The sequence below is a fragment of the Oryzias latipes genome, chromosome 21 (genome assembly GCF_002234675.1).
Source record: "Oryzias latipes chromosome 21, ASM223467v1".
Taxonomy (NCBI): domain Eukaryota; kingdom Metazoa; phylum Chordata; class Actinopteri; order Beloniformes; family Adrianichthyidae; genus Oryzias; species Oryzias latipes.
In genome coordinates, this window is record NC_019879.2 from 24,731,107 (window position 1) to 24,801,764 (window position 70,658).

Consider the following 70,658-nt stretch of genomic DNA (forward strand, 5'->3'; position numbering starts at 1 on the left):
GACTGATATTCAACTTGATTTCAGGGAGTATACAAAAAAGGGGGTTAGGACATCTGGATAGTTCACACACTCAAAGAGGAAAAGAAGAGTAATTTAAAAGTAATATTTTAGAAAACAATACTATCATAAATATGAAAATTTATTTCATTTATTTCAAATTTGAAAAAGCAGTTGAGGTTTTTATTGTTCAGAAAACAGACTTTTTTCTTTTTTTTACTGAATCCAGGCTTTTATGCTGAAAAGAGGAAAACCGGAAGAGACCCGCTAACAAGATGTTTAAATTGTACAGTTAGCCAATGATTTAGATTTTTTTTTTTTAAAACCCTGTTTTTTAATTATGTGGGGGGGTGTTCAATAATATGAGGTTCAAAAATATGAGTCGTTTGCTTTAATGAAAAATAAACATATTGTTTTTTGCTTCAAGAGGAAGTCGCTTAGGCTCCGCCCACCACAATCTGTTTCATTGGAAAAATGGCAGCGCAGGCTAGTGGCGGGGTTCCGTTGAGCACGGTAAGTTTCACTTTCTATGGCTGATTAAAATTATTTAAAACGTTTACTTTCAAAATGAAAAAGTCGAGTTTGCATTTGCGATTAAGAATAATCAAAAACACTGCCGTTTTGGTGGTGTTTATCACCGTCTAATAACCCATTAGTTAGGATGTTGTGTTGTTAGCCACCCATGATTTACAACATTGTTCAAGTTCTGATCGTTAATTTGAACATGACAACGGCTGGTTACGTTTGTTTTTTACAAATAAATCTATGCTGTGTTGCCCAGTCTTTACAAAGTCAGGGTTGTATTTTTATCTTTTAATTTTTAATGGTTCTAATCTTTCCAGGAATATAAAATCACCTACTCAACTTGACTGGAGTTTTCTAATTTTATGACGTCACTACTGACATAAACGACAACTGTCTAAAAAGTAACTTAGTTATCATACACTTGATAAAATAAAATGAACATAAATGTTTCATTACCCTTTCGTACCCCATTTGTGCTTTTGGTTTTTTGTTTTTTAAATCCAAGCATCCAAGCAGTTTATTTGTTGTTTTGAACCTCCATAAGGATTTTTCTGAATCCTTCATGCTGTAAAATGCATGCTAGGGAGTAAGCCTTCACTTCATTCCCATCATCCCTTTGCACCCACGCTCTTCCTGAAGCTCACAGACCCTTAAAACCTCAAGCTAACATTAGATGCAACAAAAATGTCGATAAATATCGGACCTGTTCTCTTTTTATTTATATAGTCCAATATCACAACACAGTTGTCTTAACAGGGTTCACACCAGTTATTATATTGTACAGAAACATAAAATCAGTCATAATACAAAAGCTGATTGCTAAACTAAGCTAAACAGACTAAGCTAAAGTGGGCATTTCCTCCTTCTCGGTAAGGAAAAACTCCTGAAAAAAAAATATAGCGGGGGGGAAGAAACCTAAGGGATGTCAACATGAAGGAGGGACCCTTTCCCAGGACGGACAGACGATGTACCAGGACTGTTAAAGAAGAATTGGCTTATGTATCTATACGACTACATGTTTTAATAGTGTAGCAGATGGTTTTCACCCAGATGGAACTGGGGGGCAGCTGGGGGTGGGAGACGAGCCAGAGGCAGGCTCCACGGCCAAGGACAGGGGCAGGAGCACAGATGAGCCAACGGGAATCTGGACTCCCTGTCATTCCCCCGGAGGGGAGCGGGAAAGAGGGACAACGCATGAATCACACTGCACCGAACCGAAGCATGGAGAACTAAATGATAGATAAATGATGAAGAATAAAGGAAAGTAGAAGTAGATGAGAATAGAAGACAGAACCCAGGTGCACCATACTTTCCCCCTCTAACTTTTAGCAGCTTTCTATCAACTAAAGTTTATTAAAAATGGAAATAAAACATGTTGAATTACTGTATGTAAGTTGCATGCACTATGGCACATTTAGAAGATGGCAATAATAATAGCAATAATAAAAATCAACATTTTTAGAATATCAATATTAATATAATCTCAATCTAAGCCCACGTAAACCACGCAGGGGGAATGGGCCGCTCTGTTCCCTCTTCAGAGAAATGTGTGTATTGGTTGTAATGAAAACTGTAAGTATTCCCCCAAACCTCATGACACTAGGTGAGGTAGGTGAAGCAATAAGTTAAATATTATCTGATTGCTCACTAGCCTGTCCAAAGAAGAATGTTTTTAGCCTAACTCTGAATGTAGAAACCGTGTCGGCCTCTTTACATGAGCTGGAAGTTTATTCCATAATATTAATTTTTTTAAATATCTCCTCCATTATTAAAAAACTAAATAAATGCAACAAGAACATGTTAAAAACACAATTGGGTAATTATTTGATCTTGTCTGTAAGGTTCAGGATCTGTTGATGCAGATTTAGCAAATCTCTGGTTTCGTCCTTCAATTCAGAAAAATTAATCTTGTTTATTTGATTTTGAAATATTGTAGTTCACCTACAATATCAATACTTTTAAATGTGTGTGTGTGCATTCTGTCACGTTATATTTTTGTCCCAAAAAATATGTCCAGTCTACTTATGACCTTGGATGTTCTGAAACTGTTTACATTATTTTTAGCCAAAACTCAAAAGCTAATTTTTCCCACTGCTTTTGTTTAAAATACTGCACTCCTAGTGTTTTATTTCATTTAGGTTTTGCTGTTTGCTGTTAAAGCTTTAATGTCCCAGTAAATGCTTTAGAATGATCTGTAACTGTAAAAGCTCCTTTTTAAAATAACCTTCACAAACAAAGCTTCTCTGCCTTATTCTTGATGTCATTGTTGGTCACTGTGTCTTTTGTAATATAATTCCTCACTGGTAAACCCTACACTCCTTTAATTGTGTGTTATCTGTATGTTTACCTGCATTTACAAACACACGTGAGAAAAATCACACATCAGTCTAGCAAAATATTATATCTGACAGATTTTCTCATTATGTTTGTCTCTCATTTGGAGTTAAAGTTTAACATCAAGTCAAACTAACTTGTTTTGTGGCAGCTTTCACCCAAGTATCTCCACACCAACTCTACCAGCCACACCTGGCCCTTCAGCGCCATCGCTGAGCTCATCGGTGAGTCATCATCATAGTGTATTACCATGTAACCTATTATGTAAATCTAAATAGTAAGAAAAAAGAAGGTTGACATGTTTGTGATCGTTGATAATCCCACTTTCCCAGACAATGCCTATGATCCAGATGTCAGCGCCAAACAGTTCTGGATCGATAAAACTATGATTAAAGAAAAACTGTGCCTCACCTTTATGGATAATGGAAATGGACTGGACCATGAAACTATGCATAAAATGCTCAGGTACATATTATATTTGTGTTTTAGTTTTTTTTTTTTTTTAAGTTATGAAAAATGAGTTCTGTCTTTAAACTTCTCTTTATATTTCTGAAATCTTAAACAATATTCTTTCCTTCTTTACTTTTGTTTGAAATGCACACCACAGAAACTGATTCTTAATTTCATTGCAAAAGTAACAAAAACATATATATATATTTTGTTCTTATTTTAGTTTTGGATACAGTGACAAGACTGCAATAAAAGGACACGTGCCCATTGGGATGTATGGAAACGGCTTTAAGTCTGGATCGATGCGTCTGGGAAAAGACGCCATTGTCTTTTCCAGGTCAAAGAGTGGAATGTGTATTGGGATGCTTTCCCAGACCTACCTGGAAAAGATTGGTGCCAATCAAATTCAAGTACCTATTGTTTGCATCACAGAGAGGAACTTGAGCAGCTATATCCTTTTTAACTGACAATCTTTCATTTATTCGTTCATCCTATCTGGACGATTGGCGGTTAACCTGTTCTGTGTAACCTGTTTGACTGTTCTGTTTGTCTGAGCTTTGAATTGATCACACATTGTTTTTCTGTTTGTTCCAACATGTTCTTTGCCGTTTTCCTTCACTGTCTTCACTTTCGGTTAGAGAGGAGCACAGAGCCAGTCTTCAGGATATTCTGCGCTATTCTCTTTTCCAAAAACAGGGGGAACTGCTCGCTGAACTGGACGCCATCACCTCTTCCTTCTCACAAACAGGAACACGAATCATCATTTGGAATCTGCGCAGGTCTGTCTGTTTTACATTTGGTCATCCGCCAATCGGCATGCAGAACACAATGAGCTTAAAGAGCTTATAACATGCAAAATTAACTTTTTGAACTTTAAGTGTATCATAATAATTTCTCATGAAAAGCAACCCCAAAGCGGTATTTTGATCCGTTCACGCATTTCTGAGTATTCCTCTAAAAATCTGGAGTCTGAGCACCAGCCCCTCCCACCCACGAAAACGAGCGGGTTCTCACGAGCTGACATAGATAAGTGAGGACCCGCCCCTTCCAGGAAGAGTCTACGCTGCCAGTACCGCCCCCCAAGCTAACACACACACAAACATTCTTCACGAAGCTAGCAGTTGTTTGCTAAAACGTTTTCATTTTATTTGCACAATATGGACATCCATCATTGTAAAAGTTCGGATGTTTGTTTTCGTGGGTGAAACGCAGACAGACTGCTGAGGCGACTCTAGGTTGACGTTATGAAATGAGCGGCACCCACAAGGAGTGAAAGGCGGAGCCTCAGAGATCGAGTCGTCTTGCTTCTGGATTGGAGAAGAAAAAAGCCTCTTGAATTGCACTGAAAAGAAAATCAGCAACACTACATAAGGTGAACTGGAAAAAAGCGCGGAACAACTGTACATCAAATAATGAATCCTTCTTAAATTTAGCGAATCAAACATGTTTGACACTTAAACATATGCAAACATCTGCAGTAGGGATTCAAAGGTTCAATTTCCCCACAATTTGTTTCAAAGGTGTAACGTACAGTTGGTTTTCAACCAAGAATTGTGGCATCCCAAATACTTTCAGAACATAAATGTTTGGTAGCTCATTATTCTTTCTGGTGTTTTTTAACAGAACGGCTACAGATGCTACAGAGTTTGACTTTGAGACGGATCGCTATGACATCCGAATTCCCTCTGAGGTCTATGAGGCAATCGGTGACCCTTCAAAAGTTTCAGACAGGATGACATCCCATATTCCTGAGACTGTTTACTCTCTACGGGTGAGAAGCAGAACACGTCCCCAGCTTTTGTTTAGTTGAGAAGTTTGTCTTTATGATTGTCTCTGTAACGAGTTTGTCTGACTGGACGATGTGCATGAATGAACAAATTGCTCGTCTGCATTGATTAAAGTTACTGTGTTTATTGTGTGCAGGCATATTGCAGCATTCTGTACTTAAAACCTCGGATGCAGGTGGTGTTACGAAGTAAGACGGTGAAAACGGTGCTAATTGCTAAAAGCCTGGCCTGCATGAGAAAGGACTTTTACAAGCCCGTCTTCCTGGTATCCTTGCATGGAGGTATCACTGCTGTACTTTTGTAAGTTTATTTTCCTGCTTTAGATGTTGTTTCCTTAAATGTTGTTCTAGAACAAACGTGTTCCCATACATTTTGGTTTCAACACCAAATCAAAAGATCAGTACGGTGTCATGATGTATCACAAAAATAGGCTGATCAAAGCTTATGAGCGTGTGGGCTGCCAGCTCAAGGTGAGTAGCGTCCACAAAAGACTTTTAACTCAGCATGACCTTCAGGGTTTGTAATGTTAGCATGTGCTGCATTTTACAGGCCAACAACATGGGTGTTGGCGTCATTGGGATCATAGAGTGCAACTTCCTGGATCCAACACACAACAAGCAGAGCTTCATTGAGTCTGACAAGTACAGGTATGAACAGAAAATGTGGATTCACCGTTTGAATTGTGTTCTGATTTACAGTTCCTCTTTATTAAACATTTCTGTAAGTTTGACCAGCTTTACTTCTTTAAACAGAAAAACCATGAACAATTTAGGAATAAAACTTGAAGAATACTGGAAGGAGACGCAGTACAGGATGAAACAGGAAGACCCAACCAACTCCATACCGGTGGAGGACACCATGTAGGTATAATCTGCTCTGACTGGCACCTTGTAATCATGGGAAGTAGTTGAACCAAATTGACTCTTCAGGAAGCGACCGGACCAGAACTGGGTGCAGTGTGATGGCTGCCTGAAGTGGCGCAGACTCCCAGATGGGATTGATTGCAGCAAGCTGCCGACTGAATGGTTCTGCCGGATGAACCCGGACCCTCAGTTCAGGTAAAATGATGTTAGTCTTCTTGATTTTGGTTTGATGCTTTGCAATTGTTGAAGGCTTAACTATTGTTCTCTTGATCTTAATTGAATTAGGAACCAAATGTGTCCGGTCTGAATACACCCTTGCATGTTCCTAACAGCAGCCACCACACAACCGTCACTCAAATCATTGCAGAAAACATCTTTAGTGGGGGGCTTATTAAGGGGTTAAACCCCCAAATCCAACACCTTAAATACTGAGTGTCAAGTTCCTGCGCTTGGGAACCATTTAGTTCAGACCAACCAAATGGTTCCCTTTTGTGGAGAACCAATGTGGAGAATAAATGTCACACACCCAGGTGGGTGACCACCAATAGGACTTTAACCTAAAAAACATGTCAAATGACCATAGTACATATTGACAATAAAACATTTAAGGTTGTATCAAATAGATCAATTAGTTAGTTGTTCTTCTTGAAGCGTTACCATAGCTTAGTGATTATTTTGTCAACCTATACATAGATGAACTGTTTTGTGCACTTTATAATATTCACAATCACTGAGAACACATATATATATATATATATATATATATATATAATGTTCTGTTAAGACCTGTATACCTAAACCAAAGGAAAATCATCCACTTTCCTCTAAATACAAGGATAAAAACGATCTTTTCTAAGATTGTGCTTATAGTCGCTCCTTGGTGAATCACCTGTCAAATGTTCAATCATCTGCTTAAACTCTTCAGTTTTCAGTTCTGTGCTCTGAAGTCTTCAGGTTTGTTATTAAATTGGCCAGAGGGAAGGAAATGTGATCATTTCAGAGCAGCTGGTGGTTCTGCTCTTCAGTCTGGAAAAGGTCATGAAACCATTTGTTGAGATATTGTTCTCAAGTGAAGAAAATTGAAGATTTTTGCCACTTTTTCCAAAAAATGAACGTGATTGAGTCTGGAGTTAAATACCCACATCAGATTTTAGAGATCCTAATAGATTATGTTCAATACTTTACAGGCCAATTCTAATGCAGTTCAGCAGTATGCTCATAAGAGGGAGACTGTACATAATATTGTGTCATCTTTTTCTTTTAGTTATGATGGAGTTGGACTTGGATTGCATTTATCTAATATTAGGACTCGCTATGAACAGATCATCTTTAGCCTCCAAACTGAATTTGTCCATAAGTGGCAAGGACAGCATGATTCTTTTTAGATGTTTTAATCTGGGTGAAAGTAAGGGACTTGGAGACTTCTAGATGCAAATCTATCTAGAGAAGAAACTAATCTAGAGGGGTTTAGACTTAGCAGTCATCCTGCCAACAAAGTTGTGGATAAAACCAACACTCTTACTGATTTGTGTTGGATTTCTAGCTTAGTACAAACCTGAAGAAATGTGAAACGATGTTGACATGTTTGCTGTCGTGTTTTCACACGTTTGGTGCTACTTTCACCGGGCAATGCACTTTGGTGCGACCACTTCCAATGAAATATTTATGTAAACGCACATGAATGCGTGTTTCAAGCTTCCACATTCAAAACTCTTTAAGACCGATTTTGGGCTCTACATTCAAAAGACGTAGCTATTGAAAGTGTGGCAAAAGTTAAACCAGTTGAACTTTGACCAATCGTGGACTCAGATTTGGTAGTGACGGATGGATGGCATCCCCTTGAATTCACTGAAGAGCCATCGTTTGAAAATTGATGATGGAGGAGAAATGAATAAAAGCAGCTTGTGCCGGGCCAGAATTATATGACACTAAGTCTTTAATATATTAAAATACATCTGTAAAAGAAAGAGTCTGGAGCCAGATTTGTGAGATTTAAACAATTTCAACATTTCACACAAAGCCTCTTCCAACTGTGAGTACATGGGCTAGTATCAGCTAGCAACAGACCAGTGTTAAGACCTGCGTTCAGTGGGTTCCTGAATGCACCACACATGCTCATCGTGTACGTAGTATTAATGTTTCTCCTTTTTGCTCCTACAGGAGCTGCAACGCAGAGGAGGAGCCAGAAGACTCAGATGATGAACAACCATCATATCGCAAAACCTACAAGCTACAGTGAGATCGGTTTCATTTTCAGGAGATAAAAAAATACTTGCATGAATTTTTAAACAACTTAATTTATTACAGGGAGAGGGAGGACAAGATGAAAAAAGAGAAAATACAGCAGGTACACCATCTGCTACTGTGAAGCAGTTTTATTTAACCCTGTTATTTAAATGTTTTACTGCTAAAGTTAATATTCAATTCTCTTAAGATTTTTTAAATGTCTTTTTGTTGTACGGCTCAACCAATTCTTGAACGGCAGCAGAAGGAACGTTTTGCTGCAATAGCTGCACAAAACAACGCTCTCAAAAAGCAACATGACAAGCTGAGACGACAGCTGCATCAAATGGTACAACTGCGTTATTGCTGAAATGTGATTTCTGCATGTGCCTTCAATGTACGGTTATATAAGATAATTAGGTCTGGGGGAAACAAGGATCAGTGGCTGCTAAGTCATGGCTGGGGGGGTGGAGGTGTGGAAGAGTTTAGCAGAGGTGGCTTCTTGTTTGCTATGGTGATGGAAAGACTAACAGATGAGGTTAAACAGGACCATGATATTTGCAGATGACACTGATCTGTAGTGGGAACAGGTGGGGGAACATCTAGAGAGGTGGGGCTTTGGGAAAGAGAAGAATGAAGGTCAGCTGCAGCAAGACAGCGTATCTGTGGGTAAAGGAAAGCAACTTAAGTGGAATAATGAGGTTACAGGGAGGAGAGATGAAGAAGGTGGAGGACTTTAAGTTCTTAAGGTCAACAGAGCATGGAAGAGGTGAAGAGGCATTTGTAAACTGGTTGACAAGAGTCAGCAAGAATGAGAAGAAAAGAAAACAACCAAGCTGTTGGTGCTTTAGAGACAGGAGGCTGAGCTGGAAGCTGAAGAGCTGAAGATGTTGGGGTTCTCTTTGGGAATGATGAGGATGGATACGATCAGGAATGAATCCGTCAGAGAAACAGGTCGTGTTTAATGTTTTGAAGATAAATGCAGGGAAGCAGACTGAGATGTTTAGACACGTTCAGAGAAAGAACACGATGATGTTGGTAAAAGGATGCAGAGGTTGAAGCTACCAGGAAAGACCAAGAGACCCAGAAGAAGACCAAGGAGGAGGAGGATTATGGATGTAGTGATGGATGTGAGAGTGTTTGGTGTGAGTGAGAAAAAGACAGAGGGAAGATTCTCTGGCGCCCCCTAAAGGGAGCCAAGAACAAAGACGAGAACCACATTTATGTTGTAGTCAATTCCAGGTTTGAACTTTTTATAGAAAGATATTTTATTTCTTGTCATTTTTCTCTTAACCTTTTTTTCTGTGCACGTACTTCTATAAAATCCTTCTATTATTGAAAGTAAGTCATAAGAATTTAGACATTTAAGGAAAAAAAAAGTTTCAGAGTAAATAAAGGAAAGCATTAAGTTTTATAATAATGGTGTATGTAGCAAGGGAGACAGAGCAGTTTGCACAGGTGAATTCCTGTAGCAGTCACGTTTATTCAAAAAATGTTCATTAAATTTAGTCTACAATCACTGAAATACTTCTTCCAAATTTTTGTTTTGCAGCTTAGGATTTCACCTACCTCTAAAGTGAAAAATTAAAATTGTGTTTTCAAATCTGAAACAGTAATAAACCTGTGAATCAGAGGATTCAGTGTTTGCCAGTAGTTATATGGAAACCTCATACTGTTAACATGACATGTTTAACTATTCCAATTAACAATTACAAACGTTGGAGTTTTATAATGAAGAAACCAGATTTAAGACGTCTTGGTCTCGGTCCAATAATAGGATTTTATAAATTGAAAAGATCATTAGAAAAACGGTCTCTTAAAACACAGTTTCAATCCATTTCTATGGAAATGTTCTTCATTTTAAAATTTAATCTCACAGCAGGCATAAAGTAAATCTAGATAAATGTTTCAGAGCTGGTTTTGTGATTTAAAACCAAGAATCATATTTAAAACTGTTATTTGAAAGGGATGGCAATAATAAATGAAATAATATAGAAAAATAATAGTGAAGAAAAAAATAATAAAGGAAAACCCTGAAAGTATTTTCTGTCCAGGCTGCGGTCCAGCTTGTGCTGCAACAATTTACTTTCCCCACGATTTGGTTCACACCTGGATTTTTTTCTTTTCGGGTCACCGTTTTGTTTCAGTTGGTACGATATATGATTTGTGTATTACAAAGCAACGAGAAGAAAAAAAAAATCTAGGAAATTTTTTTCCTGTTATTTGCCAAAAAGCAATTAATAAGGAAGAAAAACTTTTTATTTGGCTGAAAATGATCCTGGTGTAATGTAATAAAACAATAAATAAATGAAATGAATCCTTCTTAAATTCAGCAAAACCCATGTTTGACACTTTCAGCGTCAAGATACTAGCATGCAGTATGGATCCAATAGTTCACTTTCCCCTCGATTTGGTTCATTGCTGTAACATACGCTTCAGTTTCTGATCCGGAGTTGAGTCATCCCCAAATCCAACAGGGTTTTGTTTCAGAAAACACTAGAAGGAAATCAGAATGGATCAGAGGAATATGTTGGAGTTCAGTTCTTACTAGGTTTTGTATGAAAATGGACACACCTGTAACATACAGGCTGGCAGCTCTCAGATGCATCTCTTTGGTTGGGTTTACTGCTTACATTGATGACCAAACATGTTTAAGATGATCAATAGTTCACAGGGACTCTGTCTCTTGTGCAGTCTCCTTCCAGCCCCTCAAACGTGGGCAGCAGCTCCCTCCTGGAAGGTGCTGTGAGGGCTGTGACCCCTCCCCTCAGAACTGCTACTATTTCACAAGCGGGTAAGGAAAAGTCTCCTTGTTCAATCCTTTGATTTTAAATAATTTGAATTAAAAATTCTTTTATTTGTGCAGCGGTGAGTCCTTCCATGAACGACGGACTTCCAGTGATTTCTGGCGTGTGCTCGCTGTCTGCCCACCTCCCTGCTCTGTGAGTGACTCTTTAGACTGAGGTGTTGATTATGCAGAATATTTCTGCATTCCATCTACTGTTTTTGCCCTGTTGGTGCCAATATTTTGTCCTCCTTTAGGATTTTAAAATCCAGTTTTATGCAGTTATATCCATAGATTATTTTTTCTTTTTTGCTCAGACCCTTGTTGCAAAAATACAGTATATAATCTTTTAAGGGTTTGGGAGTGGAAAGGGATTTTGAACATGGCCAAAAACTTTGTCTGCTTCTTTTTTAACAAGGATCTTAAGTTTGTTTTTGTTTTTTCAACAGAAAAAGAGCACAGCCTTCTCCTCTGAGTACACCAAAAAGGCCCAGAGTGAATCTCCCACACAGGATCTCTGGAACATTGGCAGAAAGGGACACACACTCCCCCTCTGTGCCCCCTCATATGGAGGATTCAGACGACGACACCGATGACGACATTTCCATTTTAGAGTCTTGTAGCACGCCAAAGCCAGCAAAGCCTGTTTATGATGTAAGCAGAGTGAAAAAGGAGCAGACAGAAGAGGGCGTAAATGGTGTCAGCATGCTGTTGGATTGTACTGACGACGCTGCCGTGGACCCCCCCTCTGACAAAACCACTGCAGAAACGGGACGTCCCACAGTCAGTGCCACCACCCAGACAGAGGTGTTCAACGTGAAGCTGGAGAAGGAGAGCCAAAGTCTAAAAGAAGAGAATCGAGCTGTAGAGCTGGGGGCATTTAGCATAAATGCCACACAGAGCTTGAATGCCCAAAGTCTGAAGACGACTGAGATCAAGCAAGAGAAGAACAGTCAAGGTGAGGAGAACATGCAGAACGGAGAGACGCATGTTGAGAAGAGTACTACTGAGAAGCAGCAGGATGATCTGTTGGAGCTTCTCCAAGACGCCATCCAGGAGAGAGACGGCTTCAAAGAGGAGCTGCAGAAAGTCACCTGCCAGCTGCAGGAAATGCAAAAAAAACTGTCTGAGGCGAGCCAGAAGACGAGCTCCAAGCAGTCATTCCAGGCGGAGAAAAGTCAGGAAAGGGACTACAAGTCTCTGTTTGAGAGGGTCAAGCAGAAAATGCAGGATTTGATGAAAGATAAACAGGCTTTAATAGCAGCTGCTGGAAGAGAAACTAAGCTTAGTGCTGAAGAAAAAGACATTGATGAGATTTCACTTCAAGTTGGATGTTTGGTGCAGGAGCTGGATAAAAGAAACCAGGAGCTGGACGAGCTCCGTTTACAGGTGGGTAACTCAGTTTCTAATGTTCACGTGTCCTGATAAAACATTTCTAACTTGAACACTAACATAGACTGACTCTGAAAGGCTGCAGTTTTAGTATCAATTGATTGTAAAACTAGAACTAGAGCCCATGACACTAGATCAGAGGAAGGTGGTTTTTCCCTGCGACTCTTTCCTGGTTGAGCAGAAGCGAGCGAGCGGGCTGGCGGGCCCGTCTGGCTATTACAAGTTACATCTGCGCCTCAAGCCCTGGACTCTGAGACTTTATTGGCTTCACAAGTCCAGAACTGAATAAATGTGTGCAATTACAAAAATCCAGTTTGGACACACCAGCATAAACGCCCCTTTAAAGAAAGCCTCCTAAGATCTGACATTTTGTGACCCTTTAAAAAACAACTTCAATATTGCTCTTCTGGGAATCACTCCAGTGTCTTTATCTCGCTAACTTGGTTTAAATTTTATTCATTAAATGAGGGAATCAAATGAAATTATTGATTTATGCAGCTAATTTTGGTTTTTGGTTTCATTGACCTCCCCTCAACCTCTGACTCTTCTCTACCGGTGTTCACCATCAGCTCGACACCCTAGAAGAGGACAGATTAAGCCTGGCAGCTGAGTGTGAAGAGCTGAGATGCAAAATACAGCAACAAGCTGACGGCACAAGAAACCTTCATTTTCCTGCTTCACATGCAGAGAAACCAGGAGGATCAGCAGAACCTGATGAGGCCAGGAGGAGGTTTGTCTGTTGATAAATCATTCTTCTATATTGAGAGTTAAATGACTAACAATCACCTCTAAAACTATTTTTTTCCCCGTCCAATTTAGTTTGATTGAACTGCGTCAAAACGTCGGGCGGCTTCTTGTCTCCTCCATGCCGGCTCTTGAATTGGATCAAGTGAATTATGAATGTAACGTCATCGATGAAATCCTGGAGCAATACCTGTCCAGCTTAGATTCCAACTGATGTTCCCCCCCCACCCAAAATAAAGACATATTTTACAGATGAAAAAGGTGGAACGCTCATCATGAAGGTCCTGCATAAACCTGGACTGATGAAAATGTCCCTTTCAATCACAAAAACGATCTTTTGTGTCCGGGAAGAACTTTCTTAAAAACGCTTGTGCAGATAAAACAACAGCTTTGTGGAAATTAAGTTGTTAATTTAAAAATGTGCGTTCTGAGCTGTTAATTCCTTTGTTTGAAATCACAGTAAATTATGTTTTATGGCTGAAAAGCTTAATTTGCTTTTATTCATCTCAGCATCTGAGTGCAGCTATTCTATTCTAGTGTTTAAGACATTGAGTTTTTCTGTCTTCGGTTGAAATTGTTCGTTGGTAACAGAAATAGTCAGTTTTGATCTAAATAATCCAACTTTTTGAACAGTTTCAGTAGCATTAAGCTCTGGTTCTCCAGGTTCACCTGATTAGTGGAAGACACAAAGGATGTGAAAGCATTGCACTTTGTCACAAAGATGTGAGACAGGACTTTTTTCTAAACATGTTTTCACTGTTCCTCTTCTTTTTTATGTTCCTTTTGTTTTATTAATTATATTTTGTATACAATTTTCAATGTCATATTAAATTAAGTTGCTCTAAACCAAGTTGACCATATTGAAGAATAATAACCCCATACTGCACATAGCTATTTATTTCTTTTTCAGTGTCAACACTGCTTTTTTCACTCATTTTTAAACTCTGTTTAATGTTTTCCTTTTTTTTTATACTCAAGCAAAAAAAAGCGCTGATCAAAGAACTGCATATGAAAATATAAATAATTAAAACAGTATTTGCAAAATTAATTTTGTTGTGTTTAAAATACACACAAGAACTGTTACACACATTCATACATATATATATATATATACACACTTCCTTATTATCCAGTGAGCGGCAGTTTTGTGGGTGGAAATGCCTTGTTGACGTCAGAGGAGAACGGCCAGACTGGTTCCAGCTGGCATAAAGGCAACAGTAACTCAAAAAAACCACTGGTTACAACTGAGGTCTGCAGAAGAGCATCTCTGAACACAACACGGCCAGCCTCGAGTCAGAAGGGCCACAGCAGCTGAATACCGCACCGGGTGTCACTTCTGACCGGACAATAGAAGATCCTCTCTCCAGATGACCTCCCAGTCTCCTTGATCATTTTACGTGTAGATGTTCAGTCATCTGGGAATTCCTCCTGATCTTCGAGCTCGTCCTTAAAAATCATAAGCACTTTCCCTTTTACAACTTCCACCACTTATCTGTCTTCTTCATCTTCGTCACCTCTAGAGTCATCCTCACACCACCATCTAAGCCGTCTACGCTATACTCTCCACTGCTCCATATAAAAAGGACACTCCCTGGTTTCAGGAGGAGTCATGTGGTAATTTAGGTGCATTTCTATCTCTAGAGTGTGAAATTGGGTTTAATATCAAACACTCTTTACTAAAAAAGTTAGAAACAAAAAAATTGAAAAGGTTAAATTATTTAAACTTACTAATAAATGTGAGTGCTTCTCCCTCCATTGCTAAATGTCACAGTTTTCCCTGCTGCACAGGAGCAGTCATTCTCCCCAAATTTTACCGCTCAGCTCTTTGACACCTGGACTATTCCTAAAACATTCGTGCAGTTCTCTGTGTGTCCATTATAGTCCTTGTGTTGCTCTCCTTTTTCTGCAAAAATCTGTCCACTGCTCTCATTTCAGTTCTCTTAGCAAAGTCCATCATTCTGCATTCCTAAATGCCAAACATTTGTTTTTCTGTTTGAACTTTGGCACATTACAAAACATGGCTAAAATAGACATGATTTAAACAGAATTTCGGAGTAATTACAATCAGAGGAAACAAGAAATGAATAAAATAATAAAAACAACTACTAATTAATTTGATAAAAAAGACAAATGAGAAGAAAAGGGAAAACAAATCATACGTTTCTTTCAAAATAAAGGTAAAATGTTCCTTTTTTTGGCCCCTTAAGCAGTTTCAGTGATTTTAAATATATTCTGAATTCAATATATTTTGAATATACTAAAATTGATGGGAAGTTTTGCATATATTTATATTTACATATATTAAATTTGGCAAGACATAGAATCATGTTTTTGCAGATTTCTCCTATTTTGATTTTAATAATGAAACAAAAGATGATACTGTCTAATGTTTTAATATAAAATGTTTTCATATATATTTATGAAATTACATCAAACAAGACAAAACAAACAGGATATGGAAAGAAAAAGACTTTCAATCATAAACATTAAAATGCTCAGTATATCATATAACAGAATATTTCCGAGGCGGTTTACTTTGCTTTAATGACTTCTTTTTATATTTATTTTAATGTACAACGTATATTACAATTTAAAATTTGAACATCCGGGTCCACCCATTTGAGTACTTCCGTCTTTTGCCCCGCCCATCCCTTACAATCACTTCCTTGACCGGAAGTTTTGAATGAATTGTACGCGGGAAAGTCTCTCAGGCAGCTTCTTTCATACACCCGTGCAGGTAAAAGACTAACTCGGTCAAATCTTTGTTATTGTCCAAAAATAAAATGATACAACTTTTTAGCATGTGTTTCGTTTACCTTAAAAGCTAACAGCAGGTCATAAAATAATATTTTTTTGACGTGACGTCTGTCTACTTTAGACACCCAAGGCAGGAGGAACCGCTAAAGTTTAAGCTAACCGTTGTAGCTTTTGGCTAAAGTGACAAAAACAAACACATATATTCCTTTCCTGTCCCCTTAATTTGTCCTATTTGCAGTTGTAACTATTTCATGTGTTATTAATAAGATTTTTTTAAGAAAAAAAAACTTTTTTGTCCTCAAAGGTCTGTTTGCCTCTGAAAGTGCGAGAAAAAAAATGAAAGTGGTAACGTGTGAAATAGCCTGGCACAACAAAGAGCCTGTCTACAGTTTGGACTTTCAGCACAGCACGGATGGACGCATACACCGCCTGGCCACAGCTGGAGTGGACACCACCGTCAGGGTGAGTGGAGGAGAAGCCCCAGGATGGTTTGGATGTAACATTAAGATGCAAGAAAATATGGATATTAATGTACAAGTCTGTTTAGGGGACACCTTTCTGTTACAAACCTCTGAAATGTTTCTGATGCAAACAATTCCACGGCTTTAAACCCCACAGACCTCACAGAGAACAGAGTAAACGCTCCTTTAGTGCCGTGTATTTGATCAGACCTTGACATAACCTGATGTTTCTGCAGCTCTGGCGGGCGGACATGGGTCCGGACGGGAAGGCCGTGGTGGACTTCCTGTCAAACCTGGCTAGACACACAAAAGCTGTCAATGTGGTTCGTTTCAGCCCCAATGGAGATCTCCTCGCTTCTGGAGGAGATGGTATGAATATTATGTAGTTTATTATTTCAAACATGTTATAGTTTAACAGTAGATAAATGGATACACTCGCTGATAACTATAGGCAGTCATCCAAAAGAGTCTCTGTTTGACAGAACTTAAAAAAAGATAAACATGTTTGAAAGGGAGATGAGCAGAAGCTGTAGGTTATTTAAACCTACTCTCTTATACTAATTCAACTTTGATAACAAAAATATGATAATGAACTGTTTGTTTTGTTTGTTATGCAGATGCTGCAATTCTTTTATGGAAGCTGAACGACACGAAGGAGCCAGAGCAAGCTCCCGTGTTCCAAGAGGATGAAGATGCTCTGCTCAACAAGGAGAGCTGGTCTGTGGTCAAAACACTGAGGTACACATGCAGAGAAGTTTGACTCTTTATTTATATTTGGTTGAATCTGTTTGTTTTTAGCACCAAATGTTTAAAGTCCCCCTCGGATCATATTTTGATCTATTTTAAAAGCAATCCCAGTGGTCTTTTAATTATGATGATGCTGTTTTTAGCCAAACACCCGGCATTTTCTAGGACATAGTTTCTGCAGAGTGGCAGGACTGTTGGTGTGGAACAACCCACCTCTTCTTTCCATCACCCATAATTGAGAGCTCACAGTTTACACGCTTTGCCGCTAACTTGCAGCCCCACACACCCCCAGCCTAACATGAGCGGTGGAACAAAATTGGCGAGTAATATTTGCGCTACCCAGCTGTACAGTTTTGAGTCAGATTCCAGCTCAAACGACTTATTTTGTGGGGGGCAAAAAGTGATCTAAACCGAAAAAATAAGAATAAAGTACCAAAAACTGATTGAATATTTATTTATTTTGTAAATGACCATGATATAGACGGGATAATGGCCTTCGAAGTGTGCATTATCAACAGTAACGCACCGCACGAAAGCAACTGTTTGACGTGAAGTTCAGGCTTCCACGGCGTGCGTTCGTTTTTGCTTCTAAGGCACTTTTCGTCTTCCATTATAACTGTTACACAATCAATGCAATGACCGTCATTAATGCTTAAGGGAAAAAAAGGTCTCAGTTAGACTAAACCAAAAATACACATGTTTGAAAAGTAGATGGGCAGACGCCAATGCTGACTGAATATTACCCCTTTATCTATTTTTCATAGTACTTTTAAAGCACATGAACACAGTCAAATACTAAATAGATAGAATGTATTCACAAAAATCTTTTCAGATTTTTGGTTTCTCTGGCTATATTAAGTCTTGCACAAAATTTGACAGAAGTTAAGCGTTTGCACCAACAACCCGTGTCCTACTGTGGCCTCTTTGTGCCACAAACTGACGTCATGTCTTCTTCAAAAAATGAAGTAGAGACTGTAAATGCTATCCCAACCCCACATTTCTTGTTCCCATAAATGAATTTTCTTTTGTTCCCAGGGGTCACATAGAGGATGTGTACGACGTCTGCTGGACGAGGAATGGGAACTTCATGGTGTCGGGGTCTGTCGACAACACAGCTATCATGTGGGACGTCAGTAAAGGTTTGTTTCTGCGCGTTTCACACATGATTACATTTCTGTTCAATTACAGTACCTGCTTTTCTTTTCTTTAGGACAGAAGTTGTGTATCCTAAATGATCACAAGAGCTATGTGCAGGGTGTGACCTGGGATCCTCTGGGACAGTATGTCGCCACTCTCAGCTGCGACAGGTGAACGTCTGGATTCAACCTCAGGAAAATATCCGCTGTCAGTAGGATGTGATCAGGCTGAAGATGTTTTTTGTTTTCTTTCAGGGTCTTGCGTGTCTACAGCACCCACACTAAGAAAAAGGCCGTCACTGTCAGTAAAATGAGCTCAGGACAGCCGGCAGAGGGGGGCGAGGTCAGTCGCATTTTAGCCTCTGATGTTCTTAATTTGGTATTTTGAGTCCAAAACTAAATTTAAGTAAGAAACAAAATGAAATGAAACAACACGACTGTGTTCTCTGTCCCTTTTGTGCCTGTGAAGTCACTGGGTTGTCATTATTCAGGCAAAGCAGTACAGAATGTTCCAAGACGACAGCATGAGGTCCTTCTTTCGCCGTCTTTCCTTCACGCCAGACGGCTCGTTTCTTATTACACCAGGTAAACCCACTCGGAGGACGAAAATTCTGTTTTGGTGTTTTTTAACATGTTCTTGTGGCATTTTTCTGATATTGGAGGGCAAATGCTAAGAAAATGAAGCAGAAAATAAAACTTCTGACTATTTCTTAATCAATTTTTTGTGAATCTGGAGCAGGCTCAAAAATGCAGCTGGGAAAAATGGTGTTTGTCATGTATAAAATGCGTTGGACAGGTCCATCTTTGCTCGCCATTTTTTTGCACCAATAATGTTAGGTTGGGAGTGTGATGGGCTGTACGCTAGAGGGGGAGAGTGTAAACAAAGGGATGATGGGAAATGAGCGCAGCCTTACTCCCCGTCACAACTCAGAGGTGAATTTGTAATGAACTCCAGCCGCTCTGCAGAAACTATGTCCTAGAAAATGACAGGTTTTCTGATTTGGGCTAACAAGAGGATAATCAAAAGACCACAGGGAACGCTTTTACAGTAGATCAAAATGTTGGAGAGGGTCTTTAAACTTGAAAAGTTTCATTTTTTTTACTCCATAAAAGTATTGTTTCTGGATTTTTTTATTTTTTGCAGCTGGATGTGTGGAAGTTGGAGAAAACATCATTAACACCACCTACATCTTTTCCAGAAAAAGTCTGAAAAGGTGAAGTCTTGTGTCTTTTTATTTTGTTTTTTTTTTGTCTTTCAATCTTAACCTTGACATAGAATTGATATATTCTGACTCATGGATATATATATATTCCCTGCTTGTCCTGTTTAGGCCCGTTGCCCACTTGCCGTGTCCATCTAAAGCTACGCTGGCCGTGCGCTGCTGCCCCGTTTACTTTGAGCTCAGAACCAAAAAGGGAGAAGGCAAGGACAGATGGAAGAAACATTGATAACAGAGCAAATATTTGCTTTTATTTTTGGTTAAAATATTCCTCACTAAATGCCTCCTTTCTTCTGCAGATGGATCTATCCAGGATCTTCCTAATTTATTCAAGCTTCCCTACCGGATGGTGTTTGCCGTGGCCTCGGAGGACTCCATCTTCCTGTACGACACGCAGCAGAGCCTTCCGTTCGGCCTGGTGTCAAACATCCACTACCACACACTCAGTGACCTGTCATGGTAAACAACTTCTTTATGTCCATTTTTAATCATTCTAACCGTTTTCAGAGCCAGAAATCCGAGCGGGATGATGCTAACCCCCCCCCCCCCTCAGTGTCCTGGTGTGTCTGTCTCCATCATGCAACTTTTTTCACTTCCAGTTTCAGATCCTGCTGTCATTTCTTTGGGGAGACTCGGCTTTTAAACAAAAATTCTGGTTTTCTGTTATAAATCCAATAAATTATTCAGTTTTCTTCAAAAAAACAAACAAATCTATAAATGCAGAAGAGTGCAGCTTCTTGTTCTGAAACACTTGTTGTCATGTCGTCATCCTAGAGTCGCCCACGAACACAAACAATAAACTTTTGCAAAGATGGATGTGCATACTCTTTAAAGTTTAAGCTGATCATCGCTAGCTCTGCAGAGAAAATGGGTGTGTGTGTTAGTCTGGGGGCGGGGCTGGCTGCGCAGACTCTTCCTGGAAGGGGCGGTTCCCCCATGTCAATAGGTATGAGCATCCCAGTCAGTCTCAGGGATTGGGAGGGTCTGGTTTTTAGAGGAATACTCAGAAATGTGTGAACAGATCAAAATACCACTTTGGGGTTGTTTTTCGTGAGGAATGAACATTATAATACACTTCAAAACTCAAAACGTTGATTCTGCATGATGTTCCTTCAATCCATGGTGTGACATTGTGTGAAAAACTGATCCGTAAACTGATCTGTTAAAATTTAGCATCACTAAAACAATCGTCCTGACACAAAACTTCACAACTTCTTTTTTGTTTTTACCATTTTAGTTATTTTTATGCAGAAAACATTCAATTAATGTGAGAAACTGATATTTTTTCATGGCAGTCTGCTTTTATAAATCCTATAAAGATGCTCAATTATTTTTTATTGTCTGTGTTTTTATCATGTTTTACTGAGAAGCACTTTGTGATTTTTATCTTAATAGGTGCTATACAAATAGAGTTTATTAAGTTTATTATTATTTACTTTTTGTTTGGTCCTGTCTGACCCCTCCAGGTCTGCTGATGGTTCCTTCCTGGCCGTGTCCTCCACAGACGGTTACTGCTCCTTCCTGTCATTCTCTCCTGGGGAGCTGGGTACTCCCCTCAAAGAGCCCCCCACCTTAGAGGACTTTGTCCCAAACAGTAGTGAGAAGAAAGGGAAGAAACCCGCAGCACCCAAGAACTCCCCGCCTTCATCCCAGCCCGCAAATTCCTCCCCTAAAGTGAGCAAAGACGCCCCCTCCTCGACTCCCTCGGAGGAGAAGAAGGCCACGCCGAAGGGCGTGTTGAAGCCGCAGCCGCGCAGGATCACCCTCAACACGCTGGAGGGGTGGGGCAAACGCAGCCCCCCCAAAGCTCCCGCTGCACCGGGACAGCAGACGCCCAAATCTCCCTCTACTCCCCAAAACTCCCCCGCAAACAAGCCACAGATAACGCCCCTCAACCCCTCCACCCCAAAGGTGCCCAACAGTGCTGCACCCACCACCCCGAAAGTTACCCCGAAGGGACCGACACCCAGGTGAAGGCGCCGCTTCTTTTTCCAAAACCTACACGGTTCTTTGCTTTTTTACATTTTCACCAACAGTGCATTCATCTGCAAATTCACACGTCTGAAACCAACGGCAGAAAACATTCCCTGCCCTGGTTTTTGTTTTTTAGCACATTTTATTCTGTAAAATTGAGATATAACAAAATTAAGCTTTACAATGAAAAAAACAAAACAATTTTGGAATAAAACACAAAAGAGAGAAACTGCAGAAGATCCATAAAGTCCAGAACCTCAGGATCTTCTGACCTCATGTGGAGGTTTAGATGTTCTGCAAAAGGAGAGCAGAGGACGAACAAACACCTCAGCCTGGACTTTAGTTTTTAAACTCATTTTGACTATCAAAGAATGACAAAATGTCCCGTAAATAAGAGCTTTTCCCGCTTTATTTTAAGAAATTATTACTTTTTTAATATCTTATAGTAGTTCACAGTTTACAACATTTTTCTTTCAGCCGAAAGAAAAATAAAATAAATGAAATTAAAAGACGTCTTGAAGTATAAGAAAAATGCTATCTAATAGTAATTTAAAATTAACATTTCATAGAAATTTAATAACTGTTTAAAATGAGAAAAAAACAAAATATAATTTTAAAAGTTTTGGAGTTTAAAACTATAAAAAATACAGAATGTTTAAACATAAAACTATTTCCAATAAGGGTTCTCATTTTTCTCTTTTAATTTGCGACAGCAGTGTGTAAAATGCACAGGTACTAACTAAAGACACAGATACAAATAAGATGCTCTTGATGACTTATTTTGTGTGTTAAAATTGTTGTTGAAAGTGTGGCTAAATATTTGTATTCATATAGAAATCCTTAAATGTGTTTTTTTTCCTGCCTCCAGTGAGTTAAGCAGCTAATCTGATGCTTTTCATAGAAATAGTTAAGAGAAGAATAAGTTATATGCTAAACTGTGCATCTAAAAGCCATTTAATGTAGCTTTAAATGAGATATCAGGGGGTTGTGGTGTTTTGGGGGGGGGGGTCACGTACTCCGCTCCGTTAGTGCAAACAAAGCCTGTCTGCTTTGAGGGGTCCGTTGGACCCCCCACTGCCAGCCCGAGCGCCACAATGGCTGTGCATGCTTTTGTCTTTAAAACCAGAGAAATGATGGCAGCAAAGCGGTTCATGTTTGACTGTGTGAACTCTTTGTTTACAGGAGAGTTTCTCTGACTCCGGTTGCGCCGCGATCTCCAAGTGTGGCTTCACTTTTTCAGGCTCCTTCCTCCACAGAAAAGGCTAAACATGGTTGGTTCTGATCGTTTCTGAACATTTGATTGGAATGGAATGTGTCTTTTTAAGTTATCCTCAAACATGTAATTGTAGTTTCTGTTAAATAAGACCAGATACTCTACTATGTATTAATTCTCATAAGTAATAAATGTATTGGTTATTTTTACACTGCAAATATAACTTTATTGACTCACGTTGGGCTCTGAATTACGTAAATGCGTCAGATGATCACCGTCAGAATGGATCTGGTCGTGTGATTTCAGCGTTTAGATGCTGGTGTGTTTAAGGACCCACTCTGATGGAAATGCTTTTGTTTTTTACGTGTTCTGGTAGCATTTTTCTCTAATCATGGGGGACATGTATAAAGAAAATTATGCTTAAAATTGCATTTCTCTGTATTTTTAAGTCAAATTGTTGTGAAGCAGGAGCACATGAACAAATGTTCAGAAAAAAATACACTAGGCGGGCTTCAAGCTCCAATGGGGAGAGGGGCGGTATTGCTCTCAGCCCGCAACTCGGATGCAAATTTCCAATAAACGTTGCCGCTCTGCCAAAACGATATCCATGCTTTTGGCTAAAAACGGCATAATCATAACTGAAAGACCTCTGGACAGATCAAAAGAGGATTGCTGTGGGACTTTAAGGTCTCTGCATGTGTTTGTGTTTGATCGTTTTGCACACATCACTGCGTCACACATCAACACTGCACAGAAACTGTTTTCTGACATTTTCCTGTCCCTCAACAGAGCGGCCCTCCCCGCCCACCGATCCGGTGTGCCAGCCCCCAGAATCCAAAAGGCCTAAAACCGCCGACGCTCCGGAAAAAGAAAAGGACGCCGCCGTCGGCAAAGATTAACTTGCAGAAGCATCATTTGTGTTACAAGTTGTTATTTTTGTCTTTTGTCCTCCTGTGTATTATTTTTGACTGTCATTAAAGCTGACGTGCTCCTAAAAGTGTCAAGAAAAAGGGAAGATGAACCTGAACGTTAGAGCAAAAGAAGACGAGCACTTGAATGTTTGACATCAGAGGCTGATATTTGAGAGAAATCCTCCAGGTAACGAGTGTTTAACTGTTTATAAGCTTTCTAATAAAGTCTGTTTCTCTCATAGCTCTTGTGGAATTTGTTTGACCCTAAATGTTAAAGGAGCTTTATTCTGGAAATACTATTAGCTCCTAACGTTGCATAAATCAAACACAATTTAAATAAATATGTTTACATATAACTCAGTTAAAATACCAACAAAAATAAACACATTGATTGGTATTAATCAATAAATAAGCAAGACTTTTTTTTATGAATGTGTGACTCACGATCTTAAAGACTCGCTCTGATCATCTTTTGATCTATGTTGAAAGTGTTCTTTATGATTATGGCATTTTTAGTATTCATTCATTAGTGTAGATTCATTAGTAAAGGTTTTTAGGACATAGTTTCTGCAGAGCAGCAGGACTTCTGTAAAATTTCACCTCTGAGTTGCGGGCGGGACCGTTGGTGCAGAGCAACCCCGCCCCCTTCGCTGAGCTGAACAGGGAGGTCGTGACCTGCCCAGTGTATCATTTTCTACGACACAAACTTAGAAAAACTTTTTTTCTATTTAAATGTCCAAAAATAATGCCACAAGAATACAAACCAAGGATTTTAATGGGATTGGGTTTTAAAGGCTGGTGGAGCCACTCTTGTCAGGATTAATCACGCTGACTTTTTCTGTCAAATGTTCTCCATCTTTTTCTGACACTGCTGCAGTGGTGTGAGGTCTGTGTGTTTGAGGTTCTCTGAAGATGCTGCAATTATTTTTCTCTGGTTTGGACCTTGACTCTTTGCATCACATTGATTTGTTTTTCTCTCGTAGATTTGCTGCTGCTGTTCTTGGGGGTGGTTTTCCTGCTCTCTGACCCAGATTCAGTCAGGCTTTAACCCTTGTGCTATCTTAGATGACCCCACCCTTACATTGAAGTGTTCTCCCTACCATGACAAAGGTGGATAAACGTGAAAAGATTTCATGTAATCCATGGACACCAGTGAAGATCACAAATCATTGAAGAAAAAAGGTTCAGCGCACTGTCTAGTGGGTCTAGATGACCCAACTCCCAACGTTAAAGTGCCTAGGATAGCACAAGGGTTACGCATGTCGGGGGTTTGACAAACATCTTGCCGTTCCAACTGGTACATTTCTCAAAGTCTGGTTAAAAATCTGCTTTGTTTAATAACTTTTTGACCTGTTTTTTCTGGCATCATTTCCAAAATGAACATTAACATTAAAATCCATCTGATTATTAGCATTTTGCAGCTGTTTATCCCCTTTACTTTGTTTTTTCAGTAGTTTAGAGAAAAAAAAATGTTGCATTATTATCAGGTTAATCCAGGTTTGAAAAATCCTATTTTTTTTCCTTAAAAGTCTTGAGTTGCTCACGTCAGCAGCAGTCAGGCAGTGGTTGAATCTTATTATCAGTTTGTCTCAAAGCAAAATCCAAATTCAGATGTGTTCAGATTATGACGTTCCACTGATCCGTGTTGCTCTTTATGATCCAAGCTGGGTTTTTTTTTCAGTATTCAAACCTTTTACATAAAATTATCTTTCAAATGTGTGAACGGTTAAGCCGGGGTTTTTTGCAAAAGAGGGACAGATTTGGTGAGGTGGAAATGTGTGAGGGTCAACCATTCTTTGAACCATTTTAGCATTTTAAAGTTCAATTTAATGCACATTTTATTGCGATGGCATACTTTTTATTTCTTCCTATAGAGCAAATGCATGGAAATAATTTTCTTTACCAAAATTACTGTCAATTTTTAGTACGTCTTGTCTGTTCGTGTCTCTTTATGGTGAATAATAAATTGTTATTTAGTCAACCACAATCAAGAATTTGTACGCAAATTGTGTTGGAGGCCGCATGTTAATGATTTCATGACAAGAGGCTGCGGGCCTTTGGAAATGTGAACGCAGGCCGCATTTGGTCCGTGGGCCGGACTTTGGACAAGCCTGGGTTAAGCCAACCAAGACAGAAGTCTCCAAACAATATAAAATCTATTCTTTAACATGTTCTGTCAGGTCAGTTCTGTCTTTTATTTTATTTGATTGCATTTTACGTTATAAGCTATTCATAAATGTAGGCTACCTTCACCCAAGAGCAGCAGGGATAGGCTCCAGCGACCACATGTCTCCAAAAAGGGGATACAGCCGCTTAAAAAAATGAATGGATGGGCTTTAATACTATTTGGACAGAGCTCCAGATCTGACACAAAATAGCAGCATTTTGTTTTTTTTAGCTTATTTTGCATCATAATGCCTTTTTGTACTTGTAAAATTGAATTAATATTGGTAAATATTTGCATAAAGCATAAATTTAAGCCTTACCTATTGGCTCTTGTTTGGCTTCAACGTTTGTTTTGGTTTTTTCACCCCCCCCCCCCCCCACACACACACACGCTTATTTCAATTGTTGGTTTTCCAGTCATCATTATCTACACACAGAACAACAAAAGCAAGAGGGCAAACAAAATACCCAATAACAGGGCTGTTTTTTTTGGTTTGTTTGTTTTTTGCTAATAAAAACCTTTAAGCGTAGAAATCCTCTGTAAGTTTAAGTTAGCTTCCACATATTGGGATCCTTTTTGCCATTTTTGTTGAAATGTATCCTTTCGAGTTTAGTCGAAAAAAGGCAAATTTCCTTCATAGTTATGCTGATGACACCCAGTTATATGTGGCTCTGTTTCTTGATGACCTTCGAAGATGTGATTTAGATTGCAAATGTTGATGGGAGAGATTATGTAATAATTATGATAATACAAGAAAATCTACATTTTTAGCACATCAATATTAACACAATGTAGTATTTAACTAAGCAGGGGGAATGGACAGCCCCAGCCTGGTTTATGAAAAAACCTTCCCTCTGTGGAAAAATGTGGACAATGAATGAAATAAAAACTACAATGATCCCCCCAAACTTCATTACAGTTGGTGAGGTTGGTGGAGCAACAAGTTAAATGTTTTCTGATTACTAGCTAGCCTGGCAATAAGCCTGTCCAAAGAAGAATGTTTTAAGCCTAACTTTGAATGTAGAAACTGTGTCGGCCTCTCTCACATAAACTGGGAGCTTGTTCCATAAGACAGGGTTCTTATTCGTTTGTGTTCTTTAACTACTTTTCCCCTCATGTTTAGTGTAAAGGAAGCACCGTAATTGAGTCAACAGTCCTTTGGTTATACTCAGTCAGCTTCATGTCACCAAAAATTGTTTTTTATTGCTATGTTTGTGCTTTTAATCTCTATTTCTTTCCATCATGCTTCATATAATGGTAGACACGGCCAGGCAGCTGTGCTGCATAAAAATATTCTTGAAGGTTTAGTAATGCCAACTTTGGGTGTGAAATAATTAAGGGTGGAAAACTTTATCCTAGGCTTTTTTTCCATTCCAAATGAATCTGGATATGTTTAAATCCCATAAATTAAACTTGTGCTGTGGTATTCCTATTGCCTGGAAAATATATAGAAATTGTGGGGGTTCATTCATTTTAATGAATTTTACTCTAGAACTGCGATCTAAGGGGTTAATTGTCCATTTTAGCAGATTTTCTTTTTTAACTTATTTTTTTTTAACTGTTAAGACGGAGAGTATTTTAGCGTAAAAATTTGGGTTTTATCAATATAATTTCAAATCCTGAATAAAGCCTAAAAAATTTCAGAAAGTCCTGGTTACAATATTTTTGACGTCATAATCTATCATAAGAAATTCTATCTTTAGTCTGTTTTGGGGGGAATTTATTTGACAGTCTTTGCAGAACTGTAATTTTATTGACCTCAAGCTGTTATTAAACTAATCCACTGTTGGGCACTTTGTCTTTTTGAAACTTCCATTCATCCCTAAACCATAACTTTTTCTTGAAATGATTCCTTCTGCTTATAAATCAGCTGTTACAAAGGCTCCCCTCCTTCTCTTACAAAGCATAATCTGAACAATATTGGGATGCGTTCTTATTTTTTTATTTCCTTAGCCTCTCTTCCCCTGTAACCTCTAGCTGCTCCCTTCAAGGGTCACCACAGCTCATCTGTCTCCATCTAACCCTCAGCCACCATCATGTCCTCCTTCATCATCAAATCACTGTTCTTCCTTTGAACGTGTCCAAACCATCTCAATCTGCTTCCCTACATTTATCTCCAAATCATCTAACATCAGCTGTTCCACAGACGTATTTAGTCCTGATCCCATCCATTTGTTTCATCAGGCTAAAAGATTCCTGAGAAATAATTCAATTATCTTAACAGATTAGATTTGACTTTAATTTAATCATTTCAAACCCTGAACTTTACCCTTTGGCTTCAAACTACTGATAATGAGTGCAGGTCTGTCAAGTGTGTTCCACAAAACGGTTTTCAAACTCTATATTTAGCTCTGAGCAAGAACAACGTGTTCCTCAGCTCTCTGTGTCATCAGTCCATCCAAAACGGAGTTGATTTATAATCCAATTTGATGGTTTTGTGAAAAGTCCAGTTTACAACTAACAGCAGGGAATAATAGAACAAAGAAATCAAGTCAAAAACTAACGTTATGTCTAATTCAACTCTAAGTCGAAAGGGGAAAAATCTTAAAACTCTGTTTAAAAAAAAGGCTACAAGTGGCCAATGTATTGCTGTTTTTTTAAGGAGTTTGCTTTAACAGAAAGATACCGTTGAGAAAACTTGGTTAAAGAGCAGACAAACGTGAAGAAAAGGAGCTGGATGATGCAATAACACATCACTGCCTGAAATGTAAGCTTTCAAAAATCTTTTGATGGAGAAAAAGGGTTTACTGTCATATTTTAAAAGAAGTCAAGTATAATGAAATATTTCAATTTGATAAATAACAGGAAAATTTGAAATATAGTGGTTGGAATGCATACAGTCGCATACGCATACAGTCTAAATCTAAGTGGATTATCAAAACAAAAAAAGAATCCTATTGTTTGTAAAAGTACACACATTAAATTTGAAAGTTTTTGGGAGTCAAACAGACAGTGGAATTCTTTAAATTTGTAAAAATATATTTTACAATTTTCTAAATTAGAATCTTAAAGATTAGAACTTTTATTCCCAGTACACTACTGTTATTTCCTTTAGGCACAATCCCCTCAAATTTATTGGAAAAAAATAATAATTAAAAAATATATATAAATATATATATATTTGGTTAAATTTGTGTAATGTTATTTCCTATACAATTAATTCTATTGAACAAAATTTAAACGTTTCAAATCTAGCTTAATTCATTTTTTTAAAAGGCATTTGAGTATTTTTTTTAAATATACAAATGTAATGCTTGCATTTCGTCAAGTTACATTTTTTTTGTTTACAAACCTCAGAAAGATAGTATTTTGTTAACATTTTGAAATATAGCTGGACAAATGTTTACAACAGTAGCTTTATTGATTTAAGAAAAAAATCAAATGTAACTGGTTTAACTTGTATACTTGCATCGTGACCGGACACCCTACCTTGCTGTCAAACGACGAGAAGTGACGTGATTGACAGCTTTTCTAACCAATCAGAAGTCACGCAAGCCGAGGATCTTTAAAGCTTCTGCTAATAGCCTTTGTGTGAAGGCGGGGAGCTGTTGGTTCGGCTAGTTTGCTGGTTAGCAACAAACAGAAGGTTACGAGTTTAAAAATGTGGATTTTTTGACCACTAAACTGGCTTTGCGGGAACGATAGGGGAGCTAACTATGTCGGGTTGCCTAACTGGAGCTTGTTGACTTGTTCTGGAGTGGAACTCAAGGCGATTTGGGACGTTTCGGTGCGTTCAGGGTGACAGCCTCGCTTTTCGGGTCGTTAAGTGGCGATGCTTAGCTGATAGCTGCGTCATCATGTTGCTTCCGACTCGAGTTAACGAAAAGAAATCCCAAGTGAACGCCAGAGGTGAGGCTGCCCGCCGTCATCCCGCTGCGGAGGCCACTGCCGACCTTTGAACTCCATGGAAGACGGACTGTCGGCGAGTGGTTGGCGGTGAACGGTGTTTACGTGGACGTTGTTTTGACTTTACATCACTTGGCTCCGGATAGTTGGCGCAATTGTTCCTCCGGCTCTAATTAACCACACTAGTTGGACGGACTGTCAAAGGTTATTATGGAGGCGAAAAATAACTGGAAAAGGTCGACATTTTTGTTCCAAGCAGGGGTGTTGCTCACTGAGAGACGTTGAGATGTTTGTCATGCTTGTTTTAAAGTGAGAAGTGATGCTCTCATGACTGCTACGATAGAAACCGGGCTGCTGATTCCTATCTGGCTTTCTTGATTTTGGTCCGAACTTGCTTTTCGATATCGTTAAATAAATAGCACTGAATTATTTTGATTAGATTTAACTTAAGGGAGGCGTTTTGGAGGTTTTGTTTGGGCTGCTGTCACTACTACACCCACGTGGACTTTACTTCCAGTCGGTGAGTTAAACTTTGAGCCTCCGACTGGGGTTCAGGAGCGACCAAAAGGGTGTTTTTATTTTATTTTATTTTATTTTATTTCTTCTACGGGACCTAAAACCGGTTGAAATGTCCGGTGACTGTACCCACATGAACGCTCACTTCCCCGCCGCAGAGGTCTTTAGTCTGTCCAAAGCCGGTCCGGATGGAGACAGCGTTGTCATGGAGCCCGTGGGGAGCTCGAGTGGGCTTGGATCCCCCGCGCGGTTGTCGGCCAACTTTGAGGTGATCGACGGGGTTCTGTACCGCAAGAAGCTGGAGAAGGGCTTCATAAACTACCGGGAGGTTCTGGGTGATGACCGCAGACACGAGGCCATCTCCACCTTCCACCAGCGGCGGCCGGGCCAGCGGCACCTCTCCCTGGAAGAAACCTACAAATGTGTGGCAGACAACTACTGGTGGGAGGGTAAGTGGCTGTACAGTGTCGTCATGTGTTTTAGGCCCAGAGCTATAGGTTTTTAAATCAATCCAACTAGTCAAAATCGAATTATTGACACATTTTGATTGATGCTTGACGCCCCAGGACTCCAGATGATTCTGATCTTATTTTAGAAATGCAGTATAAAACTCCAAAAATAACCATTTTGGTGACCCATGAGATAACCTCAGGCCAATAAACAAGCTTAAACAAATACAAAAATGCCACAGAAAACCTTTAATCTTTTTTCAAGGCCTTCCTATTCATTTTTTCATCTTCTAAACCCGTTTTTCTCCCTTTTCGGGGTCACGGGGCTGCTGGAGCCTATCCTGGCCACTTGTGGGCGAAGGAAGGGGGACATCCTTGACAGGTCGTCAGTCGGGCAACAAATCGCACGCACATTCACACATAAGGACAATTTAGATTAACCAACAAACCTATGAAGCGTGTTTTCGGACGGGGGGAGGACGCCGGAGTCCCCGGAGAAAACCCACACATGCACGTGGAGAACATGCAAACTACACACAGAACGGCCCCCCATTGGTGTGCTGGTTCAGGTCCCCCAGCCGGCTTTACGTCTGACGGTTGCTTCCGCCAAGTGTGTTCATTTCTGATCAATCAGAATTTGTCTGCCTTTAACCCCCACATAAACGTCACTGTTGTTTTCTATCATTTAACAAGAAATCTTTAAAGTGTTTCTGTCCTTACAGTTCCATCCATTTACTGACTACAGTTCCAGTAAATGGATGAAGACACAGCAACACCCAAATAAAATTGGAACAACTAGAAAACACACACAGTCCTGTAATATAAACTGACAACAGTTTTCCAACCGAAACCTTTTTATCCTTAGTGGAAAAGCAGAAAAACTTCCACACCTTTGGTGGACATTTTTTCAGAACCCTCCCGAAAAGACTTCTCTGCCATCCTAGAAAGACTATTATGACGTCACACAAAGTTGTTTTCTCAGAACTTTTTTCTGTAAACGGCATTGAATCGTCGATGTCGGACATCACAAATTTTTTTTCAGGAACAGATTCCAAATTTCAGAGTATTCAGATACTCATCACTTAAGTACAGGATAGTGATTACTTTGACCGTTTATTCTGTGTTTAACCTTTTATGTAATGTTACCATGCAGCTCTATACTCATTTTGTTGTCATGTTCGTCCAACAGGAATGTACTTCCAGATCAGAGACTTTGTCCTCTGCTGTCCGCGGTGTCAGAGTCAGCACAGGAAGAAACTAGAGGTAAGACATTCGCTCCCAACTGGCAGCCAGCATTGTTCCGAGCCCGTCATCAGATTCTTCGCTCCCTTGGGTCTAATTTTTATTTCTTCTCACTTTTCTCAAACATGGACTTTCTTGTGTGTGTGAATCCCTGCAATGACGGCTCTCTGTGGTTTCCTTTCAGCAGCTGAAGGGCAGGAGATGTGTGACAAAGATGATCGCGAGCCATGGCACTGATGTGCTGAGCAAGCTGAGGAGTCAGCGGGAGGCGGGGCTTTTCTGTGACATCACCCTGCGGACTAACGGACGCTCCTTCTCAGCTCACAGGGCCGTTCTGGCGGCCGTCAGTGACCACTTTCAGGAAATATTCACAGAAATGGATTCGAGCAATAAAGCAGACATTGATCTCACTGGTAAGCCCTCCCAGAAAAATCCTATTGTGATTTTCTAAATTATTTTTTTAAAAGATATCCTTTTATTTTTTGCTTTGAGCGGATGTGAATGAACCAACATAAACAGGGAGAGTTTAACAGCTTTGAGTGCGCTCACCATGGTCAAAAAGAGGAAAGCATAATAAGCAAAGCTTTAAATCACCATGGTAACGGTTAAATAACCGCACAGCCTCTATTGTGTTTTAGCAGAGGTAACAAAAGTACAAGCGAGTTTATTTTAAAAAAAATAAAACAAAATCAAAGAAAAGTGATGATCACTTCTTTTGCCAGGTATTTTAAATGTTACATAATGTTTGAGTCATTTTTTGTATCCAAACCTGAAATATGTTTTAGGTCTTTAATGGGCTCTAACATGATAACTAGATATGTAGTTGACATTAAATAAAGTTAAAATGATGTCTTAAAAAATGCAGATATGTGTGCTATATGATAATAGAACTGTTTTGACAGTTTATTGTTATTTAGGTGTTATTTTTATTATTATTATTTTAGTTTTTGCAGCTTTTACTCCTAGTTTGAGTTGTTTACCTTCTTCTTTTACAACTGATGTATATTATCTGCAAACAATCACTTCCTGTTCTGGCCAGTTTTTGTTGTCGCATCATTTTTTAAAAATGAGAAGCCTTCAGTCAATGTTTCAAGTTTGGACATTTTTATATAGAAAGAGTTTAAAATGCACGTTAATGTATGTCCAGAGAAGTTAAGGTTTTAAAGCCTATCATATATAATGAGTGCAGCTTTGATCTAGTCTCTGTCCACATTCTTTAATGTGATTTTGTACTAGTAACAAAAAAAAACAAGAAACAAATTTACACGTTTTCACTTTAGTACCTAGATCCTTACAGCTTATTTATAGCTGACTGTAAAGTGTTTCTTTTTATGCATAAAACAATAGTATTTCAACAAGTTTGAGGGCAACATTTCACGTGGGGAGATATTAAATTTACCCTGACAACATGTTAAAGAGGTATTTCTAAAATTCAGTGATTCTTTCTTTGTATTCGTTGTCAGGAAGGGCCGCCTGTTTGTTCCCAAATTAACCCATAATTAAGATGTTTCTTTTCATAAATAATAGCTTTGTAAATGAATGTTATTAGATGATGCGGTGTTCCCTCGTTTATCGCAGGAGTTGCATTCTAAAAATACCCGTCGTTGGATGAAATCTGCTCAGTAATCTTTATTTTTTACAATTCCAGATGCTGTAAGTCCTCACTGCACACTTTTCTCACACAGACATGGATATTTTCAAACGTTTCTCCTCTTTAAACTCTCAAAGTTCAAATCTTCTTAAAAATAAATAAATCCAGTGTTATAAAATGAAAACAGAGATCTCATCGCGATCAACGATTTCTGTAAATTTGGTCAGATAATCACATTCTGTACTGGAGACGTGGCATAGAGGAGGTCGATTGACAGGACTACAGCCAATCAAGACACAAAATAAAATAAAAAAGGAATGCAAAACTGTCCAAAAAATAATCGGCAAAATAGCAGGTGAACCACAAAAATAGAAGGAAGACTCGATGTCGTTTCTGCTTGTTTTTGTTCACACAAGCCTCCTCTTTAAACTGCTGCATGTTGGATCTTCCTGTCTAATTTGTCCCCCAGGTTTTAACGAGGACGGTCTTCTGTCCCTGCTGGACTTCTCCTACTCCTCCACTCTGTCCGTTCGTCAGGAGGACTTGCCGGAAGTGTGCGCCATGGCTCGCCACCTGGGCATGTGGCCCGCAGTGGAGGCCTGCTGCGCCCTCCTTAAAGAGCAGGAACGGCAGCTCCACCCAGGCAAAGCCTTCATCTCTGCTTTGGGACTGGACAACATGAACGACAGCCTCCGCCTAACGCTGGACGAGTCGTTACATGAAAGTCCCAAACGCAGTCTGCGTAGAATGCCAAAAACTGACGGCCACAATGGCTTTCCTCAGAGTCCCGTGCACAGGATGAAGCTCATGGACTTTAAATCTCCCTCCTCCAAAAAGGCTGCTATACCCCGTCACGCCTCCTCCCAGTCACACAGTTACTCCCCCATATCCCCGTCAAACACCCGTCTTCTCCGCTCCTCTCCCGGAGCTTCAAAGCAGGTTCAGAAACTTTTCCCCGTCCCAGAGACCCCCCGGAAGAAGAGAAAACCTCACTCCATCACTCAGCTGTCACGCACGTCCAGGCTCAGACCCAACACTGCCTGTAGTCCTGTGAGGGTTAAGCAGGAAGGGGAGGAGGTTGGAGAGGATGAGGAGGATTATGCAAGAGCACAGGAGAAGTACAAACTCATGAACGTGCTGGGGCTGCAGCGGACCGCCCTCCTCCCCAGACCAGAGGACCTGATTGGCTGGAGACAAAAGAAACGACTGCGGAAGTTGAAGGCCAACAACTATTCACTAACCAAGAGGCGGAAGCCCCGATTGTCCTCCCCAGTGCTGTCATACAGTGACATACCTTTGTCAATTCCACTCTGCAACCCAGTTAACACCAGACTCCTTAAAAAGTCTGTCAAGTCCAAGCCTGTGGGCTCCGTGGAGCAGATAGCTGCCAAGAGGAGGAAGAGTGTCCAGCCTCGTGTTCCTCCCTCAGACAGGAGCATGAGGAGTAAAGGGGTGTTGCCAGACCTGTTCCAGCGACCCTCCTTTGGGGGGAGGGAGCTCAGACAGTCGGTGAGGAAGGGCGATGGTGGCCGCTCTCGGGCCCAGCAGCCTCTCCGTCGAAAAGCCAAGCAGCCCCCGGTGAGAAACACCATCAGGATCAAAACGGAGCCAGCCGAGTGCTCCGTCTCAAGCCTTAGGCCCTCGCCACAGCACCACGGAGGATACACGCCTCTCAGATCCTCGCCGAAGACCCGGGCCAAGACTGCGGCAGCGAGAGAAACCGTTAAAACTCTGCGTTATAACAGCAGCCGAATGGTGACAAAAAGCAGACGAGGCTCCGCAAAAGACACGGGCAAGATGAAGGTCAAGTCCAGGGAGAAGGCGGGAATCCAGAGCCCCAAGGGCACCGTGGGGGTGGAAACAAAAATCAAGGACGCTGAAGTGAACGGGCTCCAGTTTTCTGAGCATTTGCCTCAGCCGTCCTTTTACAGCCACCCCATGTACAAAGCCATTAAAGAGGAGCCGGCAGAGCCGGTGCCAGTTGCCGGGCCGTTCCCCGATCCTCCTTCCCCGGACTTGGGCAAACGCCAGAGCAAGCCCCCCATCAAACTGCTGGACTCCGGCTTTCTGTTCAGCTTCTGCCGGCCAACGGGGGGGCCCATGTCGGCGCTGAAGAAAGAGGAGGAGAGTGTGGACATTTGCTTAACGCGCTCAGTGTCGCAAGTTGGGGAGAAATTCAAGGCAGAGGAGTCTCCCTACAGGAATCTAAGAGCCAGGAGGAGGCCTGTCCTGCCTGTGGTGAAGAGGGAGAGGGAGGAGAGGACGCTGACCCAAAGCCAGGCCCGAAGACACGCATCCAAATCTCCAAAGACCACCTTAAATCTGGCCCACTGTTCCAGGTCACAGGCTGCACGGACAATGACAAAGGTACACAGTGGCTCATTATAGAGCGTAGTCTAGATCCCTGTGATCTGCAACGTAAATATTTGAGGTTTTTGTTGATCAAATATCTTCTCTCAACCATAATTATCTCTCCAGCAGCCGTCTCGGCTCACAGATGTGGGTGGCCGGAGCTGCTCCGTGCTGGATTCCGTTCGTCGAGCTCGCCTAAAGCAGCTTCGGGGGCCTCGCAGTCAAGCCCCCAAAGCTCCAAAGACGGCCCACGCCTGTCTGCAGTGCTCGGCTGACTACAAAGACTGTGTGGCTCTAATTATGCATCGCCTCAGGCACATCGAAGGGAAGCACTGGCCGTGTCCGGTAAGCGCCGCCTGGCTTGACTGTAGGAACTGGAAGCGCTTGACTGTTGCGGGTGGAACCGCTGTCCAGCTGAGGCGCGGCCAGGGATGGCGCCGGCGACTCTTACAGTCCCAACTTAGGCTTTGTAAATTCGTTCATCCTCGCAGAAAGTCCTGCTTTGAGTTTAAAAACAAGACCAAGAGAAATTAGTCACAAGCTGGTTTTTATGACCCACAGGCGCTACTCGCCTTCACCTTCACCGCCTGCTTCTGACCCGCCCTCAGTGGCTGAGTGGCGGCTAAATGCCCCTCCCTCTCCCCTTCTGCCTTGGCTGCCCTGATCAGAGCCGCATGAGACGAATTTACGAAAAAGAGACTTTTTCCAACACGGTGGCTTCTGCATTGGTTTATTTCAACCATTTAAGGTTTTGGTCGCCTGGCGGTGACGAACTGGTCTATATCATTTTAGAAGAATCTCTAAAAGTTTAGATTACCATGGCAACTAAGGTTTTTGTTAACTAAGCCCAAAATTCCTTTTGGACCATTTATTGTTCAGCCTCCATGAAGAAACATTTAGAACAGCAGAAGACTAAAGGGACCCAAAACAAACGCTGATGATAAATACATTTTATGTCTTTACATCTAAAAGAACTGAGCTTTTCTAGCTGTAAATTTTCGTCTCACTGTTTCTTCAGGAAAATCTACAAAAATATTTCATGTTTTTTTTTCTTTTTTTAAACACAAGTGAAGCAATAAGATAAATTAATAATATTTAAAATGTTATATTAATATTATGCTGTCAATCATCCGTCCTCTTGCATTGCAATTCTCAGGTTTCATCAGTGTTGATAAAGACTTTCGCCTTGATTTTTAATGTATTAGTATGTATGTAGACATCGTTACATTTTATATATACTTTTCTTTTAGTATTTTCTAAATACTTTTCTTTGACTATAAAAGAATCAAATCAAACTATTTCAGTGCTTTAACTTTTGGCATTTCTCATTGGGAAGACATTGGATTTTTGTAGATTTCTAATAGTTTTAAACCCATTAGCCGCCGCCAATGATGACCCATGTTTTTATTTAAAATATAACATTCAGTCAAAGCGACTCATGACTCACAAATCGGCACTAAGCTAAAGAAGAGAGCAGCAGAAATGAGGTTTTTTTTCTGACGGCGATGCGCCGACAGTCTGGCTCATCCTCCGTCTCGTCTCCTCCGCAGCTCTGCAGCAAGACGTTCTTCCGACTGAGAAACGTCCGTAATCACATCCGCACCCACAAACCCAAGCTGTATAAATGCCGCAGCTGCATCGCTGCCGGTTCTTGAGGCGGCTGCCGGAGGACGGATGCAGAGGTAGGTGAAAGCTGAGCCTCACCAGCCTCTCTGGTGGAGCGGATGTGTGATGTGAAGCTGCTAACGGGGTTTGATGGAGGATTTTAGTCTGGTGTTTTATTTGTCTGTTTGTTTCTCAGTCGTACATCATGGGGGTGTCCTGATCAGGTTTTTTTTTGGCCCCCGTCTGATTCAGTGTCATTAGAATTTTAGAATCTACCAATACAGAGTTCAGATCCGATTAAAAGATGAACAAATGTAATAAACAGATCCAGAACAGATTCAGCTTCTTTCATTATTTAACACCTAAGCAGATCACTTTTGTGAAGCAGCATAAACAATCAAGCAAAAACAGAACAACTATTTTAAATAACTAGTAAAATTAGGTGCTGATTAGTCATGTAAGAAAGTTTAGTTGGTGATTTTTTTTCCTTATTTCTTGACCATTTTTAATCTGACGTGATTCATATCCATTAAAAACTAAAACTGACTTTTTCCCAAAATCGTTGGATTGTTATGAGTAGTTATTTTTTCACTTTGTAGACTTCTCCTTTGGCAGCCATCTTTGCATTTAATTTTAACACACAAAAAACAATATTTATTTTTCAAAGGCTGTTGTTATTTGTATGTGTTTACGTGCAGCCAGAACCAAAAGTGATGTAAATGTATGTTTGCCACAGGAACGCATGGCTGCATCGGCTGCATCGGCTGCACATGTTTAAGTGCGTCTAACGCTGTATGTCGTTTAAAATTCAACTTAAAGTCCCATTATCTGTTATGCGCCCAGGTGTGTGAAATGTCTTCTCCACATGTGATCCGTCCCCTGGAGGGGCGGTGAGTAGCAGAAACAGCCGCACTCGGGAACCATTTGGTGGTTTAACCCTAACCGTGACCCGTAACCCTAACCCGTCCTCTGGGTCCGTGCAGACAACACTTTCTTATTTAAATGTCTTTGAATCTCACTGTTTAATGCTACGGTCACAAATACAGCTGCCGCCGTGTGATGGGGAGGCGTCCGCACGATCTTCAAGTTCTGATGCCACTGCATGATTTTTTTTTTTTGCAAATCGTTGACGTAGTCATGAATGTAGGAGGCGACCGACAGTCGGGCTGGAATGGCACCATTAGGAATGTTGGCGGCCACAGGGTGGTGGCAGCCGGATTGCCGGCCGGCAGCAGGTCTCGTTGGATGATGTGTGAACGTCTCCTGATAGCAGCCGCTACTGGCTGCCAGCCGCCCGGTAGCCTGGAGGGGGGATTAAAAAAAAAAGCGGGTCATTCTGCACCACTGGTCATTCCCAACTCTGATTTTGAGCATGCCTTATGATTTACAGTCTATAAATCTCCCCTCATGTAGGAGTAGTGCTGCAACTCTACGATTTCTAACAATCGGACCGTGGCAGTGAGATTGCAGCATGGTGGCATTCTGATGGGGGCTGGAGGGGGGCGTTTTAATGGGGCCTTGGAGACCCTCCTATCAGTCTATTATGACGCTGCTGCATTCCTGCCACCCGCCTGCCGCTGGACTGCCACCGCTCAACCTCAAATGTGCCCGGGCGACCACTGACCGATGTCAAAAAGTCGTCTGGTCGCCGTAAAGTTTGAACGTTTTCTGAAAACCTCCGCAGCGTGGAGTGGAACACGCGCCTGCCGCCACACGGCCACCCGCCAAATTTACTGAAAAACGTGCATTTAGGTCACTGCGCTGTGGCATTTGGGGAAATGCGACCTATAGTCTGCTTTAAGTCAAACCAATAAAGATACTTGCTGTCAGTTTTAAACATTTTTCTAAAAAGTTCTTGAAGTCTTTAGAATAAGAATAAAACACATATTTGATGCCTGGTTGGGATGCAGCATCTGATTTTGGTGGAGTCTGCAACGACACGATCGGGCCTCAATCTCTGACCACGTTATCGGTTCGGGACATCCCCAGTCTTTGACCGGTTCGACTTTTTTGCGTTAACGGCCCTATTTGTCTCCCAGGATGAAGGCCGCTGGCGTCTCGCCGCCAGAGAAAAGCCTGAAGGACCAGGACGGATCTGCAGCTTCTCCGAATCCTCCCACGCGAAGCACAGCGGTCTGTGGGGAGGCGGCTCTCCTCTCCGTCCCGATAAATGAAACGTCTGGGGTTTCATTTGATTTTCTAAGTTAAATACCGAACCAAAATTGCTGTCCCTGTTTGCTTTTCAATAAATAACAACAGGTGAAACTTGAACATTTACACTCAGGGGCGGGGAATGCGACGCCACAGCATAGAAAGATTTTAACGTCACACTTGTGTACAAAATAAAGTGTAAAGCGATTGTTACAGCTGTCCCCGCTATCCATGGTTACCTTTATTTTTCTATGTATAGACGATTGTCGAGTGCACTTATTGTAGCTTGGTGTAAACCTAAGAGGCGGTGATGAAACTGAAGGTTTTGGGGAGGGGGTCGGACGGTGAAATACTTGAAGTGATGCAAGCGCTGGAGCCTTTCCTCTGAGTGTCTCAGTCAGTCTTTGTCCTTCGGTGTGTTAACCTCTAAGCAACTCGTCCTTTTGTATTGGTCTTACTACTCTCAGCCAGTCCAGGAGTCGGGGTTTAAACGTCACGGGGAGGGGGGCAGGATGGCGACACCACTGCATGCACATTTTACAGATCATTTCTAGGCCACTGATTTTCTAAGGCTGGCTGTTTTAAAAAGGGAAACGTTTGGTTTTAATGTGAATTTCTTAAAGTTATTGACTGCAGATGTTTTCCTTAACACCTTTGCTCTACTTAAAAAGTTCTACTGAGTAAATGCAATGTGCACATACAGAGATGTTTATGTATCATGAATTGATTTTAGAAATAAATGAGCTGTCTCTTGCTATCTGTTGAAAAGAAATAAATACATTTTGCCTTTTATGTTTGGGTATTTTTCATTACAGTTCACCAATTATAGGAAATGTTTACTGCATATAAATAAAGTTTAATTCTAACAGTCTTGCAACTAAATTCTTGTTTTAAAAAAAACCTTTTTACTATGAAAATTAGTGGATGAATTAATTATTTTTAAAGCATTCATAAGTTATATTAGGTCCAAGTGATTCAGAGAGGGCAGCCTTAATGCTAGTTTCTATGTTTATCCCATGGAGGGAAATATAAAAAAATAACAGAAAAGTTTCTTCTCAAAGATAGAAAAAAAAAAAGTCAACATCCATCATAGACTTTTTAAAAGAAAGCTATGGTTTGTGTCAGTACAGTTGATTTTCCTTTTATAAGAGAGGTTTTTAAAAGTTGCTGTGAGGCAACATTTATTTAAGAAGCTTGTTTCATAGATGGATGTCACAAAAAAGCCCAAAAAATAACGTTTTTTACTTAATGCATATTAAAAAATGATCAAAAAGAAAAATTTGTTACCGGTAAAGATTTTGCAAAAGGTTTTGTTAAGCCACAATGTCACACTTCCCCCTTTAGAAACACAAAAATACTTTTTGATATTCAAAAAGTTCCGTTAAAAAAAAGAAGTTAAAAGTTAGTTAAGATACTTTTTGATATTCTTTTTTCTACTGTTTTGTCCCTTTTTGGGGTCACAGGGCTGCTGGAGCCTATCCTGTCCCCTTGTGGGCGAAGGCAGGGGACATCCTGGACCGTTCGCCAGTCTGTCGCAGGGTCACAATCACACCTAGGGACAGTTTAGAGTTGCCAATTAATCTGAAGCATGTTTTGGGACGGTGGGAGGAAGCCGGAGAGAACCCACGCATGCACGGGGAGAACACGCAAACTCCACACAGAAATAAACTTTGTTTCATAAAAAAAAAATAAACACAAAGAGAAAATAGCCTTAAAAATCTGAAATAGGTTTTACCTTTAGACAGAGGTTTACACAACTTCCTTTCAAAATAAAAGACAAGGTGTCACGTAGGAACTTGTCAATGTAGAAAACATAGTGAAACACTCAGGTGATGGGTAGTGTGATGCCAGCAGTAATTAAAAAACATTTACATTCATCTCAGCCAAAAAAACGTCAATTTAACTAACAATTAGCATTATGGGTAGCCAGGAGTCTAGCATAGTGATACATGTTTCATTCTTCAACTGTTTGTGAATGAGTGGAATCAAGTTTGAGTTAGTTTACTTTAATTTTGACATTACAAACACTTTTTAAAATTCACAACTTTTTATCGTTTATTCAACCAAAGAGCCACACGTGACTCCAGAGCTGCAGATTGCAGACTACGTTTATTTATTTTTTTATACTTGTGTCAGTGATTTTAATAAGAATAAGAAGCAAAAAATGTAAAATTTTGATTAATCTGCAGGTGTTGAGCATCTGTTGAAAACTTTGGATCCCTCCTATGTTTAGAAGATTCGGACAGAAAAATTTCTTTATTCTGCAAAGATGTGATGGAGGCGGGGCTTTTAGGGACAATCCTTCTGGAGGCGAAGCCCATGACAAAACAGTAGAATGTTTTGTATGGCTTCCCTTTCCACTTCCATTCTGTATTCTCCAAATCATTTGGGATACTGTTGAATTTGTTGTCTTCTCCTTTCAGCTCTCAGGCTGCAGTCCAGGAGGAAGCTGCAGCTTTTCAGCAGCTCCCTGATCCTCAAACTGCTCTGCATTTGGAAAAGAGAGAGACGTTTTCAGCAGATGTCTCACGGTAATGAGTGCGCTCATTAGGAAAGGCAAACAAAGGAAGTCGGGGCGGCTTTAATCATTCCAGAGGTACAGTCTGGAAAATGCTCCAAATGTTTACATCCATATAGAATGGGCTCTCAAGTTGGAAATCTGATAGATGAGTTAAAATGGAAAAGCTTTTCAGAAAAACAGAAAAAGAGCAACCAAGCATCACTGAGTTTCATTAACAGACCGATGAAAGGATTCCTGTTGTGTTTCCATGAATGAAATATGACAAACAGAAGTAGCTAAGTGAAACCTTTTGTGCATTTAGGCACAGTTCATTTAGAATAGTTGCCATTCAGAAGCATAGAATATTTTTTTTGTTTCATTAAATAGCTAGAAAATATGTTGAGACAAAAACATTATTGTAATAAGAACTTTATTTTTTTAGTTTGAACAGATTTTTTGGAGATTCAGAAGCATAGAATATTTTTTTTGTTTCATTAAATAGCTAGAAAATATGTTGAGACAAAAACATTATTGTAATAAGAACTTTATTTTTTTAGTTTGAACAGATTTTTTGGAGGACTTTCACTATATTCAGGACATCTTAAATAAACAGAGGACTGACTATCATTTGAGATGAGACTACCTTTTTTAATCCTTATGGGGTCCAGATGACCCGATCCTTACATTGACGTGTTCTCCCTACCATGACAAAGGTGGATAAAGGTGGAAAGATTTCATGTAATCCATGGACACCAGTGAAAATCACAAATCATTGAAGAAAAAAGGTTCAGTGCACTGTCTAGTGGGTCTAGATGACCCCACTCCCAATGTTAGAGTGCCTAGGATAGCACAAGGGTTAACCAAGGTTTTTAGTGCTTTTCATGACTCGTTTTGGAAACTATTTACAACGTCTAGAAAAAGCAAGCATAGGCTTGGCAAAAAAGAAAAGAAATCTTGTAAATCAGTGTACTAAAAAGTTTTTTTGATGCTGACAGAAAAAAATGTCCCAACATTTTCTTGGAAAGAACATTTTTTGGTTAAAAAATCAGAATACTGTCAGGGCTCCGCGAGGGTTCATAGCTGACTTCAAGATCAGATAAATAAGAAGGCGCAAGACCATCAACACATTTAAAAACTGCTAAAAGTATCTTAAAGTCAGTCCTGAAGCTTTAGTCCATTGAAGTTTATTTCTACTGAAAAGCAAAGTTTTTTGTTGTTGTATTGCCATCATAATTGGAAAATTTGCCCTCTGCTTTTCACCCACAACCAGTGTATAGTTAAGCATTTCTGTTGGTTGTTCATCCTTAAAAGCATATTTTAAGAATCGTTTAATGATTTATTAACATTGAGACATCCTGTGATTCCAACTGTTGTTGCTCATCCCCGTACTAAGCAGGGAGAAGCGATCAAACTTGATGTAAGCATTCATATACTTTGTTTTCTCACACTTTTAAAGAAAAGAGACAAAGTCTTTCTTTTTCAGAAAAATGATGCAATAAACAACAAAAAAATGACTTTGCGTTTTATGGTTCTGGATAACTTTTAATGTTACTGATCATAAAATCCAAATCAGTCGCCTGGAAATGCTGATTACCCCACAAGGGTAACCTGGAGAAATCGCATTCAAGACACATCAAAATATGTTGCGGCGTTCCACAAGGCAGCTGCCTAAACCCCCTATTATTCCTGCCTTACAGATAAATGCTGCTGAATGAATACACCTTGATAGAGCAGAAAGGAGGTGTTGTGGCAGCAAAACAAGCTGATGAGCAAAAACTTTACATAAAAAACCAAAAACCTCTTCAGTCTAGAAGAAACACATAAAGTTTTCCATTTTAAAGGCTCTGAAAAGGACTCCTGAAAACATTAGTGTACTTTTTACTGCCCTGTCAAAACAACAGACATCAAATGATGCCAGAACACAAATTGGCTTTGAGATAAATGTAACATTTCTTGTTGCATACATTGCTGTCAGATTTACCTTACACAATAATTATCTGCTGCTGGTCTATCAAAGGCTCCAGCTCTGACTAAAAGGACAGAAGGGTCACTTTTCCTTCTATCATGTAAGTGATGAAACTCCGAACCTTGAGATAAATGGCCAGATTGTTAAATATTTAAACAGATTAACCCTAACCCAAATGAACACAAATCATGATTATTTTTGCATTTGTTGCATCCATCCATCCATTAACCCTATCTATCCCTTTGAGGGTTATGGAGCCACCTGCACAGATCAACAGTCTGTTACAAGGCTTGTTGCATCAGATTTTGCACATTTCCCGATCATCTTTTTAGTTTAATAGCATTTGTAAACGTTTGTATTCGTTTCAATAATCGTTTCCATTTGGGTTTATTGTCACGTTTTTGTTCAAAATGACCGCTTTTTTTTTCTTTCTTTCTGCATTTCCATTTAATTTTTTTCTTTTTTCAGGCAGGCGTTTACTTACCTTTACCCAAAGTTGACACTAGATGGCAGCCTGCACCAGAAAAAGCACATTGCTGAAAAATAACAATGAGCCTTCAATGCAAAATGGTTCCAGTATATTAACCTCCTGAAGACACTTTCAGTGCTCCTTATTATTTGTGTGGATCATCATCTCACATTTGTCGTTTGGTATTCAGTGCATCATGTGAATAATGTCAGGGCTGTTTGTGAAACGTCTTTAGAAACGTGGATATCAGAAGAGGTCGGGTTGCAGCTCAGCGTTTGCATGTTTATCTGTGCTTGTGCGTGATGGAGGAGACGCTTCGCTGCAGTTTGGATTCATTACCCGAAAGAGGGGCTGGAAAACGCGGGGCTGTAATTCCACCAGTGTCGGTGTCTGCTGGAGCTTATTATAGAGCGGGAGTGGAGTGCCTTCACGCTGCAGCTTTATCCGGGGGTGGAGAGATGGGGGGGGGGGGGGGGGGGCATGGGTGTACTTTTTCAGACTCGGGAGCAGCAAGCGGGGGCTGTCTTTGGGTTACCCGAGCGGTGGCTCCACACGCGGCCTTCTGCGAGTTTAGGGAGCCGTGGAGAGAGCACGCCCAGGAACAGCTGACAATTTATGCGAGAGGGGCCCCCACATTCTCAGAGAGACGGGGGGGGGGGGGGGGGAGGGGGTAAAGGCGAGACGGGGAGAAGAAAGGAAGAAGGGAGGGTGGATGAGGAGGGTGGGGGCAAAGAGGGAGGGAAAGGAGGCAGTCTTGTTTGTAGCTTGTCAGCAATTGCCTGAGACAAGCTTCCCTCCATGTGTGAACGCTGCTTGGCAGGAATGCTCGGACCGTACCAAGTGGAGCCAGAGGTGGGGGTGGGAGGAGCTCGTCCACACCGAGGAGGAGAAAGGCAGTGTGTGGCTGAAGTAATCCTTCACCTCTTTGAAGTTCCATCTCTGTGTGCGTGCGTGTGAAAAGAGGGGGGGTGGAGGGGGGGGCTGTGCTTGTATGAATATGCACTCCCTCCCCAGCAGTGACAAAAGAGAATAACCCCCCTTTTTTAATCTCAAACATGCTCAAAAAGAGCCTCCCCCCATCTTTTAAAGTGTATGATCTCATTTGTTTACCAACAATCTGTGTTCTGTCCGCCCCCCCCCCCCCCGCACCATCAAACGTGCATTTCTCTCCTGTTGCTTTTCCTCCAGCCGTTTAAACATTAAATCAATACCATGCGTAAAATGGCACAATTTACGCACGTTTGTTGCGCACAAGCAGGCGTTTTCTAACAATAACAAAGACAAATAAATTAAAAAAGACCCCCCCCCCCAGAAGTTTGCTTTCTCCCCTCCCCTCCCTTCTCCTTTTCAAGGCTTCCTCCTTATCTTTCTCCTCTCTCACCCCACCTCCTCCCGACGGTCTCCTCCTGCTCAGCTGCTGGCAGTCAGAGGATTTTTACTTCCACTCTTATTGTTTGTTCATGGAGATGCGGGGAAGTTTGTCAGCAGCAGCAGCAGGAGGAGGAGGAACAGAAGGAGCAGGCCTCCTCTGCGTGCAGCGCCAGCCCTCCTCATCCCTCCAACCCCGTCGCTCCTAATCTGTTTTCAGAAAAAATAAATATGCGCGAATCGGAATGCAATTTTAAACGAATTAGGCCGTGAATAATTTCCAAGATGTCAAAATGTATTGTGGGTGAAGGCGTTTATGTAATTGGAGCGCTTGGTTCACTGGTTTAAAAAAAAAATCTTTATTAGGACAGAGCTGGTGCTCACACCCACGCAGACACCTGAGTGATGTGGCTGTGCTGACCTCATTTACATGTCCTCCTAAGGAGGAAAAGAGGGACAAGTGGGAGAGAGGAGTTGTGCAATATATAGGGAGGAGAAGATGACAAGAAGAAGGGAGGAAATTAGGCTTTCAGGGAGGAGAAAAAAGATTGGGTGTAAAAAGGGATGAAAGAGAGGGAAAGTTGAAAGGTAAAAAGGGGGAGGAGAGATGAAGATGGCTGAGGAAGGCAGGGAGAGAGGGAGGGAGGGAGGAAGGCTGGCAGAGGAGGGAGGAGGAGGGTTGATCTCTGGGGTTTGAAGCACATTAGTATTCATGGGGAAGAGGAGGCCACAGACAGCAGAGAAGCAGAGAGGGACCAGACTGAGAGCAGCACACAAACATAAATAGAGTACACGCATGTCCCAGTGTGAACATGCGCTCATGCCTGGTGTTGAACATGATCTCACGTGCGGCAGCGGGGTCCAACCAGCCCCGACCATGACACCCCAATCGCCAGTGTGCACCTTGTTACAGACAATTGTGCTTCAACTCCACGCGTTCATGTGGACGCAGGCCTCTCAAGCATCCTCCCTGGAGATGGTTTAGCGGTTGAGGCCTCCAAAACCACCCTTGCCGGCTTCGGAAGCGCCTCTCCTGTGCAACCCCCCCTTTACTCTCGCCTGCTCCGTCAATAAAATCAGGAAGGTACCGGAGGGCGGCAGCTGACGTCTGCCAGCTTTGCTTTACGGTTTCAAACAACTGAGACCTCAACAGAGAGGAGCCGAAGGGGTGCAGGTGATTCATTTCAACGTGGGAGGGAAGGGCTGGGACGAGCTCTGAGGGAGGGGGTTGAGGCTGGAAGATGGGAAGAGTTCCTACGGAGCTGGAGGCCTCAAACACCTCTTATGGTGGCAGGAGAAGAGAGGGAAGAGTGGGAGAAGTGGTAACACTTGGGGTGTTCTATTCTTAGTTTCTCCTCTCCTCAGACTTTGGAGGCATGTGTGTGCGCCGACAAGCATGTGTGGGCGGGCAGGTGGTGTACAGCTGACAGTTGATTTGCTGTGACACCAGACACACTGGCTGCTTTGGACTCGCATGGCCTAGATTTCCTTGTCTCCTGCAAGCCCTTCTCGCAGATACTTAATGGCGCACACACTCATCTGTGTCGCCCCCTTTTCCCTTCTTTGCCCCCCTCAGACCTACATTTCATGTTCTGATTGGCAAGCAGGTGGTCTCTGCTGAATGTCTTTAAGGAGCGGTGAGGAAAAGCAGCAAGTCAGGGGACAAGAGGGAAAGGTGAGCGGGAGATGGGGGGGGGGCAAAAAAACGAGGAAAAGTGATTAAGTGTAAGATCGACAGAAAGAGATGGAGTGAGAGGAGAGACGAGAGCGAGATCATGTAAACAGACTGGAGCACTGCATAGAGATGGAGGAGGCTGTTGCCATGGCGGCAGAGGCTGCATCCTTTTGTTAAAGATGTCACTCAGGGGGAATCAGGGCTAATGAGGAAGGACTTTGCGCCTGCGTGTGAGCCTCTGCACGAGTCACCGTGCATCTGAGCAACATCTCAAGTGGGATGAAGATTTCACTTGAGGAATTTTTTTGTTTTTTTCAAAATACAGAAGGAAAGATTGGAGGAATTTGAGCCGAAGAGGGAGATAAAAAATTGGAGGGGGGGGGCCAAGTTGGCAAAGGGAAAAGTCACGGGTGAGAAACATTCATCCATCAATGAATGTGGAGACTGAACTCCATTGAGGACCTGCAGGAGAAGGACGTGTGTGGCTCTGAGCGGCGTGGGCGGCGTGTTCTTTCAGCTCTTCATCTTGCCGCAAATTAGCAAAGAATCAAAGGCAAACAGGTTTCATTTAATCCCACCCTTCCCTGTCTTCCCTTTCTGTCTCCCTCCTTCACTCTCTCAGCTCTCCATTCTCAGCAAACCTTGAACCTCCCACAGAGTGAATGCACACATCTGCCCGTGCTCTTCCTCTCTCCTCGCCGTTCCCCCTCTTCTGCCTCCTCTGAACAGACACACAATATTTGTTTCGCCTTCAGCGCCACCATCAAAGAGAGCGAAGGTCTTGCTTGCATCCTACTCACTCCCCCCCCCCCCATGCCCCCCTTCTTCGACCCCCCCCCCCCCAGCCTTTATAGACAGGGATAAATAATTTGATCTGGAAGGTTTTTGAAATTCCACCACTCTAAGAGGCGTGACGTTAATCTTTTATTATCTCCTCTCTCATTCTTCCACTCCCTTTCTTTCCCATTCCTTTTCCTCCTTATCTCCTCACCAGACCCTCCCACCCGCCTCCCTCCGCACACCCCCCACCCCCAGGCCCGTCCTTGCACTATTCTAATGATTCATATTTCACATCCACTGCCTTTTCATTTAGCCTGTCTACGCCGCTTCAGGGACAGCTACTCACGATCTTAATTGACTGAGGAGATAGAGGTGGCAGGGGGAGAGCCACTATCCACCCCGCCACCCCCCATATATAAACCTACACATGCAATATGAGACGACCGTGCACAGGCGGGGAGGCAGATTTGTTTTGTTGGGTCAACGGAGTGACGTAGGAGGCAGAAACGATGAGGTGAAAGGGATGCAAAGATGAGAAGAAGTCAAGGGACCCACTCCCTTCCTTTCTTACACCCCCCCCCCAACCCATCTTTCTGTCTGTCTCTAGCTGTCTTTGATCTGAGCCTCTGTCCCGCGCTGCATATTAAGATACCCGGGCCCCTGTTTGGTATTCTGAGGCGGGCACTGAGATGCCAGTCTCCATATCCTCCCCTCACTTCTCGGTGAAAGAGAGTAAAAAACCCCTCTGTCTCAAGATGCTTATCCCTCTAAATGGGTCTGAAATAGCTGGAGAACAGGGGTGGGGTGGGGGTGGGGGGTTGCTGGTGGTGGCATGGCGCAGGGGGAGAGGGGAAGTATCAGACACACCACAGGCGGGTGGCGGGAGAGAAAGAGGGGAAGAGAAGCAGAGTGATGGGGCTGATTTTAGCTGAGAGGATAATTAAACACTATTATCACAATGGGCCAGTAATACAGCCGGCTTGTGCGCAGAGAAGCCAGCCCTCCCATGTTTGCTCCGCTAAAAGGAGGGAGGAAGGAGGGAGAGTGCAGATTAATAGGCGGAGGAAGAGCAAAAGAAACAGCGACGAGGGGGTGAGGAGGAGACAGACGGCAAAACAGGCAAACAGAATTAGAAGGAGAGAATGAGTGGGAGAGTTTGTTGGAGGGTGAAGGCTTTGGGATTAGCATGACTCTCACTCCTTCTTCTGCCTCTCCCTCTTTCTATATGTATATGAATCTCTCTTTTTCTTCCTCTCCCTCTGCTTCCATAAGCCCTGGGGATGGCACAGCTTTAGTTAAACTGCTCTATTAAACGGCGCCTGCTGAGAAAATCAAATTATAACTTCCTTTAATCAGCGAGTATCAGTGGCCCACACAGGAGCAGTCGACTCTGACAGCACACACACTCCCAAACACACAGAAGGAGGCTGTGACTGGAGACCTGAGGGAGGCCGATATGAACCTGTCTCCCGTCTGCTCTGGTTCCCATGGCAACAAGATAGAGTGAGGGGGAATAAGGGCTGTGGAATGTCTGCATCTATCGTTTCCTCTCGGTAAGCATTCATACACAATGATAGCAGGGTGGGAGAGGATATATGACCGGTGAGTCGGGGCGTTCATCTGTTTCCGTGGCATTTCAGAGCAGAAACACGCACACACAGCCGCTGCCGTATACGTCTGCCATAGGCTACCTTGTGTGACCTGAGCAATGCCAAACAGTGATTTGCTTCAGCACGAGTCGGTGCTGATTCTTCTTCGCACAAGCATTTCCTGCTACCCCCGCTGTCTTCTAGTTGCCAAAACACATTTATTTCCTCATTAGTTGAAAGAATAGAACAAATCTGTTTCTTCAAAATCAAAATAACACATTTTGGAGGAGTCTGTGACATGTTTTGGTCCAAATATATATTAGTTGAGGTAAAAAGCAGCTGGTTGTGGGAAGTAATAGCATCAGTACATTTATTTTACAGAGATATTGGCCCTTTAAGTCAACTTTTGACACAAACTTTGAAGTATCAGTGGATCCATCATGATGGGAAGATGGCCACCTGAGGCACAGTTTAGTTTTGGTTTGGAACTGCACACCATCCATCCATCCATCCATCCATCCATCCATCCATCCATCCATCCATCCATCCATCCATCCATCCATCCATCCATCCATCCATAGATCCATAGAATATCTTTATTTCTACAGCACTTTTCACACACAGAATCACAAAGACAGCATAAAATCAAACCAAACACATGGAGCTAGTAAAATCCAATATTAACAAGGCCTGCTAAAGTCAAAATAACAGATAAAAACATAGTCAAACGAGGACTAAAATCAATTAAAAACTCTTCGGATGAGAACGTCTTGACCTGGGATTCTAAAAATACTCAACAGGGTCAATCTGTCGCAACGACAATAGAAGGGAGCTCCAAAGACGAGGAGCGAAAAGGAGAGATCTCCTCCAGTCTTAAAGCCAGTTTTTGGAATGCTTAATAGATGTTGGCTGGAAGACCTCGGGGACCGGGCCGAAGAGTACAGGGTTAAAAGGTCAGAGATTTACGCTGGGGTTTGACCATGCAAGGCTCTAAAAAACAAAAGTAAAACTTTAAAATCAATTCAGAATTTAGCAGGCACCCAAAGGAAAGCAGACAACAGAGGAGTGATGTGTGTCAGTTTACCGGCTCCGGTTAAAATCCTGCCTTCAGAGTTTCGGACTAGCTGTAATCGATTTAGGGACTGTTTCATAAAACTGGTAAAAAGACATTTGCATAAATCAAAATGAAAAGGAATTAAAGCACGAATAACATAACGGTTTCCAGGTCAGATTGAAATGAAATACTTTTTAATTTTACTGTGTTCTTCAGATAATAATCCGTTTTGTCTATATTTCCCAGGAACATAGACTTGCCATCCATCCATCCATCCATCCATCCATCCATCCATCCATCCATCCGTCCGTCCGTCCGTCCGTCCGTCCGTCCGTCCGTCCGTCCGTCCGTCCGTCCGTCCGTCCGTCCGTCCGTCCGTCCGTCCGTCCGTCCATCCATCCATCCATCCATCCATCCATCCAACCATCCATCCATCCATCCATCCATCCATCCATCCATCCATCCATCCATCCATCCATCCATCCATCCATTTTCAGAACCCACTGAATTTCTTTCAGGGTCACTGGGTTGCTGGAGCCTATCTGAGCTACTGTTGGGTGAAGGTGGTGTACACCCTAAACAGGTCACCAGTGTATTGGGGCCACACAACCACACACACACACACACACACACACACGTACCTATAGAGGCAATTTAGAATGACCAAATAACCTACGATACTCCATCCATCCATTTTCCCAACCCACTCAATCTGCTTAATTAATGGGGTTGCTGGAGCCTATCTCAGCTACTGTTGGGCGAAGGCGGGTACACCCAGGACGGGTCTCCAGCCCATTGCAGCAACTGCACACCTTCACTTACTTTTCTTGTTTTTTTACTCTAAACAAGCTTTAAAAAAATGGCGTCGTTTTTGACATATGTTGATTCAATCGGGACAGAAAAAATTCCCAACAGTTAAGTTGAGGGACATTTAAACTCAGCAAACTTTAACTTTTTTTAGTTTAGTGACAGTCTCTAACAACAAGGATACTCTCGACTGCTAAAAATAAAAAGTTCCCACCAAAGTGTCCAATCTACTGAGAGTTAACATTAAAAAAAATCCCAGCACTGAAACATTTATCTTTAGGCATTTTCCACCCGTTTTCGCCTTGTTCCCGCTCACAATAAAGACTGTGGTGTACCCTGTCACAATTCCAAACTATTAGGTTTAGATTGCTAAATTGTCTCTCTAATTATATAATTAAATTTGTGCTGACAAACCTAATTGCTGCCTGAATTCTTCTCACGGGCAAAATTCTTTACATAAATGAAGTAGTGCCTTTTCTTTTCCTGCTGCTCCATCTGTGGTCAGGTTTGGGCAACAATGACTGCAGTTTTTAAATTCCCCCTCCAATGAAAATCATGTTTTTTAAGTTTTTGAGAACTTGACATGTACTTGTGGCTTTTTTCTTATGAAAGAGAAGAAATGTAATAAAAAAATCATTTTATTTTTGTATTTCTGAATATTTTTCCTTTTATATCGCTGTCAATCAAAATGTTGCAAAGACGCTCGGTTTGAATTAATGACCTGTTGTGATGTCACAACAGCCCAGCAGCGCATGCGCAGTGCACAAGCTCCCTGATCTGCCTCGTCCAGTTTGCACAAGCTCATGTGCGGGAGAAGAGAAGATGGCACATTGCATAAATTTAAAATTAGTCCCAAATGTGGTCTCTGCATTTGTGTTCTCTCTCTAACCGAGGTTGAAGGCTTGCTGTCCTGCATTAACCAGAGAGGGTAGAAATAAAAACAAGAATAAAATCAGGTGACCTTTTTTATTATTGCCTTGATGAAAATAAGAAAAATGTCATGAGGTTTAGGAGGCCCGAGCAGGCTGGCTCCCCTACCGACAGTGTCTGGCCGCCAGCTCGCCTCCCTGGAGCCGATATAGTGATTGCGTTCGCTCCATCTGCCCTGCGACAGACTGTCCAGGGTGTAACCGCCTTTGCCCAACGGGTACTGTCTCAATCGGGTACCAATCACTGGGTGATTTGGCTCAATCGGGTACCAAATCCTGCCTCGCCACTGAAATTGCACTGCTGCCAGACCTTTGCACCGCACCCGTTGCTCAAATTGCGTTCCAAAACCCATTGACTGTAAAAAAAACAACAGACGAATCGAGGTGTGACGTCACCCATAGAAAATGGGCTCTTACCTCCAGCTCTCGCGAAAGGAGCTAAAATTTCTCACCATTGCTTCCTGATACGGGCGCCGCTACTTTAACAAGTAGCTCAATATTTTAGTCACTCTGGGCTCTGTAGACTAAGTATACACTTTTTTTTTACTTCAGCAATCTTAGGTTTTCCTACGTGAATGCTGTGCTAAGCTATATTTTATAAGATTTAGTCTGGTTCTTCTATTTACGTTCTTCTTTTATAGCTGTACATCTGTTTACTTTTTTTTTAAAAATGCCTCTAACATTTAGTTATAAACTGTTCCGCAGTGATGATGAAAACTTGAAAGACGTGGGTCGTGAACTTTGACTCTTTCAGATTTGTCCCGTTGTTTGCATTTAGAGTATGTTTGCGTTTCTTTTTCCAGTTTTTTGCAGACTCTGCATGTGAACTACTAAGGGAGCTTTGGTAAATGTTCTTGACCTGCAGGGAAATGCATTTACTGTTATAAAAAGATTGCATACGACTCAGTTCCCTGTGGTTATGTCATAACATGTATAATACAAGGCGAGATTCTGTTTGATTATTCAGCAGCTGCTTCATTTAGCAGGAATTCTGTTGATCTGGCTCACTTTGTGCTTTTTATGTTTATTAGCAACGACAAATACGTGAGCATGCGTGCTGTTCGCCGAAGCTTCCTTGCAGCTTGTCTAGTTTCGTAGACAAGCTGCAAGGAAGCTTCGTTCTTTTGGAGAACATTAACTTTAAAAACAGCTGATTGTCTGCATGTGATGCATTTGTGGGACTTCTGTAAATTGCAGCAACTCTTTCTTGACGTGATTTTTGGGTATCTACAACATTGCATCTCCTAAAAATATTCTGATTTAAACTTTATGGCATTTTATTCTTACAGTTGCATTTCAAACTTCTTTGATTTTGGATGCCAAATACAAGCAGTATCTAACTTTTTTCCAGACTAACTCGATAGTATTTGTTGGTTTATGCATAAGATGTCTTGACTAAAAACCCACATTTAAGGAAGCTCTGCTAATTGTATTTTTCTCAGCTACAGAAAAGTAATGCAAAGAAACACTGATTTGTGTGCAAAAAAAGGGACGTTGCCAAAGGTAGCAGTCATACATTTCCAAGGTAATAAGTCGCTTTAATACATCTTAGTTTTTCTTGTTTCCTGGAAACCCAACTGGCTTTTTTCATCTTTTGGTCTGGAGTGATTAAGTGCTCCCATTTGAAACTAAGCTGTTAAATCTCTAAAAGGATTTAATGTTCTTCAACAACTATGCTTTGCACCTCTAAATAGGGCGAGTATCTGCATTTTATGCAGTCGGGAAACATCTGCAAACACCGGTCAAAGAACTTTTCACAATTTTCCCCATTTTCACATGTAGGGTCATCATGTGCTGCCAGTAGTTGTCCCTAATTATACTGAAACTGGATACTTGGTACATAAAAGGAACTACTGTGCCTGTTACTCGCCTATATCTTAAAGACACACTCTGATTGTCTTTTGAGCTCCTTCAAAAGTGTCCCCAGTTGATTTTAGCCTGTGATATAAAAATGTCTAGGACATAGTTTCTGCAGGGCATTTGCCTCTGAGTTGTGGCCAGGACCACTGGGGCTGAGAAACCCCCCCCCCCCCCTCCCTGTTGCAGAGCAGAGTGGACTGTATAAGAGAACTGGACCAAGTGAGTATGACGTCACACATAAAAAAATGGCTTCTGGCTCCAAAGAGATGAAGTCAGTTCAGTCGCCAGGCAGTGATTGGTCCGAGTCGTTCTGAATCTACATTTCCATGGCAACCACTCTTGCCAGTGAAGAGTGAGCTTGTTGGACTTCCACTTGAAACGGGCCTCACAAAATCCGTCAATCAAAGGTGTCGAATGTTGGACGTGAGAACATATACGTTTATTGAGGAATCTGATTGACCAGTTCATAACTTGAATACTTTGCAATAAAAAAAATGTAATAAAAACAATAGGATTAGCAAAAAGGTATCAGAATGGGTTTTTCTGGCAAATATAAAAACTGAATAATGGCTGTTTATTATTCTGTGGAAGTCTGGAGGTTTTGTTTTCTTGGAGTCAGCAGGTACTTCCTGTTTGAAACGCCAGAGGTGAAAGGTCACTCAGTCCAGTTCCTATACAGTTAATAGACCGGAGCAGAGAGTTTTTGGCCTGCCATCATATATTTTCTACATCAAAAATAAGATTTTCTTCAAAATTTCATACTTAAATGGAATTTTGGGCCTACATTTCTTTAAATATGACATCCAGCATCAGAAAGATGACAAAAAAAACACGTTAAAAACACCAAAAACATTCATTTCATTTGAGTGAGTCTTCAACCACATTTCCTCTAAAACCAGGTAACTGAGCTTTTCTTTTCCACTGGATGTTTTGTTGGTTTTCTGCAGCAACGCCATGTCCCAATAGGCTGAAAAATGTCGTTTGAGCTCAAAAGAACTTTTAAAATAAAACCTACACCTGGGGAAAGCTTGTTACAGTCTTCTAAAGTTGTGTGTACATACATGTACAGATGTGTATGATGGTGAAGCATTAAAAAATGTTTTTGTTTTTTTCTGGGGGGAAAAAGGCAAAAATCTAAATTGAATTTCAGATGACTTAAAAACAAGACTTCTCTCATTGTCTTAGGAGGAAAGAAAAGTTGATTTTACAGTTTTTACAGAGGCTCCAAAACTCTCCCCTGCAATGTGGAAAAATCTGAAAAGAACTTGCATCAATTTACCTTTATTTTTACTTTTTTCTTTAAATAAAATATATAATGTTTGATCAATTTCTGTCAAAACATGCAACAATATAAAACAATTTGACTATTAGCTAGGTAAAATTTGCATAAAACATAAAATTCCAGAGGAGAAAGGGACGTTAGGACTCCAAAGTAGTTAATTTTTTCATCAGATTCGGTCAGGACCTGAAGGTTGTGAACTCCCCATCAAAAATGCAATCCTCCAAACAAGCTGCAACTCGGGATTTCCGATTTGACACTCTACCTTAATAAATTTCTTTCAACATTAAAACGCAATTTTCTGCAGATGTTCCAGCCAATACAAACACAATGGCGTGCAATCATAAATCTTTCTTTTTAGGAGGAGACATAATCATTCCCGCTTCTGATTAGTCATTAACAGTCCAGTTAGTGAAATGGTGAGACGCAGGTGGGTGGGCGACTGCTTACATCTCCGGGGTCTGCCTTGACTCTTTAATGATCGGTTAATTAACATTGCTTCAGTCCTCCAGCTTGTTTGCACACACACCTGCCACGGGGAAGAATCCGAAAACACTGCTGCAGGGGACTGTAAACACGGCCGACGGGAACCCTGGAAGCTGGGCGGGAGGACGGAAATGGGAGATGTTGAATATATAATTAAAACCGCCATGTGGAGAAAAGATGGCTTCAGAATGAAAAGCGCAAATAGAAGTGCAAGAATGTCTGAAGAAGAGGTGGACAGAACCGGCAGAGTGGAAGCATCTCAGCCATCATTAGGGGGCCTGGGTGGCAGCGCTCGTCTCTGTTACTCATGGCAACGCTGCATACCATGATAATAGGCTGACTGATGATTGGTCAGGCTGCCACTCTCTGGTTAGTGAACTCACTGCTGTGTGAGTGAGCTCACTGTCTCAGTGGTTAGATAAACCGGCCAGAGCCGCGTTTCTTCTCATCAACGCCATTAAACCTGTTGATGAGGAGAGCCGAGGCTGCTGCAGTCCCCTCCCCACGTCTTCAGTGTTTCTCCCACTCTCAGACTGTTTATCAAAGCAATAAATAATGCAGACGGTAACACGATCACCAGGACTGTTTTGCTGCTTAAACTCACACTGTTAATATTTCCCCGCTGTCGTTTTATTGCACAGGATCCGGATTCTGCTGTCCTGCCTCCAGAGCTCGCTCAGTCACGCCAGACAGTTGCAGTGCCTGAGAGCCAGAGCATCGACCTGAGGAGCCTCGCTCGTGTGAATGTCTAATGCAACCCAGTCTGGGAATACTGCCAGTCTACTGTTACTCCACCAGTGGGGTTTATCATGCACACATGCACACACCCACATGCCTGTACGCGTGCACACAAAGAAAAAGGGTGTGTTTGTGTGTGCTGTGTACGTGTGATACACAGAGAGACAGAGGCACAGCTTTGTGGTGTGTCACTGATCTCTCCAAGCCTGCACAAACATGTCGTAACGCTGCCACGGCCTGCTTGTCAAAAGTCACAAATACGGAGCTTTCATCCCGAGATTTTTGTTTCCTAGCCTCTGAAATGTCACTGCAGAGTGTTCGTAGTCATAAACCGCTTCAGTCTGTCTGCTCTCTACAGTACAAAGAAAAATAGCTTCAAACCAAAGTGCTGTCTTTACCCCCAAACGCATAAAAAAGATACAGGTTAGCAAAGCAAATGTATGAAACATCATTAATGATACATCAAAATATGAGTATTTGTTGGCTTACTGTTTGGATGAACTAAAGATCTTTAAAGACTCACTCCGATAAATTCGGTGGTTTTGATGTTTTTTAACATCTTCTGGTATTTTTCTGATGATGGAGAAAGAAAATTACACTTAAAATTGCATTTCTAAGTATTTCTTTATTAAAATCCTTATGAATCAGGAGCAGACAATATGCAGTTTGAAAAAGATGGTATTTCTGACGTAAAAACACGCAGGCCTGGCCACAAGCTCCCTGCTCTGCTCCATTCTGATGCATCCACATGCAGACAAATGGATCCGTGTACGTCTTCGTTTTCCTCGTCTGAGCTGTAATCTGGATCAAAACTGTATGGCTGGATAGGAACAAAATAGCTCGCCATTTTTGTTGCACCAGTATACTGTTAGGTTGGAAGTATGAGGAGCTGTAAGCTAGTGGGAGAGTGTGTAAACAGAGAACTCTCAGCAATCGGGAGAGGGGTTTGCTCCATGCCAGAGATCCCGCCAACAATTCAGAGGTGAATTACTAATGAGCTACTTCCGCTCTGCAGAAATTAGGTCCTAGAAAACGACATAAGTTTTTACATTTTGGCTCAAAAACGTCATAATCATAATTAAAAGATCACAGGAAACACTTTGAAAATAGCTCGAAAGATGATTAGATTGGGACCTTAAGATCAGAAGGGTGCGCCGTCAAGCTTGAATGTCAAGAAATTTCCAAGAAAAAATCAAATAAGAAACAAGTGTAAAAAGCAAAAAAATATGTGATAGAAACCTAGAAAATTGCAGCTAAGTATATTCTGCTTTTCTGCACAGGAAGTTCCTTTATACCAAAGTACTGTTTATGTTTCTCCAGAGTCAATATTCATAGATCTGGGTAGAAATCATTGCAACCAATGATAGTTTGTGCAAAAAGGCCAAACATTTGTTCATTTCAAGGCTGGAGCGGGCAAAGAAAACAACATTTATATTTCAGAGTTATTTTGCTTTAACACTTCCTTTAGGGGTCAAATCTAAAGTGAGTTAATGTAATTAAAACAAGGAAAACCAATTACAATCAGTTTGATGTGTGGGCACACGGGTCTGGCTGTCCATCTTGGGTCCAAACACATTGCAGTGCTTCTTGTTGTCGCCACTGGCTGTAAACCAGAGTAATAAAAATATTAATGATGCTGGCAGCCATACAGTGTGACTTATTATTTGGGTAAGAATGACCATTCAGTTTTCAGATTTTTACGTTTGTCTCTAAAATCAACAATTTTCTATTTGCTTTTTGGTCCTATTTTGCTTCTTATGTTTTCCCTTTCGTTCAATTGCGATTCTGGGCTGACAGAAATTAGATTCTCACAGTCTGGAAAAAAAAACTGTGCCTCTTAATCGTCTTTCCTATAATAGTTTTTATCACCTTGAGCATAGAATACATTATCCATCTTGACAGATGTGATCAGGAACTACTTGCAGGCAAAGCTATTTATTTGTTGGGTTCCGCCCCCAATTTGCAGCTGGCATAGGGTAGGAGAAATTATAGAGTAGTTGGGCGGCAGAGAGGGGATGAAATGTGTTTGAATGCAGGAGTAAACTTGCTTGGGGGCTTGAATCATAGCAGAGATAAAAACTTACAAACCTACAAACACATACTGCTGCAGAAAAAGTATATACTCCCCTCCTGGTTTTGTTTTTTTTAAGGTGGGGTAAATCTTTCACTAATTATATATCATGAACAAATATCTCAGCAAATAGAAATGTGCAAGTTTTAAGATTAAAGTCGATTGTTTTGTTTTTTTACTTGGATTTAAAAAAAAATATGCACCCACTCCACTCCTTGTTAAATCCCAATCAAACTGTAAATAATAAAATTGCCCTACAAAACCTTTTGATCAAATACTTTGTGGTATACAAATCTAAATGTTGAACTTCCTGAAAGGTGTGTGCCCTGTTTGATTTCGACTAAACCCAACAGACAGAAAAGAAAAAAATAACAAAAAAAAGAGCCCACATTCGAGCATGGTGGTGGTAGGGCAAGTATTTGGAGCTTCTTTGCAGCCTTGACCCTTTAACTCCCTGGATGTCACCGGCGAGACCTAAATAACACGCTCTTTGACGTACCGTACACCTAACACATTACTAACGTAAAGGGTTGCATATCAGCAGCTTTTCTACACAACAGAACCAGTGGATTTAAGTGGACGGCGTGAGCATATTATTGCGGTAAAGTGTTGTATATCAGTGTAAAGCTGCTACTCCACTTCAGAATCTGCTGGAATTGCATTTATTGCATAAACGCTTGAAGAGTTGTGGTAGTGAAAAAATGTAAACACTGAAGGTTGAGCTCTGGTGTTAATGGCCCACTCTGACGAAAATTTAGTTTTTCATGTTTTTAACATGTTCTTGCAGCATTTTTCTGATGACGATGGTCTTATTAGGTAAACTAAGTTCAAAATCTGATTATTTCTTTATTCAAATTGTTGAGAATCAGGAGCAGAAAAAAAAATTGCCAATTGAAAAAAAGCTTATTCGTGATGTCAAAACCACGCTGGGCGGGCCACAACTCCACTCGGAAACGGGGAAGGGAAGGGGGGTGGAGTTGCTCAGCGCCAACAGTCCCGCCTACAACTAAGATAACTTTTTATTTCATTTTAAACTTGTCCTGTCAAGCAACTGAGCAAACAGATGAGAGCTAAAGATTTTACTGTTACAAAGGGCAGTTATGAATCTTCTGAGGAGACTTTCTAACAACCTACTGGCACTCTGCAGAAACTATGTCATAGAAAACAACACTGTTTTTTTTATTTTGGCAAAAATGGTGGAAATGCTTTTAAAATAAATCAAAAGATGATTGGAATGGTTTTTTAAAGGGTTAAGACCAAAGGTTTTGTTGTAACTGATTACACAATAATCCTGTTTTATTTTGAAAAAAAAAAAACTAAAAGGGAAACTTTTGATTTGTAACATTAGGATAACAAATAGGAAATAGATTTGTTATCCTAATAAATAATAAAATAAATTTTGGCTTAGGTTATGTTGAAATTGTGTGACATGTTCTAAAAAGTGTTCCTGTTGGAAATCGTCCAATGTTCCTGAATCAAAACAGCTCTGAAGAAAACAAAGGGGAGTGGGGGGGGGGGTGACTCATTGACACTAAACACAAAACCTTGAAAACAGTTTAGTTTTCTCACGGGGCTTGGCAGGTTAACGTCCCCCCCCCCCCCATTTTATGAAATCATACCTTTAGATGGGTAGATTTTCAGTCATCGTTGTTTATTGTTTTACTGGAAGGGAGTAAATACTTTTTCCACATCACTGAACATGAATGCACACCAACAATAGCCACATTTTTAAGTAAGAAGAATCGGTACAGTGTCTGCACCTTCACACACATTACTTGAATCCGGTGGACCTGAAAAGCACATACAATGTGGAAAAAATACATGTATTTCAGTCTAAGACTCTGCAGGTTGTCCCACTTTGAAATATAAGAAATGTCTGTGATGTTTGTCATAGAAACACTTCAGCTGTGGAAACAGAAGAAAAGAAAAGAATAAAAAAAATGAACATTCTTTGATTTTTTTTTAAAGAATTTATTTGTATAAAGTGCAGAAAATAATTATTTGTTCAATAGCAACATTTCTTCTCAATACTACTCTGGTTGTCAGTGGCAACGGCCAAACTTTTCCTGTACGTCTTCAGCAGGTTTGCACACCATAGTTGCATTTTTGGTCCGTTCTTCCATGCAGATTGTCTCAAGCGCTGTGATGGTTTGGTTCTGTCGCTGGGCAACTCGGACTTTCAACTCCCTCCACAGGTTCTCCATTGGATTGACGTCCAGAGACTGGCATGGCCTCCAGAACCTTGAAATGTCTTTTTTTTGTAGCCACTCCTTTGTTACCTCGTCAACGTATCTAGGATCATCGTCATAGTGGAATATCTGCCATGTTTCATTATTAATGCTTCCACTGATAGAAAGAGGTTTTTCCCCCAAAGCTCACCATACATGGTCCCATTCATGTCAATGGGACCATGTATGGTTGTCCTGTTCCCCACACAAAAAAGCAGCCCCAAATCATGATGTTACCACCTCCATGCTTATCATCCATACTCCCTAAGAGTTCCGTTTTGGTTTCATTCTCCCAATCCTCCTCTAGATCATTCAGATGATGTCTAGAGAACTTAGGATGGGCCTGGACAGTTTCCCCAATGTAGTTCTGGGCCGTTTCCTCACCGCTCTCAAGATCATCTGTACCCCATCAGGGGGGAATCTTGCATGGATCTCCGGGGGAGGGAGATTGTCTGTGGTCTTGTCTTGTATTTCTTCCATTATCTAATAATTTGCTACAACACTTGATCTTTTCTCTCCAATCTGCCCAGTTCTTTTTAGATCGTGTCCCTGGTGTCCTTTGACAGCTCTTTGGTCTTGATCATGGTGGACAGGTTGTAGTCTGCCTGTTCAAGGGTGTGGACAGATGTCTTTCATGCTAATAATCGGTTCAAATAGGTGCTATTATTACCGGTAACAAGTGAAAGATTGAAGATCTTCTCAACCCTTGTGCTGTCTTAGATGACCCCACCCTTACATTGACGTGTTCTCCCTACCATGACAAAGGTGGATAAAGGTGGAAAGATTTCATGTAATCCATGGACACCAGTGAAGATCACAAATCATTGAAGAAAAAAAGGTTCAGAGCACTGTCTAGTGGGTCTGGATGACCCAGCTCCCAAAGGTAAAGTGCCTAGGATAGAACAAGGGTTACAGAAGAAGTAACAGGTCTACAATAACAGAATTCCTCCTTGTTTGAAGGTACAAATACTGTTCTGCCCCGTTATACAGTGACTTTAGCTCAGAATAATGATTAGTCAGATGATTATTCTTTCAGCAAACATTGAAAATGGTTCCACTGAGATATATACCTCAGAATAATTTAACTAAATCCTGCACAAAAACAAGCCCACACTCCAAAAGTGCTTCCCCTAAACAAACTTTAGGACATTAATTAATGAAACACTTTTGAAATATCAAAATATTTCTGTTTCTGTGCAAGATTGAATTTATCTTTGAGCTAATTTATGAATCCTGACAGTTCAGGTCATTACACTGAAGAAGGGAGCTCTCACTGAAATATTTTTCTTTTTGCGACTCTTTCAGCTCTTGTATGACTACAATCGGGACCCCCCCCCCCCCCCCCCCCCCAACACACACATGTACGCAATCAGGCCAGCTAATAATATGTGCACTTAAACACCAATTTATTCAATCCCCGCTTGTCTTGATTATACATTTGGGTTAGATTTGAAATGTATCTTGATTAAATATTGAGAAGGACCACTTTCACATTGCATGTCCTCAATGTTCCTCATTTCCTTTGAGACTCCTGACAGCCACGCTGTAAGATGTGTGTATTTGTGTGAGTCTGCCCCTTAGATGAATATGATTTTATTTATCAAGTGTCATGTCATTAGCAACTTGACTCATTGGGAGCACAATTAAATCTTCACCAGACAGAGCGACGCCAGATTATAGGAGCAGATTAAAAGGGAAACAATAAAAAGTGCTTTTTACTGTTTGGTTTTCCTGAATATAATAGATTTGTATGCTCTCAAAAAAAGACAAGTCCTAAGTGAAAATTAATCGATTTATTTACAAGTCTTTTAAAAATTATATATATTATCATAACTATTATCTTCTGAAAATATTTTCACCTTGATATATATCAGTCAGATTTTGGGCTAGTTTATATTAATTTTTGAGTTTGATAGTCTTTGTGTGCTTTTCACCTTTCATACTACATTAAGGTCAAACCCTGTGAACTTTCACTTTAGAATGATCTAGGTCAGCTGACAAGCATCTGTAAAACTATATGTCTTTTTTCAATGAACTTCAAGTAAATACAATAGTTTATGAAAGCTATTTTGTTTTAAAATGACTAATAGTACTCTTAGTTTTGAGGGAGAAGAACAGATGTGCTCCAATACAAAAACAAAAAGCTGGGAAAAAAATAGAACCCTTTATTGGAGTAAAAATTAATATAGTTTATTCTAATAGAATATAAAACAACCCTTTTATTCATTTGAAAGTAATACATTTCCTTTTTATTTAAACATTTTAATTTTAACATTTTAATTATATATATATATATATATATATATATATATATATATATATATATATATATATATATATATATATATATATATATATATATATATATATATATATATGGATATTAATAAATATCAAAGTGACGTTTTTTAAAACCAGCCAAAGTTTTGTGCTTTTATTTTTTATAACGCCACGTTATTTTAAAAATGCATACTATTTTGAAAAGATTCCCTAAAATACAATTACGGACGTTAGCTGACGTCATCGCGAAAGAAAACATCCGAACTTTCAAGCCTCGGTCGAACTTATCTCAAGTTTGAATTCGCTTTCACGGGCGCGCAAACCGAAGCAGGCGGTTCCGGACAGGATAGTCCGGGCTCGTTCTGCGTGTTTGTGTTTGTTTCAGACATTGTCGGCGTCACGCAGGGCTGAATAGTTGCTGTTGTCCGACAGGAACGTTCACTGGCACACAGAACTGACCTAGAATTGCTACTTAGAATTGGGCGAAACCATCGCTCAAAAGCGAAGGGGGAAGACGGCAGGAAATTTTGACTGGGATGGAATGGAGTAGGACCACTGGAAAGCTCATGCGAAAAGGGGGGGGAGACATTTTCCTATTTTATCATGTTATCATGATAATGTAGTGATTTGATATGAGTGTGGTTCAAAACCCGCCTTTGACAAAAATGGAAATTAAGGAAAACAAATTCAGGTGAGTGAACCCTTTTACACATCTAGCAGGAAAGTGACGCTACACGGCTCGCCTCCTGGCAACGGGCACACGCGGGTCCTCCTCCCGGGGACATCTCACTCCGGTATCCGTTCTTCTCTACCCCTGTCCCCGAAGACGGGCTAGCGAAACCCGCGTCGCGTCCGGCCTGGTAGACATTGAGAGACACTTGGACGGCAAAAGCAGGTTATTCCGGCGCGGCGGTGGCGGATCATTCACCATGTTTTCAGCACGGCGTAAAACCCGCGGAGAAATATTGGTTTTTACCCCATTATACTGGAGGACCGCCCGTGCTTAGTGAAAATGAAAAAAGGATACAATGCAGCATGCATGGTGTGCATTCTTCGGGAGCGCCACATCGTTGGTATGGTATTCTCTTCATTTCAAACGAGTTTAATGTGATTTGTAAACGTGTACGGAGAGCACAGGCCTCGGCTTATGAGTGTATATCGGCCAGCCCTATCATCTGCTGAGCGATTTGATTGTTACATTGTTACCGGAGCTAGTAGCACAACTTGAAAATGAACGAGCAGGGCCCGGGTCGTCTCACAAGCAGACAAAGCCGCGAGACTCCAACCCCGTTTAGGTTGTGGTTTCGTGTGTTTGCGGACGACGTCGTCGTTCTCGCTGCCACACGGCCGCCGTCCACAGCCTCCCTCTTCGGGGGAAGACTTTGTTTGCGCTGGCCGAGAGGCTCCATGAATGCGAGTGCTGAAGTCCTCCCTTCCCCCCCCCCACCACCAGTTCTCTGGCGAAACAGGAACAACTTCTTTTAGGAAAAAAGAAAAAAAAAAGTTCCTGGAGTTTCAAGCGCCATGGAATTACTTTGTCCGCCAAGGGTTGTCCAGTGAGGCGCTGAGATTTCAGGGGGGGTTGGAAAGAGCACAGTCCCTGCAGTTCTGTCTGTGCCTCCGGATTATTTGCAGAGTTTTAGGTTTGCATATTTTAGGAGGACTTCCTCGAGTTTAGGCCCCGTCTTCAAGCAACTTGTGCCATTGTGCTGTTACCTTGGTAAAAGGAAAAGGAAAAACATGACAAGGCATGTGTTGAGTCATTTAGCAATCTTATTTAACTTGACATTTCAGGAGGGAAATCTACAGGTCCTTGAGTGTAACTCCTTATTTTGGATTTAAACTCCCTTTTATAATTATTATCTATATATTTTCTAAATTTCATGCTTTGAACAAGCAAGTAGGCTCTACAGTGGTTAAAGGATGAGTCAATTTTGCAGGAAAATAACATTTGAGACTAATCTGAGTCCTCCACCCCCCAGTTTTTACCTAAAGCGCTGAACCAGAGTGACTCTCCGCTCTTAGTCAGGAGTTCAGGATCTTGTCCAAAGACGGGAGCAGACATACCAGTTGCTGAGACTAAACTGCAGAAGCTCCTATTGAAGACCCACTCCAAATGAAAATTGGTATTGTTAACACGTTCTTCTAGCATATGGAGGACATATGTAAAGAAAATTAAGATCAAAACTGTTTCTGACTATTTTTATATTCTAATTGTTGTATGTAAATGCCATTGGAAGAAGCTTGTAGTTACGTAGAAGCTCCATGTTCTGCTCCGTTCGGATCCATCCACTTGTAGACGACTGGATCCATGTTCGCCTTAGTTTTTCTCACCTGAGCTGGCATCTGGATCAAAACTGTACGGCTAGATGGCTCCAATGTTGCTCGCCATTTTTGTTCCACCGCTAATGCTATGTTAGCGGTGAAAGGCTGTAAGCTAGCGGTAGCGTGTGTACACAGAGTGATGATGGGAAATGAGGACTACTACAGCTGCTGCTGCTATTCAGAAACTTTGTCCAACAAAAACGCTACAAAAAAAAAAAAAAAATAGCCGTAGAAGAAACTACATAATTATAAGACCACTGGCAACACTTTTACGATGAGTGGATTGGGACCTTTAGAAAATCTTGTCTTTCCGTTGCTAGGCAACACTGCTAACTGCAAAAGTTCTGCTAGCCTATCTACTTTTGAGTGCATGGTGGAGTTTTTTAAATAAAAAAGAAGGTATTTACCACTTGTAATGTGTATTAATAGGAAGGAGAAGCCTGCAAAGGCCTTTTTTATAGAGAATTGTTGTGTGTCCTGTAATGTCTTATGTCTACACTGGTTGATAAGTGAAGTATAAATGAATGTCTGGGCTACTGTAGTTCCCTAATGACCTCAACGGTGCTCTGGTTATGTGTTTACTACATGGCAGTCTTGTCAACACCAGAAATGGAGTGCTTTTCCTTGCCATTTCCTCGTGTTTATTTCACCCAATAAGCAGAGTTGTGTTCCTCTGTTCCAGGTGTGAATGACTTGTGGCTGTAGGTCGTCGTGAGTCGGCCACGTTCTCACACAGCCTCCGTGGCCGGCTGGCTGGCTGGCTGGGGGGACTCGAGTGGAGAGCAGACATCAGTGCCCAGGGGACTTGAGGCCTGGTTCTCCATATGAGGCCCTGCTGAAAGGGCAGGGGGGCTTCTGAGGTAATCTAGCACAATTCTGGCTTCATTCTTCTTTGTTTCTCACATTTCGTTGTACCTGCACGGCTTGTGTGTTTTCTCAGAAGTGTGAATCTGTGGCAGATTCTGTGTAAATGAGCTAGCTCCTTCTTGTTGCCTTGTTTTTTTTTTACCTAGAAGTGAGCATGGGCATATTGGTGGTGACTCAATGTCAAATTTGTAGAATAAATGCTTATAGAAACTGACGTTTGTTCATAAACTGCATGTTGTGTCTGTTGAAATTCTCCCGTTAAGCCTTTTATTCATGCTGAAATGATCAGTTTGTTTTCAAGCTGTTGAGTTTCCTCAGGTAGTTATGAGTGAACCTGGAACATTAAACACTTGTTTTTCAAGTTAAAATCACGGCATCAGTCATAGAAACCAACCGTTTTTTAGGCCAGACTCTTCCCAACAATCTGACATTTATCTATAGTTGTGCCTGATTTTCCACGAGAGGATTTTGACTTGCCAAGCGGCGGTTGATGGTCAGGGAGGTGGTTGGAGCTGAGAAATCTGAGCGCGCCGCTCGCTGCCTTGAGCTACCCCTGCTTGGTCTCACTCTCTGATCTGCACATGCTGGGGATAAAACACGGTCAGGCTGTTCTTCTTGAGAACGCCGTGCACACTGTTTATTTATCTGCTATCTAATCTGAAGCGTGTTAACCAAAAACCACAGTGAGGTGAAGGACGCGCGGAAATGGATATTGATGTAAAACGGCCACGGATTTATTTTTGCTTCTGTGTATTGGCGTCTCCAGTTTCTGTGCATTTGTTTGCTTCATGATGGGTTTTCTAATTAAAACTTTGAAGGCTCGTGTTGCGTGTGACATGGAACGATAGGTGGAGGAGATGTTTTTTTTTTTTCTTGCGCAGTTGGATATGTATGTGGTGGGGGTGGTGGACCCTCCCTGCCTCGTACAGTAGATCAGACCCCTGGGCTTCAGTTTTTCTGTTGCTGGAAATGTTTATTTTCACACTGTGGGATCTTTGTTCTCTCGTAATTGTAGAAGTATTTCTTTTAAGGCAACGTATCAGTTTTCACATTTACCTGGATCTCTTTGCCGCCTATTCACAATTCATAAAGGAATTTAGCTCATCCACTAAATAAACCTTACAGTTGTCAAGCCAACATAGTACAGTAATTATGTGGGATTCCCCCAGAAAAGGTGAACATTTAGTGTGGTTTTTAATGTGAATTTGGCCAATTTTAAGATTAAACGTGCAGTTGTTGGCGTGAAACATGGCTTCAACTTGTTGAGTTGGTGAAGTAGTGGAACAGTTTAGGTGTGTGTCTGTTGCAACAGTTATGATTACAATCTTTCTCAGCATCAAGGAACTGTGCCGTAGCTTCAAATTGTCTTGTACTTTTATACTTTGACTGTTTGCCTTCTTTTAACGAACACGAGAAAAAAATATGATCAAACTTTGAATTTGAAGAGAAATCGAGCCTTTTAAATAAAAAAAAGGTTTTATCTAAAAATATAGTTCATAGAAGCCTTTACAGACCTTACCAAAAGAATAGAATTTAGGGCAAATTAATTGCACAAAATTACCAGTTGGTTGATTGCTCTTTGTCTGTGGTTCTACACATGCTAATACAGTAGGGGGCAATGTTCTGTTTGCTGCGAGACTTGTGTACGCAAACCCAAAAGCCACGATATACGTTTATCGTCTACTCATTGGAAGTGTTTGTATATTCGCTTCCAAGGATGACTTTCAGTATTTCGTCTATAATGCTGCATGGGTTAGGTAGGACTTCATTCCATCCACATAAATTCACACACTATGTAGCAAATATATTGCTCCGCAGTCGCCGTCACAGCATTTCTGTGACGTGAGGCGTGGCTTGCGCTTATAGCACCACTATCTTGTTAGCTAGTTCAGGTGTTGGTGTTACAGTTACTGTGTCCCTTCATTTTTTCGCGGGGTTTATGTTCTAAAATTAACGTTATGGATCCGCAACCTTGTATTACAGATGTTTCAAGGCTGTAAAATCCCTCACTACATACTTGATACACTTTTCTCAGACAGACATGAACATTTTCACATTTTTCTCTCTTGTTAAACCTCTGAAGTTCAAACCCTTGTAGAAAAAAAGTTCAGTATTATAGAATGAAAACAAAGATCTGCTTGTGACTGAAAATGTATGTAAAATCTGTACAGGAGACCCAGCATGGGTATTAGGTGCTATTACTGCCACCACATTGCGAACAAAAGTCACAGTTTCGAGATCCAAATTTCCTAAAATGCAGACAAAGTATTTGGCTTTAAAAACAAAACTTTCACATTTGCAAATAAAAATATTGCATGTATGCTTTCAGAATCTTTTTCTTCACTTTTAAAATACATTTTTGCATTTGTGACATAAAAGGTTTTAGATGCGTTATCCCTCATCTGGCTTTGTCCCTATCTTTGATTTTGTGTTCATGACTTTCAGTTTAGTGCGACACATCTGCCACCAAACAGCCTGCTGATTGGTCTAGGTTCTATCCAGTCAAATTGCTAGATTTATCTAACATGGTGTCTGCTACCGAGACTCGGAGACCGAACCGGCTGTTTGACCCTTGATGTTATGTGTTTATATGCAATTTTGAAAGTTTTTTTTTTTTTTACTGAACATTTGTTTGAAGTTTAGGAAATTTTGATCTCAAACTGTGACTTTTGTTTGCAATGTGGTGGCAAAAATATCACTTCACACACAGAGAAAATTGATTGACAAGTTCTACAGCCAATCAAAACACAGGAGACAATGTTCTGTTAAAAGAAAAAGAATGCAGAATTGCGCAGAGAGAAATCCACGAAAGCTGAACCGCAATAGAGCGAGGGACCACTGTATTGAGACATATTTTACGGCGTCACTGGTGTGCTAGAATTTAGTTCTTGAATCACAAATCTGTTGGAATACCACTAGATGCAAATAATTTTTTAGATGACCGTAGAAGTTGTGGATTAATTTGCAACATTTATACTTTTACATAAACCCACAATTGACAGGAAACAAGCATAAAATGGCAATTTAATATTTTGTTTCAGTTTTTGGACAAGTTCAATTTGATCAAGTCTGTTTATACTGCATCTGATATGAACTTTGATTAATAAATCCAGATTTTAGGATTTAAACTGCTGCTGCCAGATAAATTAGACTAAAGACACTGAATTTAAATAAAAAAATATGATCCCTTGTCAACGTTGTTTAGAAAATGGCAAATAGTTTAGAATATTTTCCTATTGCTTAAAAAATATAATGGTAGTAGTAAGTGGAAGAGAGTTCGTAAGCTACTACTATCATAAGTCTCGGTGGAGTTATGTCAGGTAGTAATCGCAGTGTTTCTAAAGAAGCAGGACTGCTGGAGAGCAGCTGTCGCTCAGCTGATCCTGTAGTGCCTCTTGATACCAGACTTGATACTTTTTTTTCCTGTTGCTATCCCGTGACTGCTGTTGGGAAAATACCAATTCTGTGTTTAAAAAACTAAAAAAACTAATGTGATCTGAATGAGTTTAACACCCATCACTCATACAGATGGCCAGTTTTATTTTATTCAGTCTTGCAACCAACATGTTGATACAAAAACACAGTGGTTGAATTGGGCAACAGTGGTAGAAGTGAAAGGAGCTATAAATAGCTTTTTGTACATAGTCAACATGCTTGCTTTTATTTATTTAATAGCATTAACTGTCAGATTCTTCCGAATCGCCATCATGTTCCAAATGAATGCAGTGCTGCAGTCCATTAATGTGACTGCAGCTTTGGGATGTGGGCCATGATGATAGTGTTTCTTATGTTACCGGGTCCAACCATGTCTCAGGACCACTTCAGAATAATGCTATACCTGAAGGAAAAGCTTTAAAGAAGCTTGAAACAAAACATAACTGTAAAGATTTGTCGTTCTGTGGTATTTTGAGCCCTTTACCTTAACATATTGACATGAGGAACACCTGTA

At 41.0% G+C, this 70,658-nt stretch overlaps 4 protein-coding genes across 9 annotated transcripts in view; all 4 read left to right on the forward strand.

Moving 5' to 3' along the window:
- The first annotated feature begins 434 nt into the window (after nt 1–434).
- Nucleotides 435–13,950, forward strand: LOC101173526 (MORC family CW-type zinc finger protein 3-like). Of its 2 annotated transcripts, none has more exons than XM_023950532.1 (19): nt 435–510; nt 3,008–3,080; nt 3,189–3,321; nt 3,530–3,756; nt 3,935–4,085; nt 4,930–5,077; nt 5,230–5,358; nt 5,444–5,563; nt 5,643–5,740; nt 5,846–5,953; nt 6,023–6,151; nt 8,117–8,191; nt 8,264–8,303; nt 8,442–8,528; nt 10,874–10,973; nt 11,046–11,121; nt 11,414–12,353; nt 12,926–13,086; nt 13,176–13,950. In XM_023950532.1, the coding sequence occupies exons 1-19, from the start codon at nt 472–474 to the stop codon at nt 13,312–13,314; spliced, it is 2,973 nt and encodes a 990-aa protein (XP_023806300.1). In that variant the 5' UTR covers nt 435–471; the 3' UTR covers nt 13,315–13,950. The 2 variants fall into 2 exon arrangements, with proteins under 2 accessions (XP_023806300.1, XP_023806302.1); XM_023950534.1 differs by having other exon boundaries at nt 8,445–8,528.
- A 1,780-nt stretch (nt 13,951–15,730) lies between these two features.
- Nucleotides 15,731–23,760, forward strand: chaf1b (chromatin assembly factor 1 subunit B). Its single transcript, XM_004081798.4, has 14 exons — nt 15,731–15,837; nt 16,162–16,319; nt 16,555–16,687; nt 16,936–17,056; nt 18,101–18,204; nt 18,276–18,372; nt 18,457–18,544; nt 18,693–18,786; nt 19,346–19,415; nt 19,533–19,624; nt 19,721–19,880; nt 20,888–21,391; nt 22,578–22,666; nt 23,398–23,760. The coding sequence occupies exons 2-14, from the start codon at nt 16,194–16,196 to the stop codon at nt 23,505–23,507; spliced, it is 1,788 nt and encodes a 595-aa protein (XP_004081846.1). The 5' UTR covers nt 15,731–15,837; nt 16,162–16,193; the 3' UTR covers nt 23,508–23,760.
- A 5,440-nt stretch (nt 23,761–29,200) lies between these two features.
- Nucleotides 29,201–40,230, forward strand: LOC101172694. Of its 3 annotated transcripts, none has more exons than XM_011489867.2 (7): nt 29,201–30,497; nt 31,687–31,760; nt 31,924–32,152; nt 33,800–35,697; nt 35,809–36,027; nt 37,233–37,364; nt 39,327–40,230. In XM_011489867.2, the coding sequence occupies exons 1-6, from the start codon at nt 30,161–30,163 to the stop codon at nt 37,335–37,337; spliced, it is 2,862 nt and encodes a 953-aa protein (XP_011488169.1). In that variant the 5' UTR covers nt 29,201–30,160; the 3' UTR covers nt 37,338–37,364; nt 39,327–40,230. The 3 variants fall into 3 exon arrangements, with proteins under 3 accessions (XP_011488169.1, XP_011488171.1, XP_011488170.1); XM_011489869.2 differs by having other exon boundaries at nt 35,812–36,027; XM_011489868.2 differs by having other exon boundaries at nt 31,927–32,152.
- Nucleotides 40,231–63,773: 23,543 nt separating this feature from the next.
- LOC101173182 (B-cell CLL/lymphoma 9 protein) overlaps nt 63,774–70,658 on the forward strand; it is a 37,275-nt gene continuing 30,390 nt past the window's right edge. For 2 of the 3 annotated variants that reach the window (XM_011489871.3, XM_020713262.2), the window contains exons 1-2: nt 63,774–64,208; nt 66,525–66,702. The gene's annotated coding sequence lies outside the window, so the exon portion shown is untranslated. Of the gene's footprint in view, nt 64,209–64,243; nt 64,591–66,524; nt 66,703–70,658 lie in introns of those variants that run through there. The other variant, XM_011489870.3, reaches the window with a different exon arrangement.

What these genes read in the sequence shown, in the direction of transcription:
- LOC101172694 (XM_011489867.2), top strand. Translation starts at nt 30,161, where the DNA reads ATGTCCGGTGACTGTACCCACATGAACGCTCACTTCCCCGCCGCAGAG. An exon ending in AGCACAGGAAGAAACTAGAG is followed by an intron (nt 31,761 to 31,923) that starts GTAAGACATTCG and finishes GTTTCCTTTCAG; the next exon opens with CAGCTGAAGGGCAGGAGATG. An exon ending in AGCAGACATTGATCTCACTG is followed by an intron (nt 32,153 to 33,799) that starts GTAAGCCCTCCC and finishes TTTGTCCCCCAG; the next exon opens with GTTTTAACGAGGACGGTCTT.
- LOC101173526 (XM_023950532.1), top strand. Translation starts at nt 472, where the DNA reads ATGGCAGCGCAGGCTAGTGGCGGGGTTCCGTTGAGCACG. An exon ending in ATACCGGTGGAGGACACCAT is followed by an intron (nt 5,954 to 6,022) that starts GTAGGTATAATC and finishes TTGACTCTTCAG; the next exon opens with GAAGCGACCGGACCAGAACT. An exon ending in GACGACAGCTGCATCAAATG is followed by an intron (nt 8,529 to 10,873) that starts GTACAACTGCGT and finishes TCTCTTGTGCAG; the next exon opens with TCTCCTTCCAGCCCCTCAAA.
- chaf1b (XM_004081798.4), top strand. Translation starts at nt 16,194, where the DNA reads ATGAAAGTGGTAACGTGTGAAATAGCCTGGCACAACAAAGAGCCTGTC. An exon ending in AGCCGGCAGAGGGGGGCGAG is followed by an intron (nt 18,545 to 18,692) that starts GTCAGTCGCATT and finishes GTCATTATTCAG; the next exon opens with GCAAAGCAGTACAGAATGTT. An exon ending in CACAGAAAAGGCTAAACATG is followed by an intron (nt 22,667 to 23,397) that starts GTTGGTTCTGAT and finishes GTCCCTCAACAG; the next exon opens with AGCGGCCCTCCCCGCCCACC.